At 41.3% G+C, this 72,089-nt stretch overlaps 1 protein-coding gene across 2 annotated transcripts; it reads left to right on the forward strand.

Moving 5' to 3' along the window:
• The first annotated feature begins 11,279 nt into the window (after positions 1-11,279).
• Positions 11,280-53,734, forward strand: SLC25A38 (solute carrier family 25 member 38). Of its 2 annotated transcripts, none has more exons than XM_075182716.1 (6): positions 11,280-11,593; positions 11,895-11,976; positions 14,014-14,193; positions 14,990-15,158; positions 17,961-18,127; positions 21,795-22,805. In XM_075182716.1, exons 1-6 carry the CDS (start codon positions 11,412-11,414, stop codon positions 21,906-21,908), a joined length of 894 nt encoding a protein of 297 aa, XP_075038817.1. In that variant the 5' UTR covers positions 11,280-11,411; the 3' UTR covers positions 21,909-22,805. The 2 variants fall into 2 exon arrangements, with proteins under 2 accessions (XP_075038817.1, XP_075038815.1); XM_075182714.1 differs by lacking the exon at positions 21,795-22,805 and adding an exon at positions 52,911-53,734 and having other exon boundaries at positions 11,281-11,593.
• Positions 53,735-72,089: the final 18,355 nt, after the last annotated feature.

The raw sequence follows: 72,089 nt of genomic DNA on the forward strand, positions 1-72,089 counted from the left end.
CGAAAGAAATGCTTCTTTAAGAGTTTTGAAGGCCAATATGGCTTCGACAGGCCATGGTTTGCTGCAGGCACCTTTTCGAGTTAAAGCTGTAATTGGACAGATAATGTATGAAAAGCCTTTAATGAACTGCCGGTAATAATTGCCAAAGCCGATAAAGCGTTGGGTAGCTTTGAGACCAATAGGTAATGGCCAGTTGACAATGGCCTTCACTTTCTGCGGATCCATCAGCAGGCCGGTGCCAGAAACTATGTATCCTAGAAATGGAACTTGTGAACGCTCAAAAAGGCATTTCTCCAGCTTGCAATATAAGGAATGTTTCCGGAGACGAGAAAGAACAGTCTTGACATGGAGACGATGAACATGTAAGTCAGATGAAAATATCAAAATATCGTCCAGGTAGACAATCACAAATTTATACAGAAGATCCCTGAAGATCTTGTTGACAAAATCTTGAAACACTGCAGGGGCATTGCAAAGTCCAAACGGCATGACTAAGTACTCATAGTGCCCGTCACGGGTGTTAAATGCCGTTTTCCACTCATCGCCCTTTCGAATGCGGATTAAGTTGTAGGCCCCTCTGAGATCTAATTTAGAGAAGATTTTGGCTCCTCTAATCCGGTCGAACAATTCTGTGATCAATGGGAGCGGATAGCGGTTCTTGATGGTAATATCATTAAGGCGGCGGTAGTCTATGCACGGTCTTAATAAACCGTCTTTTTTTTTTACAAAAAAGAATCCAGCTCCTGCTGGCGAGGTAGACTTTCTGATAAATCCTCTTTGAAGGTTATCTGATATATATAAAGACATTGCCTTAGTCTCAGGGAGAGCCAGAGGATAAACTCTACCTTTGGGAATAGTTTTGCCGGGAATTAGCTCAATAGGACAATCCCATGCTCGATGTGGAGGAAGCGTCTCTGCAGCGGTTTTGCTAAACACATCAATAAAGTCTAAATACGGCTCTGGTAGTTTGAGGTGGGAGTCCAGAGAGAGACAAGGAAGTTGGTTAGGAGGAAGTATTTTCGAGAGGCATTGATTGAAGCATGAGGAGCCCCAGGAGGTAACTTGAGTGAGAGCCCAATCGAATTGTGGCGAATGTTTCCTGAGCCATGGTAGCCCTAAAATGATGGAATTAACGGACTGTGGGATAACCAGGAACTGAATCCACTCTTGATGGAGAACCCCTACCTGCAACTGAACTGGAGCAGTAGTGTCAGTGATGGAACCGTTGCTGACATGGTTACCGTCAACTGCAGTAAGAACCAGAGGTTGCAGCAATGGAGTGCACGGTATGTGAAGCTTCGACACCAGAGTGGCAGAGATGAAATTTCCTGCAGATCCGGAATCCACAAAAGCAGAACAATTTAGGGAAGAGTCCGAAAATGTGAGGGTGACAGGCATCAGAAAACTGTTATCTTTGGAAGGAGAGGGAGAATGGAGACATGAACCTAGAACAACCTCCCTGGTGTTGCCTAGGCGGTGAAGTTTTCCGGCCTCTTGGGACAGGAAGATAGCAGATGGCCGGATTCTCCACAGTACAAACACAAACGATTTTTGATCCTGCGTTCTCTCTCATCCCGTGACAGGCGAGAGCGTCCAATTTGCATCAGCTCTTCCGCCGGAGAGCTGGAGATTGAAAACGAGGAGCCAAACGCACAGTGCGACGACCTTGGACCCTCTACTGAGAGCGCTCTTGAAGGCGAATGTCTACCTTGACACACAAAGAGACCAAGTCGTCAAGCTTGGATGGAAGCTCTTGCGAAGCCAGTGCGTCCTTGATAGGGTCTGACAGGCCTTGCCAATAGGTGGCGGAGAGAGCTTCATCATTCCAGCCTAATTCTGAGGCTAAGGTACGGAACTGAACCGCGTATTGACCTGCAGTTAAAGAACCTTGGCGAAGAGCTAACAAACTGGATGCAGCCGAAGACACACGACCAGGTTCATCAAATACCCTCCGGAAGTTCTCAATGAAAGTGTCAGAATGAAGGAGAGATCCATCTCTTCGTTCCCACAGTGGCGAGGCCCAAGCTAGGGCCTGTCCCGTCAGGAGGGAAATAATATAGGCCACCTTAGCTCTCTCAGATGCGAAGTTTTCCGGTGAAAGTTCAAACTGGATGGAACACCGATTTAGAAATCCACGGCATTCTTTGGGATTACCGTCGTATTTCTCTGGGGTTGGGATCCGTAGTGTTCTAGAGGTAGCAAGTGCTGCGCTTGGTGGGGCAGCAGCCGGAGCAGGATCAGGAACTGCTGCCTGAGAAGTGCTCAGGGCATCCAAGCGGGAAATCACTCCTTGTAAACACTGCAAGAGTTGTGCTTGGTTGGCCTCCTGGCGTTCTACCCGTACTCCTAAATGGATGAGGAGGTCTCGGGATGAGGGTTCTCTGGTACCGTCAGTCTTGGCCAGAGTAAACTGTCACGCTGTAGGCCTATGAGGCTGAAGATAATATGACACTAACCGGTATTGGTGCCACTGGTCAAACAGGCGCGGAGTCTAACGTACCCCTGGTGTTCACCAGGGACCCCCGCAAGGAGGTTTGGACTTCGCAGCAGAGAGCACGCAGGTCGCGGTCCTATTAGCCAGTTACCAGTGTAGTGTAGAGAGGTCAGACGGTTCCGGGTCACAGCAATCAGGAATATCGGGTACAAAAGGGTAATCCAAAGGAATAGTCACCAAGCCCAAGTCACAGTACAGAATGGGTCACACAGAAGAGTAGAATGGTCGCCAAGCCGGGGTCACAACAGGTAATCAGGAATCAGAATACTCAGGAGTATGGAGGAATAGGGAAGCCAGGAACACTGGTGGTGAACCTGTTACTCTGGCACCCTAATGGTGCCAGAGGCAGGTTTAAATAGAATCCAGACTGAGTTGATTGGTGGAGAGCGGAGGCGGCAGCGGGAACAGAAGCAGCGTCTCGTTGCCTAGCAACGGGACTGAGACCAGGGCGCATGCGCCCGCTATCCGGAAGTCTGCGGCAGCCGACGGGGAGATCAGACGTCCGTTCCCCGTCTGACAGGGAATCAGCGGGGACGGTGTCTGACAACTGTGCCACTTACATAATTAGTAATATTAATTAGCCCACAGGCTATTTGCAAAAATAGCGCACGCGCCCGGCAGCCCACAGTGCCGGGACGCGGCGCTGAACTACTTAGCGTCCGGCCGTTGCTACGGCAACGGTCGCCCTGGCCCCAGAAGTGACGTCCCGGTCGTCATAGCGACGGCCGGGATGGAGGTAGGAGAGTCGCGGTGGTGGCTTGTAACATTGACAAGCAATCGGCTCAATTCCTTTGTAGCACCCTCTGACACTCTCTCTTCATTTGATCCCACAAATGAAGAGGAAGTTTCTACTCTCTTCTCATCTTCCTACTCTACCTCCTGTCCTCTTGATCCCATTCCCTCACAAATTGGTATGTCCCTGTCTCCTGTGCTCATTCCCCCTCTAACTAAAATCTGTAGTCTATCTCTTTCTACTGGTATTTTTCCATCAGTATTCAAGCATGCAGTGATTACTCCCATTTTAAAAAAACAGAATTCTGACCCTAACTCTCTCGTAAATTACCGCCCCATCTCCCATGCCCCTTCAAGCTTCTCGAGAGAATTGCCTACACTCGCCTCACACACTTTCTTACAGCAAACAACCTATTGGATCCTCTTCAGTCAGGCTTTCGCTCTCAACACTCCACAGAGACTGCGCTGACCAAGTTGTCAATGATTTGATCACAGCAAAAAATAATAACCATTACTCCCTTCTAATTCTCCTGGATCTCTCTGCTGCATTTGACACTGTTGACCACTCTCTCCTCATACAAATCCATAGGTCTTGAAGGCACTGTCCTATCTTGGTTCTCATCCTACCTATCTAATCGCTCTTTCAGTGTTAATTTCTCTGGATCCATCTCTGCTCCGCTTCCTTTATCAGTTGGAGTACCACAAGGCTCAGTCCTAGGTCCTCTGCTATTCTCTATCTACACCACTTCTCTTGGAAAACTAATAAGCTCCTTTGGATTTCAGTATCATCTCTATGCGGATGATACACAAATTTATCTATCCTCTCCTGATCTTTCACCATCTGTGTTGTCTCGCGTTACTGACTGTTTTCTGCCATTTCATCTTGGATGTCTTCTAACCAACTCAAACTCAATCTCTCAAAAACTGAATTAATAATATTCCCACCCAAAAACAGAAGCTTCCTGCCTGACATTTCTATTTCTGTTGATAACATGACCATAAATCCCAACCCGCAAGCTCGTTGCCTAGGTGTAATCCTTGATTCACAACTGTCGTTTATTCCCCCCATCAACTCTATATCTAAATCATGTTACATACACCTAAAGAACATTTCCAGAATATGCACATATCTGACACAAGACACCGCAAAAACATTAATTCATGGACTCATCATCTCCCGCATCGACTATTGCAATTCCCTCCTTACTGGTCTTCCCAAAGTCAGACTTGAACCCCTACAATCTATTTTGCACGCAGCGGCTAGATTGATTTTCCTTACAAACCGTTATTCCTCTGCTGAGCCACTCTTTCAGTCTCTACATTGGCTGCCTGTATTTCAATGAATCCAATATAAAATTCTTCTACTAACATACACGGCCATCAACAAAATGGCACGACATACATTTCCTCACTTGTCTCGAAATATCTCCTTACTCGACACCTCCGTTCTGCACAAGATCTACGTCTCTCCTCCACTCTCATCACATCCTCCCATTCTCGGTTACAGGATTTTTTCCGGGCTGCACCCACTTTGTGGAATTCCCTCCCACGCACAGCAAGACTTTCCTCTAGTCTTCAAACCTTCAAGCGGTCACTGAAAACCCACCTCTTCAGACAAGGTTATGATATTCCTCAACCATCATCTTAATTTCCCTGGATTACCCTATTATCATCCTCTACACTGCTAACGCAAGACAACAACCCTCTGACCAACATTGCAACACACACAGCCCACTCAATACTTTTACCTTTGCAGTCTAGCTGGTCCATTGTGCAATATGATGTAGCACATGCCCTTGTGTTTCTAACTCCCATTGTCCTATAGATTGTAAGCTTTCGTGCAGGGTTCTCTTACCTCATGTCTGTATGTATTACCCAGTATTGTCTTATCAATGTTTGTTCCCAATTGTAAAGCGCTACAGAATTTATACAAATAAATGTTGATGATGATGATGATGATTGTCTGTCTGAAATTATGCGTAGAGAACGCTACAACGTGGAAGGGCGTATCCAGCCGCAACACGTGGCAATAACAGTTATTACACTTTTGTATACATTCGCACAAACACACACACTTGTAAATAGTACACACTAATCATAGTTGCAACACATAGTTATTTATGTCGAAATATAGTAGTGTTTATGTGTAATATTATAAGTTATATGCATATTAGTGATACATATGGTTCAGGTTAAAGGAAATGTGTCATGCCTGATATCATATTAATCCCCTTTACATCAGCAGCTGTCCGGTGCATTCGGCGAAGAGATCGCACATTGCATACTCTAGTTATTGATGTTAGGGAATAAACCTTTAATATGATGCTGACTATAAAATGCTAATAGACTAGTTGTAACTGGAGTCTAGGCGGGAACAAAGGAGCACATCCCCTGGAGATATGACCCCCACCTATGGATTCTTTAGTTTGAACTAGCCTATGATCTGCAACCCCCTGGACCTTCCTGAAGCCTGGACCAATAGAAGCAAGCCATACCATCTGCATTGTTTTACTGTATTTCTGTTTGCATATAAGCAGTAGCTTTCATCTAGTGTTCAGTCATATAGACCACAGACTTCAGACCTGAATGACTGTTCACTGGATCCAGAGCGCCTGCGATAAGTAACGGCTGTACTTATTATTATTTCACTTGAATTATTCTGCTACTTTTTGAGAATAAATATTTGTGCGTTGGAAACACAAATCGAGATTCGACAGTTGTTATTGGATAGCGACAAAACGTGCATAACAGGAACGGGGCCATATCAAAATCTGATTTATTTGAGGAACAAATGCTACTTTCCTTTACACAAATATGAGACAAATTTCACCTCCCTGCTCAGGAATTCTATAAATATTTGCAGATTAGGCACTGGTTTATTGCCCTCCCTAGACAGGGCTTGGAAGTGACTTATGCCTCGGCCCTAATATACACGAGATTAACAAAGGGATCCAATAGGTCAGGTATTACTTTTTGGTATAAATGTCTCTTCCCTATCCTACCGGAAACTAAGACTAGAATCCAGTTACGATGGGAAGCGGATCTCGGTATTACGCTAACCAACGAACATTGGAAAAAAGTTTTTGTTAATTCTTTCCGAATGTCTAAATGTATGACTCATACGGAAATGATGGTGAAACTAATTAATAGGTTGTACCTTACTCTGACCCGTCTACATAAAATGTGGCCTGCACAATCAAAATTTTGTTGGAGGCAATGTGGCCTGCCAGGGGATGTAATGCACATATTCTGGAACTGCACCCTCATCCAGACATTTTGGGAGCAGGTTTTTGAGTTGGCCAATAAGGTCACTTCTCAAAGGCTGGATCCTGCTCCGGAGATAGCTCTGCTACATCATTTTCCCCCTCAGACTAGGTATGTGTTTGGTCATATTTTAATTGCTGCAAGAGCCTCTTTGGCACAAAACTGGAAGTCCCCCACTTCACCCTTGTTATATAGGTACAATATAGCTTCTAGATGGAGACGGTGGGTATGCCTTATTCTTCCTCCCCTTCCTCACCCCTAATGAAGTGGTTTGCCTGGCACAAGTACATCACAGAAGGTGAAGGGGCGAATTCAGCCCAACCTGATTCGTTGCTCTTCCCTCCCCCGTTCTTATTGAATGAACCCCCATTGGGGTCCACATAGTTTTCTCCAAACAGTTGAGTAATTGAGGATATGCTCTCCCCGCTTCTAATACATAAGCGTCCTACAGAGTGTATAGATATCTCTATATTTTGTACTGTAATTTTGGCTTTGTGTAATGTGTTCCTCCCCACTATGTACCCCCCCCTTCCCTTCTTTTTTTTTGTCCTTTCCACCCATCCCCTTCTCTATCTTTCTCTACCACTTAAACTTTGAAGAAAAATAAAAATATTATTGAAGTTAAAACCAGCTGTTTCACTGAAAACACACACACAAAAAACTCTGGATAAACTTAAGAGAAGTTAACACTTAGCTTGCAATAGGACGTTTATCTATGCTTTAAAACCAAATCTGATTATTTTACAAGTTTTAACAGGCACTACAAAACATCAGACTGTCTTTAGCCTACTGTCTTCACAAAACAGTCTTATTTACACATATTCATATTTATTCACACCTCTGTCTCCAAGGTGATAAAGAAATTAAATGTCCAGCAATTATTGCAATAGAGCTGAGTGGATAGCCCCAGAATGACAGAAGTACGAGACAGATATACCATGTCATTTTATCATATATGGAACAAACAATTCACTGATCAATAATATTAACATAGCTAAAGTAAGGTTTGCAATTCTAACAACAGATGAAGTATTTTACACATAGACAGCAGGACAGTTATTAATTCTTAAGTAGCTTTCTTACCAGACCCGTCCTCTGGAAGCTTAGCTCGATGTATTTCCAATATTCTCAAGTTACAATGTACAATATTCAGTGAACCAATAGTATTTTCATGATAGACACATTTAGTTTAACAGTTGGAAACCATCAGGATATATATATATATATATATATATATATATATATATATATATATATATATATATAAAAAAAAACCTCAAACCTTTCAGTTTTTAAGGGAGAGATGAAACATGAGAATGCTATAAGCTGCGCAAAGGCTGTATCAGGTTTTTTTTTCTGCTGTTTGAAATTTATGCAATTTTGACTGCTCATATCACTTATTAACAACAATAACATTTTAACTGTCTTATTTTTCACTTTACTCTTATAAGATAATTTTATCCCTCGTTACGTCTAGGGTTCAACATTAAAAATATTTAACACATTTTATAACTTTTATTTTTCCTTGCAACCCCCTTCAGAGTTTTATGCAATCAGGATTGAAACTCTACAGACACTGGTGCTACCTTTTTCTCTCCTTAGAAATAACAGACCCTATCCTGACTTAGGGTCTCTATTCATCTAAGGGATGCATCCATCACGAGAAACAGGCATTTCTACTCACATATTAACTTATTAACTTTCCAAATAAAGAATAGTTCACAAAACATCACAATGCCTTCTGCCAGATATAGGTGAACAGCCAATACTGCAAAAGCATTTCATTTAACACATTACATTGCAAGTCACATCTCTTAACTTTGCAAACAACTATACACAGTGTTAAAACACTAAAATGTCTTTTGCCAGTTATGGGTGGCCAGTCCATACTGAAGAAAAGCACATTTTAGCAACATTTAAACTAACAATAGTTTCTTAAGTTTCTGCAGAAACACATTAACAACACATTTAGCAATAAGGTTCTAGATTATTTTACCTATCAGCATCCACACCTACTCTCTCTTCACTCACTACTTCGGTACCTCGATACACTTCGGAGCACAGATATATTTAACACATTTAACACATCTGATACTCACCAGTGCAGAGGAGTGCAGGGCATCAACGTCTCCTCCTTGTCGAAGCAGTCATGAAGAGAGTAAAGTGTGGTATGTGACACCCGTAGGACGAATGCCCCCAGCTTGTATAAGATTTTTCTATTCTTCTTCTTTAAATAATAAATGAGATGAGCAGGTGTCCAAAATATAATATTTCTATTTTTTATTAAAAAGATATTATGCAGACACAGCCATACTGGACGAAGCAGACATATGCCCAGTGTCTCAAATGCCAATTGACAATCTATATTTGATTAGGTCATTCTTTTATAGAAAATGTTACTCATTATTACTTTAATAAACACCTTCCCAGCTTACATCTCTATCATTAAAGTGACAAGTTCTTGGAGGGGCCTTTTGGAAGGGTCGGCTTGACCTTATTTGGAGCCAATATTTCTTTGCCCTTATATTGTGAAATGAAGATCACCTGACAATTATATAACTTGTTGTTCTTCTCTGTATTGTGCAATATGTGTTTTTTCGTTCTCTTAAAAGCACAAACACGTAAAATTCAAGTTCATTAGTTCATTCTATTGAACTAATTGGTAATATAGGGTTTTTGTTAATTATTACTTCGACAGTGCATTTCAAATTATACATTGGTGCCTGCACCTCTAATTGAAATACATTTTTACAATAAATTATTTCTACATGATCCAGCCACAAATAAGTTATTTATCAGTGATCCAGTCACACCCATTAATACCTGCCCAATGCTTTTTTTTTTTACATCTGGCGAACATGAGCTTTGAATCTCTGCGCTACAACATCATGGTGCGTTGGAAAGACAGCTGCACATTTTTATGTGCAGTCACACAACTGGAACATGGATGATGCCATTTGTTTCAAGCCCTGTATTCCCTGCATGATAGAGAAACAGTGGGTCTAAGACCCACATTACTTCTCATAGTCAAAATGAATAATAATGTAACTGTTTGTTTCAGCTATAATTGGAACTGGTATGTCAGTTCCAGTTAGATCAAACAACCAGTCACTATAAAAATAAAATATATGTGTAGTTTCTCCCAGTGTTTTTTTTTTTTTACCTACTGGGGGCCATTCTAATGATAAATTATAGAAGTTAATTGAATAATTTCTTACTCCTAGCCTCTATAAAGTTCTTAAACAAATGAAAATTGTCCATATAAGTTTTCTTTAAACAAACAGGAGGAAAAGAGGAACATAATTAAGAATATATCTGGGGGGGGGGGGGGGTAATTTGAGTTCCTACCTAAGTGTTTAAGTTGTATGTCTCTTAAGATACATGCAGCTCAAGATATTGGACCTGATTCATTAAAGAAAGTAAAGCACAAAAATTAGGAACTTTGACCTTTGGCAAAAGCATGTTGCAATGCAAGTGGTGCAAATGAGTTTATTATTTTGAACATAAGGAACATACTGGCTGTTTTTTCATGTAGGACGCAAATACTTGATAGCTTTATTTTTACACTGACATTAAACGTTAATCTGGGACATGCTCTACCCCAATTATAAATCTGTCATGGCATTTTAAATTTATCTCCCCTTCTAATACAACATGGTTTTGCCAAGGTTCAAAGTTACTTATTTGTTTGCTTTATTTTCCATAATGAATCATTTCCATTGTGTTCATGATATGCTTTATCGTATCTTGATGCTGCCTACTAAGTGCAACCAGGGCGGCAATGGCATTTCCATCAGCCATTTCCGGAAATTTGCGCATGCCACCCCATATATTTTTTTGGCGAAAGCAGGCTGGCTCCCAGGTAAGTGTGGCACCCTTCTGCCGAAACTTAAGGGCTTGCTGAGCTGAACTGACACTGGATACACCACTCAAACGTAGTAGTGCCACACACTAAAGTGCTGAATTTTACTAATTAACTTATCACCCCAACCATCAACTGGCACTAGGGAGGTCGAAAAGAGCACCAGTGCTATCAGCACAGGTCTAGTTTTCAGCAAGATGGTGTATGCTTTTTTTTGTGTGGTTGCGATCCCCTAGGATTCAGTCCTGTGCTGACCAGGCCCACATTGATAGTCCCCCCTGTTACAGTGGGCCCATCTCAGCCTGTCAAAGCCTGGTGGTAGGCATTTGCCCCGCACACTAGCTGTAACAATGGCTATGAGTGGTTGTTGGATCAATTTTGGGCATGTTTTTATTTAAATTGATTAATTTTACGCGTATATACATGTATCTTTAAACCAGGGTCGAGAACATGTAAAAAATATGCCTGTAAAAAACGTATTGTGAGCCTCCCAGACATTGCAGGACAGTAGTCAAATATTGTGTAACCAGCACTTGCTCTGCAGTCATGATCATGCAAGGTCAAACTCGATTGACCCCACCAACCTAAGATCACTTCAGTAAATGCAAATAGATGGAGTATGCCGCTTCCCGACTGCAGGCACAAGTAGGTATGGGCCCAGTGGAAGCAATAAGTTTAAATATCTGTTTCCATACTTTTCCTGGTGCTAAAAAAAACAAACCCATTACTAACATTTTAACGCCATAGCATTATCTGCCTGACAAATTAAAAAGGTATTTTCGTATAACTAGCACGTAGTAAAAATGCTAAAACGTGGTCAAGAAGCTACAAAGTAAATGGTTAAGTGAGTGGTAAAGAAAAGCCTTCCAGTTATTTCAAGAAGAACAATCACGTGGTTCACGGATGTCAAAATGATTCCGGTCATATGACTCTGATGTCATCAAAAGTCCTTTTCTCCCGCATAGGAACTACTATCTGGCGACCCGTTGGTTGTTACAGTTCGTCAAATAATAGGTTCTGTTATTGCTGCTGAAATGGTGACATAGTATCGCAGACCACATGAACGAGATGACGGGGGAAACACTGGTTTCTGGAAACCGGCTCAACTCTCTCTTTCAGATACACCCGGTCTTTAAGGCGTTCGTTTGCGGCTCACTGAGCGGTACTTGTTCCACTCTCCTCTTCCAGCCTTTGGACCTGTTGAAAACACGACTGCAGACACAACAACTTTCTTCTACAGGGTATACAAAAAACATTACTTGTTATGAGGCGGAGTGGATTATTAATCGAGGGATTGATTTTATAATGTGTACAATGAGGCGTCTAGTTTTTTTTTTTGTTTTGTTTTTTTAATTTCGTCTACTTAAATGTTATCTCATACGTGTGTGTCAACATAGAAATGTATTCCGACTCTGTTATACGGGTTGCACATGAGATAATGTGACGAGTTAAGAAAGGTATTTTTAGGCACATAAGGCAGATTCCTTGCTGTGGATTCATATTAACGACTTTAATCAGTACTAATACTTTACTTTCCTCCAGGAGAAATGTTGGGATGATGCATCTTTTCTTCAAAGTAATTCGTAATGAAAACTTTTTTGGGTTATGGAAAGGGGTCTCCCCGGTAAGTAAAGTTAACCTCTTTCAGAAATCTTTATACTATTATCTCCTGCTGCCCGGGTTGGGTACCTTCAATCGATACAGACAACGCCGACATCCGTATCCCCAACATGAGGACAATGAACCCGTAATGCCTAACACAAGTGTAATCGTGGCTCTTTCAAGGGCCACACTGTGATTTCTGCTTTTAAAGTGGTAATTTAAGGAGCTCTGGACAGGACAATGTAGTAGACTTTGTAAACAACATTATCTAGCCAGCGGCACCTTAACAGCAGGAATCACAGGGGCATATTCAATTAGCTTTCTGGTTCGCGGTAACGAGTGTTACTGCGAATCCTACGCAGTATTGCCATTAATACAGTACCGCATTAACGCAGATTTTCCTACGCAACCCTATGGGCTGCGAACGAAAATCCACGTTATTGCGGTACCGTGGATTGACTACGCGTCCCGTTCCGGCGCGATCCCGCGGACCGGAAAGCTAATTGATTATGCCCCACAATGTGGCCCTTGAAAGTGACATGATTGTAGCGTGCATGGAGGTTGATTCATCGGAATAGTTGCAGGTCTTTTTTTTCAAGCTGCCACTATTACTACTGTGTTGGGAATTACAGGTTCGTTGGGGATACAGATGTTGGCATTGTCAGTATTGATATAAAGACTACCACCGCTGCTGGACTGCTGCTACCCAGCTAGATTTTCTGGGTGCTCATGCAGAATTGTATAATCTGTTTGATCAGGGTGCAAAATAATGGAATGCCACCTCCGAAATGCATTATATAGTTCGTTTTCAGTGCAGTACAACTGTGTGGTTCCCTAGGGGCCTATTTATGATTCTTTTTTTTTTTTTTTCTTCATGAAAATCCCCCGAAAACAGCTGTTTTTGAGCGACAGCTGTACATTGAAGTAACATGCACATTTATTAACAGTGCATCGCAGTAGATATCTGCTGCTTTGTATTTCTCTTCGAACTAGAGCAGTCCCCATAGATGTCTATAGGGACTGCTATATTGCACATTATAACAAGTTCCAAAAATGTAAACTTGTTCACGTTAATGTACTCCAGCTCATCTTGGCGTACATTGTGAGATATGTTTGTGCGCTTGCCCAAGGTTTTCTGATGGAGCATGCTCACGTGGACTTTTAAGACTACAGTGGATCACACAGTAGTCTTTGGGAGAGAAGATCCAGTGAAAAGGTGAGCAGTTTTTCGTGACTTCAGTTCCTGTTGAAGATTTTAAATAAGTATACATGTTATTTCAATCCTTATCTTTGCGATGAGGATTGAAATCAATTGTGTATAAAATGCGGAGGTACATAAATAGGGACCTAGTGTGTCGGCACAAAATCATCCTGTACGTGCACCGTTCCAGTGAGTTTGCATCTGCAGTGTTCTTAATAAGAGCAATTAAAAGTGCCTCCTTTGATGTGCATTCCATTTCCTGCATCTTTGCATTGAGAGGAGGACAGAAAGCAGAGGAATGGTTTCCTTCTTTTTTGCCAATGGAAATAGCTAAAAAGAAATCTTATGGTGGACTGCAGTTTAATTGCTATACATTATGTGTATTAATTTACAGTGTGTGAAACACTGTGAACCACTGTATATACTCTACTTTTCTTTCTTTGTATGGCAAGCAAACTGCTTGAATAGATGAAAAATGTTTTTTTTCCAATGTAAAAGTCTAGTTCCAAAAAAAAATGACAGTAGTTGTTTATGAAGGGAGGCAAACTTGGTCTACTTAGGAAGTTAAATAAATATTACACATTTAGTACTGTTTTTGATTTATGATAAGAAACAGCATACTATTTGTTAATTTTTTAAATTATAGGGAATATTTTTTTAGATTAAATTTACCCAGTACAAAGCAAGTGTTTATGTATTTATCATCACTAACGTGTTTTTGTTTTGTTTTTTCCTTCCCCCTCTCCAGTCTTCTTAAACAAATGACATTTTTGTTTTAGGCAGAAGCCTGCATTATTTTAGAATGATAATTTTGAAATGTTGCATATGGTATTACAGATTCTTCTCATGTTTTGACAGTCCTTCCTACGCTGTATTCCTGGTGTTGGTCTCTACTTCAGCACCCTTTATTCATTGAAGCAACACATTTTCACAGGAAAGGAACTTGCTCCTCTGGAATCCATTCTTTTGGGAGCAGGATCCAGGACAGTGGCAGGAGTTTGCATGCTACCCTTCACAGTAGTAAAGACTCGATATGAGGTAAGTCTCAAGCCCCATTATAAATACAAAACAGCCTTTAAAAATAGAAGATGTTAATTGGTCAATTCAGGACCTGGGGGGGGGGAATAATTATGAATGGGAGTGTGTGTGGTGGTCTAGATTCTCTTTTTGTTTGAAGGTTTTATTATGAACAGCACACAAAAGTATTGGGTTGATTATTGTGAAAGCATGATGCCTCAATTGATAAACATGGGCTTGATTTTTATTTATTGTTTTATTTTGTGTATTTCTTTATTCCTTTTTTTCTGTGAAGCATATTATGGCGGGTAATTCAATTGACCACGTTACTCTCACGATTACTTCGCTAATAATGTGCATTATTACCATTAGCACAGTAATTTCAACGCTGACTTTTGCATCTCTGAGAGATGTGAGCAGAAATACCTGTTAGTACGTAATTTTAACGTTAATAGTGCGTGGGCCGTGTAACTCTCAAGAGTAAGGTGGTCAATTGTATTTCCACCTATTTGGATGCTGTGACTGTTACTTGTTACACGCTTGATTGCATGGTTCACTATAGTTGCATGTGAAATATATATATGTAGTAAGTGTATCATCAGTATTGTGGGCACCTATGTCTGAATCTATTATTAATTCCTTGCATATGATACCACTACATAGCATTAATACATATTAATATATGAATAATAATAAATAAAAATTATTTAAAAAATATTAATACATATAATTAATACCATTACATAGGTAACCACTTGGAGATTGAATTTGCAGCCTGCCAAAATGCTAACCTGTGCCCCTCTAATCTTTCTTGTAGAGTGGTAAATATGCCTATAAAAGTGTATTTGGTGCACTGGGGAACATATACAGAACTGAGGGTCCTCGTGGTCTCTTCAGTGGTCTAACTGCCACCTTGCTACGAGACGCTCCTTTTTCAGGCATCTACCTGATGTTTTACACCCAAACCAAAATGTTTGCCATAAATAGTAAGTAGATTACAATACACGTTTTTTTGATTGTGTGATAATTTGTTTTTCATGGTGTGAGGGTTATTTCTATTTCTTTGTGGCTTAAGAAAATATAATGGAGTTAAAAGCATGCATGCTGTATATACACAACTGTATGGGGCAGATTCAGTTAGGAGCGAAGTACCATGTCCAAGGTCATAGTGCACCTTTTTTTTTTTTTTGTTTTTTGTCTCATCTATAAACTCCCAACAATGCTCTACCTCATTACATTCCCTTCACTAGATGAGTTTATTAAGGTGGATACTGCATAGGGAGGATATCTTGGTAATTTTGTCTGCTTCCCAGATAGATTAGAACCATATATAGTCAGTATGTGGGTTGATACAACAGGATCCTTACTAATGCTTTCAGGTGTATAATTTCTGACCCTGTTTTACCCAGTCCATTTATAAAATTTGCGAGGGAACGAACACATTTTATATCTGATATTGTAAAAGATTTATGAAACATTGGTTATAACTAAAACTTGGTCGGCTGAAAGTTTTGACTAGGTAGTGAATTTGGATATATATTGCTTGTTTGGTAAATATGACATGGGGCAGAGTTTTCATATATGTAACAAACCTGTTCATGACCTGTCCAGTGGGAGGATTTCTGAAGATTTTTAGTATGGGTAAATATACATGGAGAAAAAAGATGCCGGTTAAGTCCTTATTGAGTTTTGCTATAAGCTATCTGTACTAAAATGCAATCAAAGCAAGTAAAGAAAATGTGGTTAACCTCATGGATTATTTTTTAACTACCCAGCTATAAGAGCCATGAAACTAGTGGTCTTGGGAAAGAGAGCCTATTTCTTTCTATTTTAAAATACAACCATTCCAAAATTGTAGAAGTACCAGCTAGAGCGGGTCTTTGCTGGTCTTGCCAGTACCTAATGAAACAGATATTATACATAATGTACAGGTGAGGGGGCATTTAGTGAATGGTAACATTTTACCTGATTTTTAATTAAGTTTTGTAATGGAGCTACATAAAATGTTAAACTTTGCCCTTCTAATCACCATAGGGAAGCACTGAAGTTTGTAGACTGGGGCAGTGTACTCTTAAATGAAAGCACAGAGACAAAATAGAATGTGTTTAAAATGTTAAACAAATACTATTGTAACTGAATACCATATGGCAACATGTCTAGAGATAAAAGGAAATCGGTGTGGATAAATTAGATTGTAGATGATGAGGTAAAATATCATTTAAATTGTTAAAAATAGTAGCGACTGAAAAATAGTGATAGAAATACAAGGGATTTGTCAAAAGGTGTAAAAAGGAAATCCAGTAAATAAAGAAGATTTAAAGTTAAGAAATTAATTTCTTAAAGATAGCGGGTCTAATCCCTGAACCTTTTTCAAATACAGAAAAGCTATGAAAAACAAAATTGACAATATTGGGCCAAGTGATTAAACTAGAAAGAATAATTGTAGCGGACCAACAGAAAGCTGGCCTCTATTTATTTCTTCCTGATTTCTGAATACTTAACCCCCCCCCCCCAGACAAGAAGTTGTGTAACCATTGCCTGGGCACTCCATTAAGCCTTATTTATGTAACACAAGTAGAGGTACCTTTTATGCCTAAACACGATTAAAATAAAGCTGACTCTAAAGGAACTAAATTCAGTAATTCATAGATTACTATCTCTTATATTTATGGATTCTGTCATAAACATGTTTGTCCTTTAAGGCTGTTGAAAACCAGGTGTGGTACCAATCTTGCTAAAAAGAAAACAAAATCTGAACTACAAACTTTTAGGTTTGTGAGCCCGACTTCAGTCATGGGTAGATTATGCTATTCAAAAGCAATTTGTAGAATGTAATTTGATAACCGTGTCAGTATGGTTTGTGACAGATGGGTCATAACTGATTTTGCTAAAGAGTTCAATACTGTTCTACGTAATTATTGTTCGTGCAATGTTCGTACTGCAAGGGCAAAATATGTACATGAATAGAGAACTGGATGAAGGATAAGTAGACAAAAAGGGTAATTTTCACACTGGGCTAAAATTATTACTGGTGTATCACAGGGATCACTATTGCCCCTAGTCTTTCAATTTTGTTATCAAAGACCTTGTATATTGGTTAGAGAGTATGTTGTCCATATTTGATGATTACACTAAGCTAGTAGGATATTTAGCTCATAGCAGTATATTAACAGTCTGCAGAAAGATTTACATAAAATGGCAAATACAAATTTATGCAGATAAATATAGGGCTAAGCCGAACACATTGATTTGAATGCAGTTGCAGAAAGTGGACTTGCTGATGGCAAACTGAGTAACTGTACACAGTTCAAAGCAGTGGCTGCAAAAGCGAATAAAATCGTGCATAAAAATGGGAATAAGTGCACCTATTGCACACATCGTATGACTAAATTTATAAGTCACTAGTTAGACCACATTTTGAATATGGGTTACAGTTTTGGGCACCTCACTAAGAAAATCAAAGGAGAGCTTGAAAGGGTTCAGAGGGAGACAAGCTCATTAAGTTAATGGAAGGGTGAAATTATAAATAGCATTCAGAAAACCTAAATGTGTGAGCTTTGAATAAATGTATAAATATATTTGAATGGCTGTCCCTCACTATTTCCAGTGAGGGTAAATTGGCAACTGTTGCACTGGGGTTTATATTCTGCCTCCTTCTGGATCAACACAATTAAAATTGAAATGTTTACCTCTTGGGGTTTTATTTTCTTGTTTTTTTCTCTTCAATTTTAAGAACTATGTAATGTACAAACTATGAAAGTGAATCGTTTGTGTTTCTTTTCCTGCAGATAATATTAACCCAACATTTACTCCCCTGATGAATTTCAGTTGTGGCATCATGGCTGGTATTCTTGCATCTGTAACTACTCAGCCTGCTGATGTAATAAAGACCCATATGCAACTCTCGCATGAGAAGTACTGTTGGACTGGTCAAGCTGCTCACTACATTTATCAGGTAACTAGCTTTTTCTACAAATTGTTGTAAAGGTTCACTTGAGTTTTTATTATCCAATTTTACATATATTTAGGTAGAATATAAAAATGTAAAAATATTTTTTAAAACAATTGTGTAAAAAGATGGTGGGGATGTAATTGAAATGTCAACAGTCATAATGTCAACACTGTTAAAATGTTGACATGTAAAATGTGGACAGAGTTCTAAAGTCAACATTCAAAATGTCAACATAAATAAACAAATGAAAACGGCAATTCATGTTTAAAAAAAAAATTGGGGTCAAAAAGCATGAGGTCTCCCTGATTTTTCTATATTTACTATATGACAGCATAGCAGGGAAGCCAATAGCATGGGGTTCCTCTACCATAATGCAAACCAGCATGGGGCTGGATTTCCTTGAGCAGGGGGCTGGATTTCCTTGAGCAGGGGGCTGGATTAGCCTTTAAATTAGGTTGCAAAGAGTTTAGCTTCAATATATATTTATAGTTTTTTAATTTAAGAATAGATTACCTTTTGTGTATATATATATATATATATATATATATATATATATATATATATATATATATATATATATATATATATATATATATATATATATATAATGTTAACCCGTGCATGATACTCATGCATTCTAGTCAAATCAAGATACTTAAGGTCTTAAAAAGTTTCTTGTCATGCGTTTGGGCCTAGCCCAGGCCTCCTCAGGGGAAGATCGTTACTTCCCGACGCAAGCGCCCCTTTTAATGTGTGTTCATGAGGTAAAATTACCTCATGAAAATGAGTTTGACCCCTCAACTCGTAAATTTAGCCTTTACTACCCCTCCCACGGGGGGAAGGGGGGGATGATGGAAGTTAACTGACTTGACTATTCTAATTTTTTTGTCAAATAATGCCAGTATACCAAATTTCAGGTCAATTGGATGAGCCCTTTCTGAGAAAATAGTTTTTTACACACACACACACACACACACACACACACACACACACTAACGCACGCCTCTACACGTGTGTTCATGAGGTAAAATTACCTCACGAAAATGAGTTTGAGCCCTACCAAATTTCAGCCCTTTTTGAATTTTTTTTCCCCACACACACTAGGGGGCATATTCAATTAGCTTTTGGATTCGCGGTAACGTGCCGGAACAGCCGCGAAACGTAATACACGGTACCACAATAACGTGGATTTTCGTTCGCAGCCCATAGGGTTGCGAACGAAAATCCGCGTTAATGCGGTACCGTAATACCCGCAAGAACGCGCACTTTTCGCGGTAACGCGCGTTACCGCGAATCCAAAAGCTAATTGAATATGCCCCTAAGAATTTAGTAGGTCAGTGTATAACTCTGCCCAGCAGGTGGCGCTGCAACTTGTTTTTTTTTTTTTCACACACACACAGACGCCACTAAGCATTTATATATTAGATATATAACATTTGCTCTGTAATTTTGTAGTTTTCAGTGGTTTTAGTTCTAGAATAAATGATCAGTTGCTTATAATTTATATTATGGATCACTGCTGTTTTTTGGGGGGGTGTTTGATTTCACGTTCACTGATATTTTAGGTAGATTTTAATTTGTGAACGAAGTTCCAAGTTGGAAATTCTGGAATTGTAGCTACAGCTTAACATATTTCTCTTCTTTTTTTTTTTTGGGGGGGGGGGGGGGGGGTGCTTTTCTTGACAGTCTGCTTGTGAGTGTACTGCTCATTGTCATTGAACTCTTATCACAACAGCATCATAACAGTTTCTGTGGTAAATGAAATAACTCAGAGGTTGGTGAGTGAGACTACAGTGGGTGATATTATCACCTGTTTTGAGTTTTCACTAATAAAAGATTAATGTTCTTATAACAAGAAACGTAATCGGCACTTCATCATACTCTGGCAGCCAAAATATTGTGATATTGCTCTTTCAGTCTCTAGAACAGCAGCTGCATTAATACACTAATTATTTTCATTTGTCGATTATTATAATGACAGTAGATTTCAGTAGGTTAGCTCCACATGTGCACTTATCTGATTGTCGAGAACATGGTACTGATGATTGATCTATCCATATAATGGTAATCTATAACCTCCACTGCTTGACGATCCATTTCCTGTGTTCTCTACAACACTGAATTTGCAAACATGCGTTTCCAGGTGCAGGTGTGATGAGCTATGCATTGCAACTGACTGATATCCTACTTGTTTAGTGCTCGTTGTACCAGGGTGTTTTTGTTTGTTTGTTTGTTTTTTTGTTTTGTTTTTTAGTTTAAATTGGCTACTCATGCCATAAGTTGACATTTGCTGTCAATTGATCTACAGTGGCTTTCCTGTTTTCCCTTCCAGTTCATGACTGTCATACATAAATATGAAGTGTACATTTCCACCCACTGTTGCCCTTTGATCATTATGATTTTCCTCTTGGAATTCCATTTGGACATCACCTTGGATATCGATGCTCATTAAACATTAGCAGGTTGAGGTGTCTTGGTCACTAAAGTTTCTGCCAAATGCACCCCAACAAACACCCCACTTTCATAGCCACTAAGTTCTTCTATTACAGCCATGCTAGCCATGATTAAAGGCAACCAGAGCAGTCCTGCATTTTAATACATGACCATAGTTGGGATGTAATTTAATTAATTAACACACGGGCCACACCTGTGTTTAACCCCTGCTTTTAATATGCTTCATTTAGCCAGTTGTTCACGTTTTTGGTCTTCATTCAATGGTTGAAGGGTCTTGCACTATCAGGAGGTTGATGTGGCATTGGTGGATTCCTCTGATCATTGTTAAACTGTGGACCCTCTTAGCTGGGTGACTCGAAACTATTTGGAATTTCACCATCTACTGTGTCCCTGCATTCCTTGAGGTGGGGTCAACTTTCCATTGTGGCTAGGTGTCCTTATCCAGATTCCTGTCTCTAGACCTGTTTAAACTGCTTTTTTTTTTTTTTTTTTTATCTGTGTGCTTGGCATTTTAGTGCATGAAAAAAATATAATATTTTTTTACTAGCGTTCGCAAAGTGCGAATGCTACACAGATAATACCGGAAGCGTTCTCATACAATTGTGAACAGAATGTTACCAAACTTTTCACCACTTAATTTGATATAAAAAAATATAATATATATATATATATATATATATATATATATATATATATATATATATATATATATATATATATTATTACGTTGGGTATTGATCGCATTGCAATGGAGTGTACAGAAAATATTGATTACCACCTTCATCCAATTATTTAAATTTAACACTGGGACCGGCATTGGAGGCATGGATTTTAAATGGTGGCTCGGCCTCTGGGACCGGGAATGAGCTAGGAAGGGAGCAACTTTCAGGAATCTAGATGCCCAGAGGAGGGATCAGGTGGGGCCTGTCCCTCAGAGCAACACCCACACTAGGCACAGAGAGAATAGGGGTGCTTTGGATGACAGCCATCCCTATGTTCTTGGGGATAGGTGATTTCCTTTCAGCACCTCCTCCTGGTGTAGCTTCCCAGTTAGGCAAGCCCGCCAGAATGGACTCTGCGGTCATCTTGGGAGCAGTTCTAGGCAGCAGCTCCTTCTCTACATTTGCCCTCTCAGTCACAGGGAAGTAGAGGTGAAGTTATTGGGGTTCTAGTTTCTGTGGGCTTTTCTTTATCCTCTGGTCTGTGTCTTTTGCAGGTTCACATCCTCCTAGATTGTGCAACTGCTTCTGCGTTCTTTCTACCCTCGTGTTTTTGTTTTTTTTGTTATGTCTGCAAAGGAGAGTACATCCAGGGCCAAGCCAGGAAGTAGGACAGTGGCAAACACTTGATCCAGATATCAGAGTTCTTGTCTCTCTGTTGGTGCTACTCGTCTTAAGGTCCCTAGGTTTCGATCCTTTTGTCCCCCATAAGAAGACAAGGGGTAGTTGAGGTGTAACAACCTCTGTAGGGGTCACCTCTTCACCATCTGCAACTTAAAATTGCTGTCTGCAGACACCAGTTTTCCAGGATGTAGGGCTGTGGCGCTTCAGCACAGGTTTCAGGGTCCAAACTCCCAGTAAATGTGCTCTAACCCAGAACCATTTTCAACGTACGGCAGCAGTTCTTGAGGATTTGTCCGTTTAGTCGCTATCAATAATTGTCCGTTGCGATCAATGTGCTTCCAACGCACAAAGAGATTTAATAGCAAGACGTAACATATAACAATTCAGTATTATAAAGTACAGTCGATACTTACGCAGCGCCCTGTATCCAGCATACAGTCATTAAATCCTTAAGCATGTGGTCAAAGTAGACTGAATGATGGTCTCAGTGCCTGGCTTATATACAGTTTGTGGTACATATAAAAACAGTAATGATATCATGGCATTTTTCCATTGGTTCAGGATTTAGGACAGTGTTGTATAATGCAGGTCATAGATCTGTTCAAATGATGCCCTCCAAGGATGGGGGTCAACTCTTCAACAGCTGCCTACGTGTCTTCCTGCCGAAATGCTGGTTTAAACCAGTCTATTAACATTACAAGCACAATATCATTCTGAGCATTAATCCTTTATCATCCATAACTAGCATACGCCAGGTGCGATCGCTTAGCCGAAAGTAGCGGATGTCTGATGGTAAAAAAGTGGATTAGAATGATACTAAACATGATACATTTCCCATATCCTGAACCTTTGATATCAATAAAGGTGGTTTTAACATTATTATATTAAACTATTACATCAAATACATTTGATTATAAAAGAGTATGTGCTGGATCTTTATTAAGGTGTACTATTTACAAATGAATGTGAGTGTAAATGTATGTAGTAGTGTTCGCTAGTGTTCGTGTGTAATACACCCTTCCACGCCATAGTGTGCTATTTGCATATTTTCAGATAAAGCCAATTAAATTGATGGTTATTAATTTGAAACTACTATATCCAATTATTTGACTTTCACACCCTTTGATAGTTTTGTGCACTATCACCTAATTATACTTTCTAATTCAGGATTATAATGCAGTTCTTTGTTAATAATGATACCTGTAATTCTCATCATCATTACAGTCTGTATTTACCTCAACAGAATGCTTTCCACACTTCAACACAGTAGGAACACATCTGACACACATGCCAATTACTATGACACCAAATATAAGAATAAGTAGTTTGCCCATACTAGCGATCATTTCTTGTACCTATTCACCTAGACCTGAGAACCATTTTGCAGGGTTCAACCATAAGAACCATCCTGCTACCTTCTCTTCTATTTCATACATCGAAGAATTATGGTTCTTCAGAAATTCCCAAATTTTTTTATTAAACTTTTTATAACAGCAGATGTGTATAAAGCACAACAGTACATATCACACACAGTATCCAAGTACTAGGAATACAAAATATAAAAGCTCAGATGAGAAAAATAATAAACTCAAAAGAACAACAGAAAACATATAAATATAGTTTTCACAACCAAGTACATTCCAGGAGGAAGTTAAAGATCTACAAGGTGATTATTGAAGTAGAAAGTTTTCCCAATTCCAAAGGTGCATCTTGTACCGTTGTACATATCCAGCGAATAGAGCAAACTGCCATAATTTTTTTATTTTTGTTGGGGGTAAAGGGGGAAGGAGGGAAGGGGATGGGACAGTCCTAGTTGGGTGTGTATCTTTGTCTGAGAATAGGAGAAATAGAGTCATAGAGATTGAAAAAAGAAGGGGAGGGGAAAGCATCTAAGGCTTATAAGAGGCCTGGCATAGAGCTGTTGTTAAAGCTATACCAAGGATCCCACACTTTGTGGAACGTGGGAACTGTGTCATGGAGGAGACTAGTCACATATTCCATGGATGCCGTGTGCCAAGTTCTTTTCATAACACCCTCTCTAGAAGGTTGTGAGGCCTTCTTCCATTCACTAGCTATTTGTAGCTTAGCTGCATTATATATGTGTCGGACCAGCTTATCTGATGCCTTAGTAATGCCCTTGATAGGTTGGTATAGAAGCACGGAGAGTGGATTCTTAGGCACATTGATTGAGGTAACCTGTCGGACCAGTGATATTACTTCGTCCCCAGAAATTCCCGTTTTAATTGTAAGTTTTTGTCCATTTTTCGGTCAATAACTTCTTTTGGTCATCTGTATTGGTGATGTATGTGCAACATTTGACACCAAATTGGGTGGCTAACATCACACAGTATCCACCAGTAATAGATGTGAAATAATTTAACACTAACCTATGGTGCACAAACTCCTTTTTATAAACCTGTAGCTCCTTACCCGTATACTTGAAAGTGTCGTCAAATATCTCGGTGATATTGTCTTTTAATTTTGCCAGAACCTGCATATAATGAGGTACCCTTGACGTGGGATGCAGGCTTAAGTCTTTTGATCAAAATATGAACTAATACCTCATGTTTTAATTTTGCTAGACACACACAGATATGCAGTTTAAAGGATAAGCGCTGACCACTTTCTTTCTGTTTTGTACTGATTGTTCTAACAACTTCTCCTCCAACTCCACTTCATCATTATCACTACCGGACCCTCTCTCCATCATCTGTCCACCATCACAAGAGTAGAATGTCCTAAAAAGAACAAAAATTAGAAAAATCCTGGATGTAGTAGAGTAGAAGAACCGCCACTCCATGCTGGGATGATAGTCTGGACAACGTCCTTGGCTCAGGTGTCAGTAGCTGCAGTCTTTAGGTCTCCCGGAACAGGTTCACAAGTGACAGATCTGTGGTGTCGGTCTCTGCTTTGTCTTGTACCATCTCCGGACTGTTGACTTTCCTGCATTGAGTAGAATGGACCCAAGTGTCTTTCTGCTACTTTCAGAGATGTGGTGCTGGTCAACAACACTTTGTACGGGCCTTCCCACCGGTCTGTTAAACAATCTGAGCGCAAGAAATTGCAGATCATGACATATTCCCCAAGTTCAACATCTTGGCAGTTTGTTTCTGGCATACCAGGTGAAAGCATTTTTAGTTTCTGTTGTTTTAGCTGTTTGCTCATTTTTGAGATATTGCACAGTCACTTCATTATTGCACTTTAAATCATCCTGTGGACCTATGATCAAATGAGGTCTGCCAAAAAGTTTCTCAAAGGGGGGCAGATTAAGAGGAGGTCTGGAAGTGGTTCTGATGCTATGGAGGACTAGTGGAAAAGCTTCTGGAAACGCCAATTCAGTTTCAGCCATTATCTTACTCAGTTTGTTCTTAATGGTATTGTTGGTAATTGGATGAAGTCAATTTGTATTACGTGAAAGGGTCTCTCTGTAGGGGGGATATGGGATGGCTCAGTTGGTATTGTCTTCCCGACATTTTTCACAGGTAAGACAAGACATTGCCTTCTTTCTGGCTTAAGAGGAAAAGCCTGGTGCACACCAGTATATGCTCTAACCAGCTTACACATACCTTCTTTACCCAGTTGAGTCAGACCATGTGCTGCCTCAGCTAGGCCTGGGAAATATGCTCTGGGATCCACGGGCCTACCTTGTCCATCTGTCAAGAGTCCAGAGAACTCTTGACCACATCCCTTCGCCTTGCATTTCAATTAATTTTTGTGTGTTTGTCATCTGGAAAACCATTTTGTCAGTTGACATGTTTACAGATAACCCTGCTGCCCACCTGGCAGCTTCATCTGCCCTGCTATTTCCCACTGATGCCGGGTCTTCTTCATATGTGTGGGCTTTGCACTTGACAGCTACTGCCTTCGATAAATGTATTGCTGGCAAGAGTCCTTTTATGTGCTGTGAGTGTGCTACTGGTGTGCCTGCTACTGTCATAAAGTTTCTAAGACGCCAAAAGCCCCGAAATCATGCACTACCCCGACAGCGTACCTTTAATAAGTGTATATATTAGCTGATTTACCCACTGCCAACTCGCACTCTCTCCTTAGTGCCATGAGTTCGGCCACTTGGGCTGTGTGAGGTGAGCCAAGGGGTTCAGCTTCTAGAACATCCTCATCTAGAATAGCATAACCAGTAAATAGTTCTCCTGTGTCTGTCTGTCTACAAAATCTCCCATCCGTGTAAAACGTAAAATCTACATTTTCTAAACAAATGAATCTCCTGATATTTGACCCTCTACTCTCTGGAATGCTCATAAGGCGGTCATTAGAGGCCACCTAATGGCTTCGGCAGCAAATGCCAAAAGGGCTAGAGCGGCCGAGACTGTGTCTCTCCACGGCCCTCCACCAGTTGGAGGAACAACATAAATCTAATCCTGACCCTGCTTTATTCGAACAGATGGCTTCTGTGAGGGGTGAACTTAACTTGCTTCTCTCCCACCAAGTGGCCAACAAGCTGAAATGGCTGAACCAACGCTTTTACGAAAAGGGTGATAAGGCGGACAAGCTCTTGGCCACTCTGCTATGGACCAAAGTCTCGGCCCGTAATCTTATGGCTATTAGGGATTCCTCCGGAGTTCTGGTCTATGACCCAAAATTAATCCGCTCAGAATTCCAGAACTATTATCTAAAACTGTATAATCTCCCTCAACCCCCCCAACACCTCGGCCCATCGGGAACAGGCAGAGCGTATAGATAAGTTTCTGGAAGACGCTCGCCTTCCGAAGCTTACTCCCCAGGCTGCAGATCGTCTTGGTGAACCCATCTCCTTAGAGGAGGTAGTGCAGGTTATTAAGGCTCAGAAAACAGGAAAGGCACCTGGTCCTGATGGGTTTTCGGCAGCCTACTATAAGAAATTTGCTGCCCTTCTAGCCCCTCAACTCTCCACTCTTTTTAACTCTATTCTAAAGGGCAAACCCTGGCCTAAAGAATTTTCTGGAGGCTCGGATAACCCTGATCCACAAGAAGGGTAAAGAAGTCCATAATTGTGCTAGTTATCGCCCAATATCCCTCCTTAACAACGACTTAAAACTATACGCTAAGATCCTGGCCAATCGCTTAAACACTGTACTCCCCGGATTAGTTCACTATGATCAGGTGGGGTTTGTCCCTGGTAGGGAGGCCAGGGATAATACAAGGAGAACTATTGACCTCATTCACATACTTAACACTAGGAAAACTCCCTCCATTATTTTATCCTTGGATGCCGAAAAGGCCTTCGACAGGATCTCCTGGCAGTTCATGACTCATACACTCAAGCATTGCGGTCTGTCTAGGGCAGGCCTGTCCAACCTGCAGCCCTCCAGGTGTTGTGAAACTACAAGCCCCAGCATGCTTTGCCAGTAGACAACCAGTTGATAGCTGGACGGGCATGCTGGGACTTGTAGTTTCACAACACCTGGAGGGCCGCAGGTTGGACAGGCCTGGTCTAGGGATTTCTTGTCGGGGTCCAAGCCTTGTATTCTCATCCCTCTGCTAGGGTTATGGTTAGTGGTTCTCCTTCTGATCCCGTTCCAATAAGCAACGGCACCCGCCAACGATGCCCACTATCCCCTTTAATTTTCGCCTTCGTCATTGAGCCTTTGGCAGCCACTATCCGAGCCTCCCCAGATATCCGAGGAGTGGAGACAGGGCCTCTGGAGAGTAAGCTTTCACTGTTTGCTGACGATATACTCCTCACGCTCCAGCAGCCAAGAATATCTTTGCCCAACCTGTTCTGCCTCCTCTCGAGGTATGGCGACCTGTCCGGGTATAAAATCAATATAACTAAATCCGAAGCCCTATTTCTTAATGTGCCCTCACAGGACTGCTGTGATCTCACCTCCCATTTTCACTTTAGGTGGCAGAAGAAAAAATTAAAATACCTGGGAGTATATATAACCACCTCATATGAATCCCTATATCAGGAGAACTATCCAGCTCTCTTCCACAAACTCAAATCAGACATCTTCTCCTGGCGAACCCTAATCATTTCGTGGCTGGGCAGGATCACTGTGGTAAAAATAACTGTTCTCCCTCAACTTCTTTACCTTTTCCAGACTTTGCCTGTGAGAATACCCCTAACTGAAATTTACTCTATGCAGCAACACCTTTCTAAATTTGTCTGGCGGGGCAGGTCTCCCAGGCTTCGATTGGCACTACTCAAAAAACCTAAGGGCTGCGGAGGCAGGGGCTTCCCGACCTCAAGGCCTACTACTGGGCAGCCCAGCTTAGCTCAATAGCCTCTTCATTCGCCCCTCCGGCCTCTCATGCATGGGCAGACTTGGAGGCTGCCTATCTTTCCATACCCAGCCTATCTGGCCTTTGGGGAGTTCCTTCTGTTATTCGGAAGGCCCCTAACCAAACGTTTTCCAACTCTGGAGTTTGCGGCTCGGATCTGGGAGACCTGCAAGGGCCATGTCTCTATCTTTCCTAACCCTCTGCACATTTTACCCCCGTGGCATAACCCCACCTTTCCTCCGGGAATGTCCCGATCTTTCTCTCGGCTATTGACCAGGGCGGAATTCCGATTTGCGGGAAGCCTTCTTGAGCAAGGAAGGCCTATATCCTATGACGCTCTCTGCTCCAGAGTCCATAACTTTCACCCGCCTTTCTACCAATATCTGCAGGTTCGGCACTTCCTCCTGTCACTCCTGTCGGACAATTCACCTCACCCCCCCCCCTCCCTCCCAATTTGAATATCTCTGCCTTTCTTCCCCTTTGCGAAGGGGTATGATCTCGTCCTTGTATGGTCTTCTACTGGAGAAATTGGTGCCTTCTGGGAGCGCACATGAAAGGGAGTGGGAGAGGGATCTGGGCCCTCCCTCGGAGGAGGACTGCTGGAAGACCATCAGGCTGAATGTGGCTTCTAGTCCCATCTCCACATTAATGGAAAATGCGTACAAAGTTTACTACAGGTGGTATCTCACACCTGACAAGCTCGCAAAGATGTACCAGTCAGCTTCTCCCGATTGCTGGAGAAATTGTGGTCATCGAGGCACCTTCGTGCATATTTGGTGGTCATGCCCTGTTATTTCCTCCTTCTGGGACAGGGTTTCGAGACTTCTTTCCTCCCTCTTCCAATGCCCTATTAGGGAGAACCCATGGTCCTTCCTACTCTGTTATCCTATACAAGACCTAGACACCCACTCTGCAAAACTTGCTTCACATGTCCTGGCAGCCGCTAGATGCCTGATTTGCTAAATTTTGAAAACAGGCGGACCCCCCCCCCGCATCTCTTCTCTTAGATCATATATATGGTTCATTGCCAACATGAAAAAAATCACGTCGCTACTGCGAGACAATGACAAATTTCATCAAATTTGGGCCCCCTGGCTTTATGCCTAGGACCCCGCAGTTTTCTCTTCCTCCAAATAATCTCCCCCTACACAATTCCAGATAACATCGACCCCCTTACTATTTTAAAATACTCCCATGCAGACCTGATAGCGCTCCCTTCCGCAGGTGAACACGCTTTTCTTAGTATACCCCATGAGACGGCCATCTCCCCCCCCTTGTCTACCTTACACCCCTTCAATGCCCACTTCCTTTCCCTCCCGCCCCTTACCCATTACTATCTTGTTATATTGCAATACATTTTACTGTTTTGTGAGTGACATTGCTGGATATCTACTCTGCTCTATGATTATTTCAATCAAAATGCTTGTTGTTTTATGTTTATGTCATTCATACTTTATTATGCAATAAAACTTTGGGTTAAAGAAAAAAATCTACATTTTCTAACTGGTTGTCACGTATGTCCGTTCTAGCAGTAAAAGTCTGGTTCAGATATTCCATACAGTGATGTGTATCGGTATACCTGCAAAATTCACCTTCAGCCAGTCTCCTCTCCTTCCACCCTTTGTGCATCTCGAGGCACATATGGTAGGTATGTAGCTGGATTTAAAGAATTAAGTATTGTACCGTTTGGTGATGTTTGCAGGTACCATCACAGCTAGTTCCCACTTTGTGAAATTTGCAGAGGAGACTTGTCTAGTTTGAGCTGAATTTAACAGGGCAGATGCTGCATGTAGTGTATAGACAGTTGAATCATGTCTTAATACGGCGTCCTCGCTCTTACTCGCCAAAAGAGCGGTTGCTGCTACACTTCTTAAACAAGTTTGGGAATGATCTTGCCACAGTGTCCAATTGTGCATTGTAGTATGCTACTGGTCTGCTAGCTTCACCATGTTTCTGTGTTAAGACACCTGCTGCACAACCATCAGCTTCCGTAAAATATAACTCAAAAGGCTTTTCATAATCGGGTATTCCCAAAGCAGGTGCCTTTAGTCAGACTTTCTTTAACGTTAAAGAATGCCTGTTCTGACTCCTCTGTATGTGTAAAACGCTCAGGCTTTGAGACAGAGACTAACTCCTGCAATGGTAATGCCAGAATAGAAAAACCTGGACTCCATGATCTACAATATCCACACATTCCTAAGAAGGTATGGATCTGCTTTTGATTCTGCGGCTGGGTCATGTTTTGTATTGCTTGAATTCTGTCCGTTGTCAAGTGTCTTAGTCTGTAGGTATGACAGTATCCCAAGTATTTAACTTTGGTCTGACATGGCTGTAATTTATACTTTGCAACCTTGTGTCCTGTCTGTGAGCGATGAAGCAACAACAGTTAATGTCGTGCACAGATGACATAAACGAGTCACAGTACAATAACTAATTGTCTACATATTGTAACCTGTATTCCCTCCCTCCATTCTTCTTCACTGGGAAAATTGGACTATTGACTGTGCTGGATGTTCGAATTTAGATCCCTTGTTGCAGCAGCCTTTCAATTACAGGATACACCCCTAATTCCACCTCTGGTTTTAATGGGTACTGTGGGATTTTTGGAGCTTCCCTGCCACTTTTCAGATTAACCATTACAGGCGCTACATTTGCCATCAATCCAGTGTTCATCTATGGTCCATAGGGAACCCGGTATTTGTGATAACCTTTCCTCTACCTGAGATGAACTTTGTTCTAGAACAGTAGAGTGCAGCATTAACCTTTTTTGTGGGTTTCTAATATATCCTGTACCTCATGCGCAACCTTCCCTGGTATGTCTAGAAATACACCATCAGGTGTGCAGTAAATGACATCCCATTTTACACAATAAATCCCTGCCCAGTAGGTTAAGGAGCTGCTGCAGTCAAGAGAAATAAATGCTTGTTGTGCAGGGTCCCGATGGTAACCTCTGCAGGTTTAGTCAAAGGGTAATGTAGCACTCTCCCCGTTACTCCCATAGCTGGAACAGTTTTGTTAGTAACCTGTAGACTTTAAAGGAGATGTTATCACTAACCTGGCCGCCCCTGTATCTACAAGAAAAGTTTGTTATGCCAGATATATCAACTGTCATTGTAGATTCTTCCCTAAGATTCTCAGTTAACCTAACGCCTAGTGTTGATGATCATCCTCCCGCACAACATTTGCTGCTATGATGTGCGCAAGCAACTGTTGGGGACCCTCTGATACTTGTGTATGCCTTCTTTGTGGGTATCTATGTGATTGCCTCCTCGGTCGCGTCGATCTTCCCTCTCTACAGTACTTCATCATGTGTCCCTCTTTAAGGCAATTAAAATAATTGAGTTAGGTATGTCGCTTTCGTTTCCTTAAAATGTGTTGTGTATCTGTGGTCGAGTGTACAGTCCTTCAAACGACTGGATACTCGCCATCATCAACCTCTCACTCTGCGACGACTCCTTTTTATTTATATTTCTGTCATGTTCCACAGCAGATTCCCTAAGGCGTCTACCATGATTCTCCTCCAATTAGGTAAAGAGGTCTGTACCCTGATTTTCAAATTTTCCTTGAGGCCATCCTTTAAAACTGAAACAGCTACCTCCCTGTAGTGCACATCATCCTTTATGTCTGATAATCCAGTGTATTTGGCCATTGATGTCAGGGCTCTAGTAAAATAGTCTGTCGCAGTTTCACTATCTTTATGTTTTATAGTGATTTTTTTTTTTCTCCAGTCTACTAATACTGGAACTTATATACCCAATTGAAGACTTGTATTAAATATTTTCCTGATTATCATCATCTGTTAAGGACTGATCATCCTCCAACTTGCAATTCTTAATAAACTTTTGTATTTCAATATTGGGAGGAAGACAGGCCCTCAAGACCACTCGCCAATCCTTATTAGTTGGCTCCTGTGCATTACCTAGATCTTTAACAAATTTCTGACATTTGACCAAATATATTTCCTAGGGTCTGGGAAATCGGACATAATTAAATGCAGCTCACATCTAGTCCATGGACAGTGCACTGCTACATGCTTTATGGGAACTACACGATCTTTGTTTGCCTTCCCATTGGGAACTGCTAATGTACAGACAGGATGTAAACGTACTAGATCTCTACATTCTGGACTAATTGCTGGAATCACTGTTTCAGTACAATGAATGTTCCCTCGCCTATTGATTTCTACATTACTCTTACCAATTTCAGCCACTGCTCCTGCTGGTGGGGCCGCTCTCTTCCCTTGTCTGCGTGGAACCTCTTGCATGTTAATTGCATGGGCAATGGCTGAAATAACAGTGTGTTAATCATCTTCTTCGGAAACGTTACCTTTCAAATTACTCAATACAATGTATAAATTGCTTATGTTATTTTTATCATTTTTGGTATCGGCTGTACTTTCCCCCCCATCCGCATATGGCAGCTGGGGCACGCTTGCGCTCCCTTCTCTTTGCAAAACACTTCTTTCCTCTACGCACGTGCTATCCTGCCACGTGTTCCCTTCTTGCTGCCACAGTTTTAAACAGTCATTGTGTTTAATTCTTTGTTTTAATGACTTAACAAATTTTATCTCCAACAGTACTTAATACCTTTGGATCACACACTCATTGGTCATATTGACCCACTTATCACAGCACGCAGTTGCGTATGCACCATATTTTCTTTAACCAGTACCTCTTCGACCATCTCAGACGTTTGATTAGCACAAATTCCGTAAGCTGCATCCACTCACTTCTTCTCAACTGGGTACAACTTAACAATTTTTGCGAAAAGTGTACACAACGAGGACCCATAACACAGAAACTGGGAGAACAAAAATATCAACCTTACAATATCTTGCCTTTCCAGCACACCTGTTTGAGTACTTTAGAACGGGAGAACTGAATATTGAAGAATATCAGCCTTTCCAGCGAATTTCCTCCGGCAACTCCCAAGTCATAATCACAGTTGTGTATGCAACCATGCGTTCCAATCGCACTGCTTATAGATACTAGCTATCAATAAACTTTACGATTACTATTGGGATTGCCACGAAAAAACCCTGTTTTCTTAACACTGTATACCTCGTATACTTTGGTTATCTTTTTATATCCTGTTTCTTTCAACAGTAACCTGGATCATCAACTTTACTTTATCTGCATAATCGCACAATTCACAATCCACATACACCTTTGTTTTCTGCGCTGAAAAATACTTTCCCAAATGGTTGTAATAACTTTTCAGAGGTTCTAACATTTCGCTTCACTATAAAATACAACAGGACTATCTATCAATACGACTGTTTAAACACGTGGCAAATATACTGGGAAATTTATATGCATACGGTATGCAAACAAATCACCTTTACATTGCAAAATGACAATAAAAGAAACTTGACTACCCAAATGACAAAGTTGGCTTTTGAGGTTCAAAATAGGGTGAAAAGAACAGTTTAATTTTTGGACCAAAAATGGGAATTGTAATAGAACAGAGCCCGGTCTGATCTGACGGGGCACTGGCGTGATTACTCAGACAGTGGGTATGGCCACTCTGTGCCTGGTATTTTACCTGGTCCATCCAAGAACGTTAATGAAGGAACGGCTAAGTGGTATTCTGTGCAGATCTGATGCATGAACTGAACCACTGATCTCTGTAGAGAAGCCAACAGGCCTTCACCACAGCTGCCGCTGGGTGGGCTGAATGCCTGTCATGCAGACAAATTGTCTGAGGACGTGGTTGCCAGCTTGCCAAATTAGACCTGTATTCCTCTAGGGGCAGAGGACTGTTTTCTTGGCACCTGAGATTTTGCTCTACCGATAGCACAAGACCTTCATACCTTAGGAAAATTTATTGGCAGGAATTCTTCCTGCCCATCACCTGGCTAGGGAGTTTGGTGAGCAGAAAATACTGAAGCTGAAATTCTAGCTCCAGTAATACCGCCATCCAGAGCAGTTTCCCACAAATCCTCATCTGCATCTCTGATATGCTCGGTGAGCATTACTAATTCAGACCTAGGCCTTCCTGACTGAAAGCCCTCCAGAAATTGTTCCAAACTTTTTTTTTTTTTTTTTTTAAGTCAAACTTGCTATAAGAACAACCATCAACCTGCAGGTAACTTGAAACTTCGGTTCAGGCTTGGTCAATGCATAAATAATCAAACTGTGGAGAAGAAGCAAAGGAAACTGTTTATGCTTCCTCTTAAACAGTGCATTGTCAGGCTCAGGTGACTCCTTGCTATCATGGATGTGAACTGTCTGTTGCACCTTCTGTTCTAAATCCTTCACCCCATACTGTCTTGTAGAGTGCTCCTCAAAGAACGAGGAGTCGTTGGTGTCTGACACCTCTGCTACTTTGCCCTCTTTCTTGGAAGAATACTCAGAATTAGACTCTCCCTAGGGTCTTCCTAGAACTCTAGTGACTCTGCGACCTAGCCCCTGAAGAGTTTTCCAAGATACTCTCTGATGAGGAGGAAACCTTAACCAGACCCTGTGCTTACTTGGCCAATGCTGCAGCAGAGGGACCTCATGATCCTGACCGAGCGTATCAATATTTCCGGTGTCAGCAGCTGAAGTATAAGAGGTAGAGGGATGGATCCCTTTATCTGCTGCGTGTGGACACACGTAAACTCATAGTGGGCCTGAGATCTAGCCCAAACTTGTTCTGCCAGATCAGTGGCGAACTCTCAGACGTGAGTGTCAGCATGTCAACTCACATGCTACACACAAGGCGTCCATGTGCGATTGACTGTTGGGCAATTTAGACTGGCATTTCATAAAGTATAAAAGCCGACTGGCTTCCACTTCACCTGCTGATGAAATACCTCCAGATTTAGACCTTGAATTATTCACCTGACATGACAGATAAGTGGGAGAAACAGACACAGGTATGAACACAGTATGATCTCAACCCTGTAGGTAGCACACACAATACAGCAAGATAATAGTGAAAATCACACTTTGAGGAACCACCCCTCAAATTACTTCCCTGTAGCAGGAGTACCTGGTCACTGCTTGTGTCGGTAGTACAGGAGTCTGTTATCTCCCAGCCACGGTGGGAGCCAGATGTGACTGTAGTAGACACCTTGAACGGCGCCACTCCAGACTGCTGACAGCCCAGGAAGACTGTAAGCTCTACCTGACAGCGATAGTGGTAGATTCAAAGAAAATGAGGTGAAAGTAAAGGTAAAAGTCCAGGCTGCAGAAACAGCTGAGCAAAGAGCACCCTTTCCTGTTGTGCGCACTCAAAAACGAAAAAAACAGTACCCTGCAGGATGGTGAAATAGAAGAGGTAGGAGCTTTAAACCGCTTACAGAAATTTAAACTGTCAAAGTCAAAATGGATGCTCTTTATACACATGGTACCTTTGTTCTCTAATTGGATGGGTAATAAATTACATAATCTAAAAAGTATATAATATTAGAATATATTGATTTAATGCACAGTAGGTAGGAGAATGCTGTCAAAATTGGCTACATAAATAAGTTTTTCTCTTTCATCCATCTGGGGGACACTGTTAACCATGGGGTACAGTAGGGTAGGGAGGAGTCTGGCACCCAAATAGTTAATCTTTTGCTGCTGACAGACATATACCCCCGCCCCTTCCCCACATACCTCAGTTTTGAAGTAGGTGCCCTAGGAGTATGGACTGAAGTTTGGAGAGCTGCACAGTGAACTGCGTTCACTAGGTTTAGGCTTTTTTGGTTTTAGCTGTTGACATAGTGCACGAGTGGCTCTGTGAGACAGAGCGCACTCGTGAGCAGAGAAGGACTGTACAGCGGGGGAGCCGCGGCACCCACTGACAGGTTGGAAACAGTGAGACTTCTCACAGTGTGAGATGCGCTCTCACACTGCTAGCAGAGTGAGGCGCTGCCACAGGCAGTAAGCGCCGGTGCTCCTGCCGTCCCCGGGGCCATGGAATATACCAAGTCCCCTCCTCAAGGAAAGAGGAGGGGTAACTTGAGCTAATGGTCGCACTATTCAGCGCTTTGCAGAGGGGAACAGAGGAGCAGATAGCAGCGATTCCACTCACAGGAAGTGTGTGGAAATTGCTGTCAGTCTGCACAGGAGAAACAGAGAGCCAGGGAGGGGGAAGTTAGAAAACCTTCCCCCTCCCCTGCTGAGTGAGCAGGTGGAAGATTAGCCAAATTACAAAGGAAGAAAGGACACAGCAGCCATTTGGAGGAGGCACAGCTGCTGGCAAACATCTCATTTATTTTCTCTATATGGCATGGATAGAGAAGTATAATTGTTATGGGCATATATATTAAGTAGAGCCTGTATAAAACAACAAAATTTGGCTCTCCTGTGTTGATTCAGAAATGCTGTAATGTGTTAAGACATAATTAGTTAGTATTTCTGATAACTATTGAGTGTTTGTGCTTGTCTGGTTGTTTGTGGCTTTGTTTTTTCTCCCAATAATGGCTAATAAAAGTAAAGTAACACATGCCAAACATATGATCTGTTCAAAGTGTAATGTTAAATGAACTAGGTAACGTCTGGATCAGGGGCTTTGTGCTGGTTGTGCTGTGACACCTGTAATAAGACAGCCCTATTCAGGGGACAGAGCCTCCAGAGTGGATGGCAACCTTTTCACAGGAGGTTAATACCCTTGTGAACCTGTTATCTAAACCAGCAGAGATCCCAGTGGTGGCTATGAGACTTCCATCTACCTCTGAGATACAACCCCCAGTGAAGTTAAGAGGGGAAATGAGTAGTTCATTACCTCCAGAGGTTGTACAATTTCCTTTCCCGGCACTGCAAGAGTTACCCCACAGAGCGGTGGCGGGATGGTCGGCAGTGGCTAGAGGTCTTGATCGACTAAACCAATTGCTGGAAAATCCTAGACATATTCGTAGTTATAAAAGACATAGATCAGCTAATACGCTGTTGTCTCTGTCTGATTCAGAGGGATCCTCGGTGGAGGAAGGTGATTCTGATCTTTCATTAATAGAATCAGAAGGAAGCTCCAGGCACCAGGGTATGGACGATCTAGTAAAAGCAGTACGTCCGACCTTGGGGGTTTATTGAAATAGAGGAGACGAGGTCCTTGGACCGGTCTCTCTTTAAGAAGGCTTCTAAACAGGTGGTTAGGTTCCCTCCCTCAGCAGAGCTGAGAGATATTGCAGAGGCCTCTTGGAGGCATCCAGACAAGAGGTTCACTGTGCCTAGAAAATTTGGTTCATTATATCCTTTACAAGAGGAGGACATGACCAGATGGGAACAGGTGGTGAGAGTAGATGCACCTGTGGTGAGACTGGTTCGCCAGACCACGCTACCCATACCAGGAACGGCAGCCCTACAGGATTCCACCGATCATAAGTTGGAAACTTTTTTGAAATCGGTCTTTACGGCTGCTGGTACAAACTTCAGGCCAGCATTATCTTCGGCCTAGGTAGCAAGAGCTATGGAAGCCTGGGCTGGGCAGTTAGAGTCCGCATTACAGGATTTGGAACTGCTCCCCCTGGCCATGCACCTTAAGGAGGCTGCAGGATATATAAATGAGGCGGCCCAGAATTCAGCCTCCATATCATCATCTATTTCTGCTACAGCAGTAGCAGCAAGAAGAACATTATGGTTAAGAGCCTGGGATGCCGATTTGGAGTCAAAAAGATCATTAGAATTCCGTATACTAGTGGGATGCTATTTGGTCCTTCTTCCAGAGGACAAGATAAGGTCCTTGATGGAGTGGACAGACAGGGTTCTGTCACACAGGAGGCTGTTAGTACTCATGTGTATGAAGCTGCTAGGAAAGATGGTGGCATCTTTCGAGACGCTGCCATACGGAAGGATCCACTCCAGATGTCTTCAATGGGACATTCTGAGGAAGTGGTCGGGGTCCTTCCTCTGTTTGGATCGCCAGTGGATGAGGTTATCTCTAGAGAGGAGAAAATCCCTCAGCTGGTGGTTGTTAAAGGACAACCTAATAAAGGGCAGATCCTTTGCCCCGTGGGCCTGAATCTTAGTATCCACAGACGCCAGTGTGAGTGGTCGGGGGGGGGGGGGGGGGCAGTGGTCCTTCACCTAAGGATGCAGGGTCTGTGGTCAGAGAGACAGTCGGTTCTTCCCATAAATGTGCTGGAACTTATGGCCATCATGAAAGCACTGCAGAGGGCTCAGGGTGTGTTACATGGAAGACCGGTTCGCATCCAGTCCGACAATGCCACGGCAGTTTCATACATAAACAGACAAGGGGGTACCAGGAGTGCAAGAGCGATGAGGGTCACGTTTCAGATTTTTGCCAGGGCAGAAAGAAACGTGCCTGCGCTGTCAGCGGTGTTTATCCCAGGGAAACAGAATGTACAAGCAGACTATCTTAAGTCAGCACGAAATTCTACCAGGGGAGTGGGCTCTGCATCTGGAAGTATTCCAGTTGCTGGTGGACAAATGGGGACTTCCGGATCGAGACCTGATGGCGTCAAGAGTCAACAGGAAAGTCCCTGAGTTTTGCGCAAGAACAATGGACCCATTGGCTGTGGCAGTGGACGTCCTAACAATGCCTTGGGACTGCAGGTTAGGATACCTGTCCCCCCCCCCCCCCTCCCCCATATCAATGATTCCCAGGGTCCTCCGAAGGGTCAGGCAGGGAGATCAACCAGTCATTCTGGTAGCTCCAGCCTGGCCACGAAGGGTATGGTTCCCAGAGATTCTTCTGATAGCAGTAGGTCAAGGGGTTCGGTTGCCACTTCGAAGAGATCAGCTGACCCAGGGACCGTTCTTGCATCAGGGTCTAGACCGGCTGAATTTAATGGCATGGCTTTTGAATCCAGTCTGTGGAGAGCCAGAGGGTTCTCTGTGAGTGTAGTAGACCCTCTTCTAAGAGCCAGGAAGCCAGTTGCGACTAGGATTTATCACCGCATCTGGCATGTGTATATAAGGTGGTGTAAAAAGAAATCTTACAATTCAAAATCCTTTTGTCTGGCTAGATTTCTAGCTTTTTTGCAGGGTGGCTTGGATGCGGGTCTCCGGTGGGGAACCTTAAAGGTTCAGGTGTCAGCATTGTCAGTGTATTTTCACAGACGGCTGGCGGAGATTCCAGGATGCTTCACATCCAGCCACCCTACGTGCATCCTACGGATCCTTGGGATCTTAATTTGGTCCTGGACATGTTGCAGGAGCCTCCGTTTGAACCACTTCGCTCAGCGGAATTGCGGTTCTTGACTTGAAAGGCAGTTTTCCTGCTGGCTATTGCCTCAGCTAGGAGGGTTTCTGAGCTGGGGGCCTTATATTATAAAGAATCTTATTTGGTCTTTCATGAGGATAGGGCAGTTTTAAGGACTATTCCATCCTTCCTCCCTAGGGTGGTGTCGGGTTTCCATATTAATCAGGAAATAGTAGTTCCGGTATTCAGAGAGGATCCTCAGGTTACTGGAACAAAAGGAAGTAAATGTTTAGATGTCGTTAGGGCGTTGCGGATATATGTTAAGAGAACTGCAAAGATACGTAAGACAGATTCTCCATTTGTGTTATTTGATTTCGCTAGGCGAGGATGGCCTGCGTCTAAGCAGTCAATTGCTAGGTGGCTAACAATTAGGGAGGCTTATGTCCGTACTAAGCGTCCTCTGCCGAAGCGTATTGTTGCCCATTCTACCCGTTCGGTTGGGGTGTCTTGGGCAGCGCGAAACGGGGCCTCAGCGGACCAGCTAGGCAGGGCAGCTACCTGGTCCTCGGTCCATACTTTCACAAAATTCTACCAATTTAATGTTTTTGCGTCCGAGGACGCCTCATTTGGCCGTAGTGCTCTACGTGCGGGGCGATCAGAGCGGTCCCACCCATCAGAGGGACTGATTTAGTAAGTCCCCATGGTTAACAGTGTCCCCCAGATGGATGAAAGAGAAACCGATTTGTCGTAAGTATAAATCCTCTTTTTCCCACAATTATTTTTTTTATTTTTTTTTAAACTTTTTATTAGAAACATCTTTTCTCTTTCATCCATCTGGGGGACACTGCTTAACCATGGGGGTTCAGTAGGGAGGGGAGGAGTCTGGCACCCAAATAGTTAATCTTTTGCTGCTGACAGACATATATCCCCGCCCCTTCCCCACATACCTCAGTTTTTCTTTTGTTGATAGCGGTGAGAGGCTCTGTTTGTAACAGCTGACTCGTGGGAGAAGCGCCTGTCAGCTGGGGGCGGCCCCGCAGACAGAGGAGTTAGAACGCTTCTCACAGCGGGAAGCAGTCGGCAAGAGACTCTCCCCGCTGATAGCAGGGTCAGGCGCTGCCATAAGGCTACTGCCGTTCCCCGGAAGCCAGGCTGGAGCATACCAAGTCCCCTCCTCCTAAAGGATGGTAGGGGGTACTTGAAGGATGGCGCGCTTGTGACTAGCGCTGTGCGGGCAACATATTCTAACAGGATTTCTCCTAAATACAGAAAGGGGAAATCGCTGTTAGTAGAAACACAGAAGGAGATGCCAGTGGCAGGGGAATGTGTTTGAGAAGCACCTCTTTCCCCCCCCCTGCTGAATGAGCAGGTGGAAGATCCCTTTTGGCGCCAAAGTTCAAAAGGAGAACAGATGCAGCAGTCATTTGGAGAGAAGTGCACTGCTGACACATATCTTCCCCGCTAAGTATCACTATATTTTCTTATGTGTATGCATGTGTATTGTAAGACAACGTTGTATTGAGAGAACTGTTGGTTAAGGAAAAACATAAGCTCTCCAAACCTGTCTTATTTAATCAGAAATACTGTGATATGTTTAAATAACCTAGTCAGTATTTTCTGATAAACATTGGAGACTTGTTTGTGCGTATGAAATGTGATTTCAGGTTTTTCTTATCTTGTGAAATGGCAGATAAGGGGGGCTCTGTGCTACTTGCACTGTGGCTCCTGTAAAACTACAGCCTAAAGACAGCTCCATTCTGACGGTAGAACCTCCCGAATGGGCTGCTACCTTGTACCTTGTCACAAGGTGTTAATACCCTTGTAAAACTGTTATCTAAACCTATGGAGATCCCATCTACATCAGTGGCTTCTCAGGGTATAACAGGAGGAATGACGGAGGGGTCATTTTCCCCAGGGGTCGGACAAAATCCCTCCCCGGCCCTCCAGGGGGCATCCCAGATAGGAGAGGTTGGGTGGTCGGCAGTGGCTAAGGGCCTAGATCGACTTAACCAGCTACTGGAGAATCCCAGACATATACGCAGTAATAAAAGACGTAGACCAGCTAATGCGCTGTGGTCAGTGTCTGATTCTGAGAGTTCCTCGGAGGAGGAAGGGGAATTGTTGGACGATTCAGACTTGTCCATAATAGAGTCAGAAGAAAGCTCTAGACACCAGGGTATGGACGATCTGGTAAAAGCAGTTCGTCAGACCTTGGGCTTTATTGAAGTAGAGGAGACGAAGTCCTTAGACCGCTCTCTCTTTAAGAAGGCTTCTAAGCAGGTGGTCAGGTTCCCTCCCTCAGCAGAGTTGAGAGGTATTGCAGAGGCCTCTTGGAAATATCCAGATAAAAGGTTCTCTATGCCAAAGAAGTTTGGCTCGTTATATCCTCTTCAAGAGGAGGATATGACCCGTTGGGAACAGGTGGCGAAAGTGGATGCGCCTGTGGCGAGATTGGTTCGCCAGACCACACTACCTGTACCAAGGTCGGCGGCCTTACAGGACGCGACCGACCGTAAATTAGAATCCCTGCTGAAATCGGTCTTCTTGGCCGCCGGTACAAGCTTCAGACCAGCATTGTCTTCAACCTGGGTAGCTAGGGCTATGGAAGCCTGGGCAGGACAGTTAGAGTCCGCTCTGCAGGATTCGGAACTACTACTCCTGGCCATGCAACTGAAGGAGGCAGCAGGCTATGTATATGAAGCGGCCCACAATTCGGCCTCCATATCATCGTCTATTTCTGCTACAGCTGTAGCAACAAGAAGGGCGTTATGGTTAAGGACTTGGAATGCAGATTCAGAGTCAAAAAGGTTGTTAGAATCCATCCCGTATACGGGTGGGATGCTATTTGGTCCAGAGTTGGACTCCTGGATTTTACAGGCTTCAGAGGGTAGGAATACGTCCTTGCCTGTGAATACTCCGAAACCTAGGGCTAAGCCTAGGTTTAGTTCTTTCAGACAGCCTTTTTACAGGGGCGGGTCTGGCGGAGGCCAGACTACCAGGTCAGGGGCCGTGGAAACCAGGAGACAGTCCCGTAGAGGAAGGTCATCCTTTGCCCCTGCAGCTGGAAGGGCTTCTTCCGCCAAGCTGCCGGATAGACCAGCAGCATGACTACCACCCGCCTCTGGTTACAGAGGGTGGGGTGGGAGCACGGCTGCTTTGGTTCGCCCAGCAGTAGACAAAGTCCTCGGCGGACTGGTGGGTCCAGGATATCATGATAGAATTCATGGGGCCAGCTCTTCACAGGGTTTTGCTAACCAAGTTACCCCGCTGTCCTCAGGCAAGACAGGCATTGCTCATTGCTGTCGATTTTACTTCTTTTAAAGAAAGTTACTATACAGGCTTAGGAGTACCAGAGAAGGAAAGGGTTTTATTCAAACCTATTCTTGGTACAAAGGCCAGAGGGTTCGTTCAGTCCAGGACATAACCTCTGGAGTATAACAGGGTCACAGATGATCCCTTGTCAAAGAATGAGTTTCTTGGGACTAATAAGGGACATAGCACGCAGCAGAGTGTTCCCTCCACAGGACAAGTTAAGGTCCTTGATGGAGTGGATAGGCAAGGTCCTGTCAAGCAAGAAGCTGTCAGTACTCAGGTCTATGAAGCTGCTAGGAAAGATAGTGACATCTTTCGAGACTTTACCCTACGGAAGGATCCACTCCAGATGTCTTTAGTGGGACATTCGGAGGAAGCGGTCAGGGGCCTTCCTTTGTTTGAAGTACCAGTGGAGGAGGTTGTCTCTGGAGACGAGAAATTAAGTCCTCAGCTGGTGGTTGTTGGAGGACAACCGAACAAAAGGCAGATCCTTCGCACCGTGGGCCTGGGTCCTGGTATCCACAGACGCCAGTCCGAGTGGTTGGGGGATAGTGGTCCTTCACCTAAGCATACAGGGCCTGTGGTCAGAAAGACAGTGGGGTCTTTCCATAAAGGTGCTGGAGCTCATGGCCATCTTCTAGGTACTACAGAGAGCGTCAAGAGCCAACAGGAAAGTCCCAGAGTTCTGCGCAAGAACAAGGGATCCACTGGCAGCTGCAGTGGACGTCCTAACAATGCCTTGGGACTTCAGGTTAGGTTACCTGTCGTCGTCCCCCCAGGGTCCTTTGGCGGGTCAGACAAAGGGATCGACCAGTCTTTCTGGTAGCTCCAGTAGGGCTACGAAGCGATCTGCTGACCCTGGGACCGTTCTTGCATCAAAATCGGAACAGGCTGAATTTAATGGCAGGACTTTTGAATCCAGTCTGTGGAGAGCGAGAGAGTTCTCGGGGGGTGTAGTAGGCACTCTCCTGAATGCCAGGAAGCCAGTTTCGGCCAGGATATACCACCGCATCTGGCCTGTATATATAAAGTGGTGTAAGAAGAAGTCTTACAATTCTAAAACCTTTGGTCTGGCTAGATTTCTCGCCTTCTTACAGTGTGGTTTAGAGGCGGGGCTTAAACTAGGAACCTTAAAGGTTCAGGTATCAGCTTTTCAGTGTATTTCCACAGACGGCTGGCGGAGGTTCCGGATGTTAAGACTTTCCTACAGGGAGTGCTTCACATTCAGCCGCCCTACGTACATCCTGCGGAACCTTGGGATCTTAATCTGGTCCTTAGCATGTTGCAGGAACCTCCCTTTGAACCTCTACTCTCAGCAGAGTGGCGGTTCTTGACCTGGAAGACAGTCTTCCTGCTTGCTATCGCCTCAGCTAGAAGGGTCTCCGAGCTGGGAGCTTTATCCTGCAAAGAACCTTATCTGGTTTTTCATGAGGACAGAGCAGTTTTAAGGACTATTCCGTCCTTTCTCCCTAAGGTGGTCTCAGGTTTCCATATTAATCAGGAAATAGTTGTTCCAGTGTTCAGAGAGGAGCCTCAGACTCCTGGAACGAAAACAAATGTTTGGACGTAGTGAGGGCATTACGTTAATATGTAAGAGATCTGCAAAGATACGCAAGACAGATTCTCTATTTGTATTATTTGACTTTTCTAAGCGGGGATGGCCAGCGTCTAAGCAAACTATTGCCAGATGGCTTACCCTGACTATCAGGGAGGCTTATGTCCGTATTAATCTCCCTGTGCCGAAGTGTATTGGTGCCCATTCTACCCGTTCGGTTGGGGCGTCTTGGGCGGCACGGAATGGAGCCACGGTGGACCAGCTGTGCAGGGCAGCCACCTGGTCCTCGGTCCATACCTTTACGAAATTCTACCAATTTAATATATTTGCGTCTGGGGACGCCTCCTTTGGCGGTAGTGTTCTACGTGCAAGGAGATCAGAGCGGTCCCACCCTTCAGAGGGATTGCTTTAGTAAGTCCCCATGGTTAAGCAGTGTCCCCCAGATGGATGAAAGAGAAAACTGGATTTATACTTACGATAAATCTCTTTCTCTGATTCCATCTGGGGGACACTGCGATCCCCCCCCTTTTTTTGTTGTTTTTCTCTTCTCTCCGCTCCCCCCTCTGTTGAGTTTTATATCTTGGTTGATTGGCCTCTCGTCCTAGGGCTTTGGTAATCAAACTGAGGTATGTGGGGAATTGGTGGGGGGGATATGCTGTCAGCAGGAAAAAAGTTAACTCTTTAGGTGCCAGACTCCTCCCCTCCCTACTCAACCCCCATGGTTAAGCAGTGTCCCCCAGATGGAATCAGAGAAAGAGATTTATCGTAAGTATAAATCCTGTTTTTTTACAATAAGAAAAGGCATTACAAAAGCTTGAGAGGTTAATCAGTAACAGATAACACGTGTTCACATACAGCAGGATGCATAAACACACTCATGGTTCTCTCGTATTTGGAAGATAATTGCATATTTAGTACTGTAAAGATGTTTTAATATCTCAGAACTATAGGGTATAGAGGGGGGGGGGGGGGTAATGGGTGGAAGAGGGACATGTAGGGGCCATAGGAAGGGGTGGGAAGTTAAGGATTCACGCATCAGATAAGAGAAAAATATACTTGCTTAGAAATACCATTCCATGCTCAGATTCCACTAAAGCTGGAGTGGAGGTTGATCATGATATAAAGCCCATGAGGACCAGACTTTGTAGAAGGAGACGGAGGAGTCCCGCAGCACAATGGTAATGTGTTCCATCTGGTAAGTATGCTAGATCCGCCTGCAGACCATCTGGATTGTTGGTGGTGTGGAGTTTTTCCAAGAGGCCGCTATCTGACATGTCTCAGTGCTGATGATGTGTCTAAGGAGCTTGTGAGCAGATTTGGTGAGGTCTGGGAGGGGCAGCGGTAGTAAAATATGTTTAGGGTCAGGTGGTATGTGAGTATTTAGAATTGCTGAAGCTAACGCAAGGACTGCTGTCCAGTATGGGCGGATCCCGGGACAGTCCCACCATATATGCATAAAAGTTCCCGTTTCTCCAGCAGTCAGCGCTGGTCTGTGAGTATATTTTTTTGTAGCCTCAAGGGGACATACCACATGTGTAGCAGTTTGTTAGCATTTTCTTTGATGCAGACATTTATGGAGCAAGGGGCTGTACATTCATAAATATCCGACCATTCTTCCTGGTCTAGTACAGTCCCCAGGTCCGCCTCCCACTGCGTCTGAAAGCGATACTTAACAGGCGGAGTGGCGGGGAGCGAGGTATTATAGAGAATGGATATAAGACCTTTGGAGGCTGGGCCCGAAAGGCACAGGTTCTCAAATGTGGTGAGTGGTCTGGAATAGAGTTGAGCTTTAACCGTTTGATGGTAATGCCTAATCTGAAGATATTGGTGGAACTGTCCCGGTATTCCCACAATTATTTTGTAGCAGCATGATTCATATAGTGCAGCGCTTTTACAGAGCATATTTAATGATTCACATCAGTCCCTGCCCTATTGGAGCTTAGTCTTAATTATCTAATACACAAACAGCAGTGTTCATTTTGTCTGAGCCTAATTAACCTACCACTATTTTTTTGGACTGTAGAAAAGAGTGGAAACATCCAAAAGAAAACCCATTCACACAGGGAGAACATACAAACTCCACAATGATATAACTCTGGAGTGGATAATACAGCCCCACTAAACTCAACGGATATTGATAGTTATGCTTGGGAGTAGATTATAAATATCAAATGTGTACAAAGTGTGTGTCTATGCTTCTTCACAGCTGCAGGAATAAATACTATTTTGATTTGATGATATTGTTGTAGTGTTTTGTTTTGTTTTGTGTGTTTTTTTTAATAATCAGGAGATATTTTTAAGGGGCAGATTCCTTTAAAAGTGGCGTGTGCAGGACATCACTGCGATATCCAGCTGCGCATATTTCTGGATACTACAGTACCCCAACATTCCAGATTTTCCTATGCAAACATCTGCAAAGGCACTCTGGGACACATAGCTGACAGTTGACTCTGCCCCTAAATGTTACATACCTCTCATCTCGCCTGTTGCTAATAGATCCAGTGTAATGGATCGGGGAACATATATTTTACATGGAATTATCGGTGTTGCTTGACAAAGACTGCCACTCCCTGGCCGTCCCTACATTAAGGAAATTAATAGTCTTCCCCCTACTTAATCGCTTGGTGAAGGACATTTTTTTCTGTTTTGTTCATCACCATCATTCTCTTTTCTACCAGATCGGAAAAGTATTTAATCATTGACAAGACATTTGATAACCAATCAGAGAACTTTCCGTTTTTGGTGCCCTGATTGGTCATCTTTTATTTAAAAACCCCCGCCAAATGGACAAACAGGTTAGCCGTGAACAAGCTATATCAGCGAAACGCGCGTTGGTTTCACTGATTGTCCCTCTCTAAATGTCCAATTTATACTAGATAGTAGCTTTATTCCTATAGTCAGAAGTATTAGACCTTTATACCAACTGGAGCAGCAATATGTCTGAATACTCGCAATGATTCATATATGTGCCGCTAAAGGAGCATAATTTGTAACGTGTACTCACGATCTATTCCCAGGAATTAAATGAGACAGACTGTAGTGATCAGTATGATTTGTCCGTTTACACAAGCATAAACTAAACAATGATGATGTGCGTGTACGATCTGTCTCAGAAGACCGTATGAGAGAAATCGTTTTGAGAGCATACCTGTTGACAGATATATAATGTCATACATTACAACCACTATATAATTATTGTGGGCACTCACGATCTGTCCTATTAACCTGGATGAGACAAACCTTGCAAACAATGTGCTTTGTTACATAGTCACAACATTATAAGTACTATGTGACAAAGAGTTATGAGAATAAAGTGTAATAGCTCATGCATGGAGCAAATCAATTAATATTTGATACAGGGATAATACCTGGATCTTACACATATGATCTTTTTATATTTGTTTGCTCATTCAATTATTAATGTGATCATCACAAACACGATTTCCTCGCATTCATCTGCTTATTGTATATAGTGTGCATAATAATTAATGAACTTCATGGGGATGAGTGGAGTAATGATTGGATCAGCCAATTACGGAGAATTTCAAGTGGTTTGATTAATCTCCCCTAACCTTATACTTGTTGCAAAATTCATTATATAGATTGCTAATCTATGCATATAATTAAGGCTAGTCCGACTCCAATATCACGGGACGAACCCCGAACACGGCATTGTCCTTTTAAGAAGTTCCATTTCAGATTCTGAAGGAAGTGTATAGCAATCTCCACCATATGAGCATGAATAACCTCTTTTTCTACGGAATATGAGGCTTTGGAATCTAGAGAATTTATTTTGAACTTAGGACAAAGCTACTCGATATACCCTTACGGAATAACAATTATCTTTACCGTCTGAGAGGCATGTTGGTGTCAGTAGCTGAGGGGGAGTGCTGACATTGGATTGCTATTTGGAGGCTTCTGGGGTACCTCTTTGGTAAGTTAGCTCTCAATTTAAAAACACATATGTATGGCCCAAATATAGGGACTCTCATTGTTTAGAGTAGGACCATCCTATTAGCAAAAGCGCCTTGGCGTGGCGGATGGCTTAAACATACATTTGCAAATGTGTGCAACAAAGACTTTTGCATTTTTATCTACAGTAGAAATGGCAGATCTGTTGCTGGCTATAGCAGTGTGCTGGGGGAAAAAATGTTGTGTGTAAATTATCTTTACTCGTAGACATATTTTTGAGACTAATTTAGGGACAATCTTTTTATTTTAATCACTCGAATTTTATCTTATTTTTACACTTTTTGAATTTATATTTCGCTATAATTTTATAAAGTAATGAATAAAAGTTATATTTTAGTAATCGGATACCTTCATACAATTCCCATTCCATCATATGGATGTGAATAGTGCATCTCATTCAAACCCTCTCTTTTCTGTCCTTTTATTACCTTGTTCATCACCCTGTCATCTCCCTGGAGTGTCTCAGATGGTGATGGAGCCCATCTTCAGGGACAAATGGCGAAAGGCACATGGGCAGAGAGTGAGTCTACACATGAATTTTTTTGAAATGGGAGCAGTGTGGATGTAATTTCAGTACTGTCACTTTAATCTAAAATGGAGGTGTCTCACAGTATTCTCAGACAACAGGACAGTGATATCGTTCACAAATAGGGAGGTACCAGAACCTGGACCTTGAGGGTGGAAGTAACAAAGATTGTATCCTGGCCAGAAAGAAATCTGAAATTGCACTATGCATTGCATATAGCAGGAAAACGGAATGTATGGGCAGGTTATCTCAGGTGAGAGCAGATTTACTCAGGAGAATGTTGCCTTCATCAAAATGTTTTCCAGCTGTTGATAAGCAGATTTGGACTTCGTCAGGTGGACAACTGGGCTCTGGAGTCCATGCACATTTCACCTGGGATATAGCGTCCCTCCATTTCCACTCATTGCTTCCATGCTAACAAAATATTTGAAAAGAGAAGGCAGAAGTGATGGCATTTTTCTATCCTGACCCCTCTCTCCCTGGTTTGCTGTAGCCTGGTAGAGGCTCAATGATACTCTACCAAGGTAGTGTCTTAATTAATCAGGAGGTTGTTCTGTCATCTATTTGTCCACAGCTGAAAGATGAAAAGGAAAACTGTATTTCCTGAACTTGGTGAGAGCAATTTTCATCTATTTGTACACAGGATTACAGAATTGTGCATTACAAAAACTGTGGTGCTTTTCTGATGTCTATGCAGAGAATTTGGTTCTTGGAGCCAAACCAATGTTTCTGCCTAAAGTTGTATCTACGTTCCACATTAATCAGGAGGTTAGATTGTATCTCTTTTTTCCCACAACCTAATGATGAAAGAGAGCGGATATTTCATTCTCAGGAGTTGCCAACGAAAGTTTTTCATGTATCTATTTAGGAAAGATGGATTTGGAATCGCTTCCTTTCTAAGGCCCTAGAGGATCCATGATGTACCCCCTTTCTGGAAAAAAAAAAAAAGCAGTTACGGGGTATTCGATAAGTAGTTGTATAAGTATAGAAGATTAATGGTTTTAAGTGCCAGAAATCCCAAGGGCCCACTCAACATGAGCAGTAACAGCAACTTGAGCTAGAAGGCTCACGCTTCAGTGATGGAGCTTTGCAATTCAGCTGGATGGATGTTTATCCATGCATTAACTGGTCATTATTATCTGGATATTTTATCCTCCACTGCTTCAACATTTTGAGGTCATGTTCTCTGTTCAGCTACTAAATAAATTAATGATGCCATTTTTCCTTTAAAATATTCCATGGCAGACCAGTTTCCCACCTATGTTTTTTCTCCATATAGCTTTCATAGGAAGCTTCGGCAGTCATCCAAAGACATAAAGGAAGAAGATCCATACACCATACGCTTATTCATATACCATAGGGGGTGTTTTTGTTTTTTTTATTTTATTTATATTTTAACCTGTCCCTATTACAATGGGTAGGTTCCCTTTCCAGTTTAGATAGTTAATGGTGAATATAATTCACATTTTTTTTTTCTGATGAGCATTGTTAGATAATTGTACAGTAATCTCTGAACGCATTGGCTGATTAGCACAGGTTTTTCCAACGATTGCCCATCCTTTTTTTGTTTAATCAATGATCCCTGGATCATTTAATCAAGCTATTCCCAGGCAGTATTACTGTGCATAAAATGAAAATAATGTAAGGCTTATAGCATAATTGGAGACTGTCGTGGATAGGGAGTAACCAAGAGTTAATAAAATAAAAATATAAATAAATGAATGCTTTCATCCCCTTCACCAAATATAAGTTGTGAACTTATTGTGCACACAAAGGGGTAAATTTATCAAGCTGCGGGTTTCCGTCGGGTTTGAAAAGTGGAGATGTTGCCTATAGAAATCGATCAGATTCTAGGTATCGTTTTGTAGAATGTACTAAATAAATGGAAACTAGAATCTGGTTGCTATAGGCAACATCTCCACTCTTGAAACCTGCCGGAAACTCGTAGCTTAATAAATTAACAACTTTGGGTAAATTTATCTTTTCACATTTGTCTGGCTTCATCTAAAATAGATGTTATATGTGAATGTATAGGTCCTGCAAGTTAGTGTTGGCACGCTGTGTGTATAGTTAGACATACAGGATGGCTCTTTCACAGCTGGAGTTTATGGCCTAACTTCTTAGGCAGACCAGCAGATGTAAAATCCCTTTTGAAATTACAAAAGGGACATTAGTCCTGGATGTCCTATATGGCAATAATGGAAAGGGTATACATAAAAAAATATCAACCTTAAATTTCAGTGTAGAAATAAGCTATGAAGTATTTGCGTGCTACATGAAAAAACAGTCAGTATTTAACTTATTTGCAAAACAGAATGCTAATTTGCACCCCTTGCATTGTAACATGGTTTTGTACAGGAGACTGAAATAAGAAGTTTCTTCAGTTAAGATCCTTAATGAAAAAGGCCAACAGTATTGAAAGTAGCAACGGAAGTGCATACTTCAGAGTTGTGTACATTCGAAGTATAAGGCAATAGGCAAGCCACTGCAGATCAATAAAATGCAAATTTCAATCAGTGGCATACAAGCTAGTTTAATCAGAAATGGTACAACAAGAATGCTATAGATTATGATATCCTAGTGAGGTTGCACCTGACAAAGTTTGTAAGTTCAGTGGTGTGCAAGCAGTGGATGAAGGTGATGCCAGATGAATCCTTCTTCAACAAATATTCTCCACTATCTTACAGGTGCACATGTGGCATCAACCTAAAGAACTCAGCTTAGGTGTGTTGTTTGTGTTTTTGGTTTTTTTTTCTTCCTCCCCCAACAGTGGAGGGTTGTAGGGAACATATTTTCCTGCCATGGTTTGGATGTTGTCATTTTTTTAGAAAAGGTCAATGCCAATTGCTACTTAATAGTACAGAGTAACCATATTCAGTTAATTTTGCAGCATGTATTCCTGACAAGTGTGGTGTCTTCCATGATGACTACACTCCCATTCACAGAACCAATGTTTTTAGTGAACTGATGTTATCCATATGTCATGGCCTTCTCATTCACCAGATCAGAACCCAATAGAACATTTAAGAGTTGGTTTTTTTTAAGAACAATGCCTGAGTTGGTGTTTTCCACCACCATCAAACTGGTGTCAGTTAAGTGGCTTTCTTGTGGAAGATTGGTGCTGCAACCTTTTTGCACAATTTCAGACTCCTTGCCAAAGCCCATAGAGGTAGTACTGGCCACACTTGATTGCCCAAAGCTCTGTTTAGGACTTTATATATTTGTGGTTTCAACTTTTTTTTGTCCACTCTGTATAGGATTAAATGTCCTCCCAGTTTTCTACAGTAGTCAGCGCTAGTGATTGTCTGATACAAATTACAGGTGTAGATGGGAAGTAATAAACATCCGCTGAGGATGAAATTAAAAATATGTACACACTTTGATAAGGCACTAGGCGGAAGGAATAGAAAAAGAAGCAGCAAAGACAAAAACATATATAAAAAGAAAAAAATCTGCAATGCAACTTGATGGAATGTCCAATTTAAATTGGCCTGTATCAAATCTTGCATACCGTTAAGAATCGGATACTTTTGTTTATTGGCGAGATAAGAAAGACTTGCATAAACATTAGTAAATCTATGACTAACAGTGTCTGGAAGTATATGGATTGAATACACAGTTCTTAGTAGTCTGCTTACCACTGTATGTAAAGGACACCTAGGCCACCTGGGAGAAAACCTCAATGAGTGAAAATAAGACTTTGCGTATCATTCCAAATAATTTTTACATCATAAAGTAGGATTAAAGACTACATTTCGCATTACCACATGACTCCTATGGAAACAGTTGGTCAATGTGCAAAGTGACATATTTAAAAAAAAAAAGTTCATACTATAACACAGGATTTCCCAAATCTCGTCCTCAGAGAGCCATAATAGTTCCTATGTTTCATATTTCATTGCTGGAACAAAGGTGTATTTATTACTAACACAGTTAAAAAGATCCACAGGTGGGCTGCCTAAGGACTGAAATTGGGAAACCCTGCTGTTAACATATTCACTTGGAACAATTGGCAGTTCAATGAGCAATTGAGCCATACATCGGATACCTTTTCCTTAGATAGGATAGAACATGATATTGATAAATTAGTTGGACAAACAAATCAACCATTTAATAAAATGAACGTTATTAATGGTTATTGTGCATGCTGGAGTTAGATTAATGTATGGGTTTTTTTGGGGGGGTTTTTTTGGTTTTGCTAAGCTCAAAAAAATGAGGATACTGACAACTCATACTTGTGTGTGTCTAACTGCAGTAGATTACCTTAATTATGTGAAAGTAACTGACGGAAGAGAGAAAATTATGTTTTGGGTTTTTTTTATATTCTCTCAGAATCATGGTTTGAGTGGCTTTTTCCGTGGAGGCCTACCTCGGGCCTTACGTCGGACTCTCATGGCAGCAATGGCATGGACAGTATATGAACAGATGATGGAAAAAATGGGACTGAAATCTTAAGGAAGCTCTGTGGTCAGTAGTATTTGCATATGAACCTCCAGCTACAACCAATGAACTGAATGTGGACTTCATTTCAGGAAAGGACCACCTGTGCAGTGAACATGTATGTGAAGCTGGCAAAATGTAGAGGGTGGTCTACAACAAATGAACTTAACATAATAAACATGTTTTCAGCCCTACAGAAATTAATACGTTGCTGAGATGCCTAGATAACTTTTTTTTTTTTTTGGTGTCTGCACATACATTTTTTGAGCTAATAAAAGTCCATTATAAATATGATGCAAGCAATATTTAAAGATCTTCACATGGGTCTGCATTGATTAGTTGTGAAAAAGAAAAGTGTGAAAGATTATTCTCTACTTTACCAGATAATCTGTCTCTCTGAATATTCTGTGTGGGATAATGCACTCCCTACAGTGACCAAATAAAAAATATGAGGTGGTAAGCTTTTATCTGCTGTGACTTTAAATATCCATAGTTTACTGTAGGAGGTTAATTATTTCTTGTATACAAGTTTTCCTAATGAACACTGAAGTGATGACATCTGAACTCACTGTTCATACAGATATTTACAGGACTATAAATATATTAACATCACTCTTGAACTATATATTATAGAATAATTTAAGGTATTGATGTACATTCAGTTATTTGGCAATATTGACTAAATAAAATGACATGTCCTTTAAAAAAAAAAAAAACATAGTCGCCTTACTTATATGGTAGAATATACTAAATGTATACAAGTAGAACAACTAGTGTGCCATTCATCTGAATACCTAATTTGCATTACAGACTAGACTATTTGAAAATGAACATTTGAACAAAGGAAGGATATAATGGCTTTCACATCATATAGTAAATGATCACATTCTGAAAATATTAATAGTTTTTATGTAGTGAGAAATATATTTTTTACTGACTTGTTGTAAGACCTCCCAAATTATTTTATTACTTTGTTTGCTAACAATGTATTCTGTAGAAGTTTTGATCCAAACGTTTTTTACAGCTAATACAATAAACATTAGTGCAGTTTTTAAACAGACTTGTGTGGATCTGGTGTGGAGGATGCTAGGTGGGCATATATATATGGTGTATAACTTGGGCAATTTAACATATTTGTGAGCCCTCCACCTCTCCAACACACTTGCAACAATATCCTAAAACCAAGTAGTAGTACATCTAAATAAATGTATATAAATGCAGCTGTATGTTTTCACTAGCAGAAATCCTGCAGGATGATTGCTTGCTTAAAAAATTAAATGTGTGGGTTGATATGTGTTTTAGTGCAGTTAGGATTTGGACTTGGAAATAATATTAAAGCTTTTGATATATTTTTGTGAAGATCTACTCTACAGGTTACAAAAAGTAGATCCACCTTCCACCACACCACAATGGGATTAATGACTTATTGTATAAATGCATCATTTCTTTTTTTCTTTTTTTTTTTTTTAATACTTTCATTGATCAGAGATAAGAGGTAAAGAAGTGAAATATATTATGTGGTTGTACACATTGAAACTGACATCTTAACATATGAAGGAAATGGAAAGTAAATGTGACAATACATTGAGACCCAACCTGCCTGGGATTAAAATCTTCAATTAACTTCATAGGTTGCCGGGGTGGGATAGTCAGATGGAGAGTGGGCTACTAAAACTCATGGTCATTTTTTTGCAGAATGGGATGGAAGACTCCATTGTGGCTCTTATTGTTCAGTATTGTGGATGTGACCAGATGTACTCACTTTACCACCCAGTGTTGGGGGTTTTTGGAGAGGGATCTTACATATTTTATTTGGGTTTTCCAACTGTGCGATCGTGGTAGGATGATAGTGCTGCCACCCCCAGGCTCCTTCACTGGCACCTGAAACCATTTGCTACTGGGTAGCTGGTATAGTTGCTGCAGTGCCTCTTTGCTGTGGGCTGGCTTATATCTTTTGACTGCTTACTTTGGAGGAGGAATGGAGGGCAGTGGGCAGTGCATTGAATCGAATCTAGGAGGTTCCATTGAAAGCCCCTCTTGCAACCACTGCATTGAGGCTGCTGGCGGGGGTGAATCCAGGGCTGACACCACTAGTACCCTAGCACGCCGGTTTCCATAAAGAGGACTGGAACGGAATCAAAATTTTGCCAACGTACCCCAGATCTCCACTGGACTAGCAGGGAAAAGTAGGAGCAAGCTACTTTATTAAATTACCTATATACATCAAAAAATACTTTATACATATTTTTTACTCTTGGCACATAGTGCTGGGACATAACCCGTCCAGTGCTGTATTGTCCACACATTGAATACAAATTTAGTTTATTAAATATTAAAATACATTCATGTACCCAGCCTATACCTGGGGTTTAACATATTCTGTGCCTCAGCATTGGGTATTAACCCTTTCAATGTGGTGGCCATCTTGCCACATGTGGGATGTGAAGGGTTTGAAAGGGTACCCAGTCACAGTGGGGTACAAACTACTATATTTTCTGTAGTAGACTACTAGTCTCATACAGTGTATCAGAAGCCAATTTTAATTTGGAGCTTAATTGTATCTGGATGCATCTTGATGTCCTTTTTTTAACACCACAAAGAACCCCCTCCACTCTTCTTTATGGGGTGTCACTTCCAACCGGTCCATTTTGAATAGGCATTATTTATCTTTAAAAGTGATAGAATGGGTGGCCCCCTTGGCAAGCAGACTTGCAGGATGCATTTCTTTGCCATCACTAAAATCATGAACTTTTCCTTGTTACCTTTTATAAACCTGAATGTGTTGTGAATATCTAGAATGGCCCATTCTGAAGATAGTGGAATGAAACTTAACAGTTCCACCATGGCATAGGATTTGATTTGTAGCTAGAATTGACAAAGGGATGTGTTTGGATTTAGACTTAGGCCAGTGCTTCTCAACCTTAAGCTGTGCGATGTGGTGAGCGACAAATATTCCTTTAAAAGAAGGTAAAAACCTTTCCCTATACCAGTGTTGGCTAACCTGTGACACTCCAGGTGTTGTGAAACTACAAGTCCAAGCATACCCTTCCAGCAATAAGCTGCTATATATTGGCAAAGCATGCTGGGACTTGTAGTTTCACAACACCTGGAGTGTCACAGGTTAGCCAACACTTCCCTATACATACTGGCACTTAATGTGCAGTTGTCATTAAAAGTGCATCCCTCATGGGTTCAGTTTTGAATTTTAGAAATGTACCATCCATTGTGACATTCCTTTTTTTTTTTATCAAGAGTACAGTGGGGGTTATATCAAATCTTGTAAAATGTAGAAAAAGCCTTTGTCAGTAGCACATTGTTCCTTGGAATTGTTCCAATTTGCTGTAAAAATAGGTACAATTGTGGATATGTGGTGTTTGAGACTTTAGATTGTATGATCTCACATTTAGATCTTAGGTCTTTGAAGTCTAGGGTTTTTCCTAGTTGGGTTCACTAAATCATGTATAGATGTAATGTCTGCCTTTGTTGGAAATTGAGGTTGCCAAGAAGTGGTAAAAATAAAGTGACTTTTACTGAGGTCCCACTTGTTTCTTTTCTTGTGCCAAGCTAATCAGATTATCGTTAGGAGAAGATTAGAAAGTATGTTGAGTTAATATCAGACATATGTTATTGCTCCAAGATGAGGTTAATGTATACAGCTTCATGATTAACAAACTATCTAAGGTATCTGGATATATTGGCTTAGTTTGGTAATAGCAAAGTTTGAATGTACTTATTGGTCCAGTAGGGACATGTCCCTAGCTGTTACAGTAGCCGAAAAGGATGAAGCCTGCTCCATTTATGTGGGGGTAGATGTGTCTAAAGAAGTCAGGTGTGTGATTTTGTAGAGGGTGGAGCACTACAGTGAAGGTGAGCTTTGTTTAAAGACCATTTTGATTTGCCCATTTGATACTGGGTGTTTTTCCTAGGAATTTTTCTAATCCCTCTGGAACAAATTACTAGAAATTGTGGACTCTTTAGCACTCTGTGCGAAATGAAACACCGTAATAACGCTAAGATTTTTCGAGCGCTCGTTTGTTAGCGTTAACGCTAAGAATTGAATACGCCCCTTACTTTCACATGATAATGAATAGTTGATACACATTGTAGCAAAAAATATGTAGCTAGGTCTTACCAAGTGTTATATGAAATTAGAGGTGATTACTTCCCTACCACATAAAGAGAATGGTTGGCTTTGAAATACATTGTGTGATTAGTATGTGCCAAAGCTCTTTTATAGGTTGGGATTAGGCAGACAGTGTCTTTCTGTGAGTTGTTGGCCTTTTTGCCTAGATGGCACTATGTGCAAGTAGTAAATTTTGGGGTTTAAGCAATAAAAACTTCTAACACACCTTTAACCCCATAAGGCACATCCATTTGGTAAACCCTAGATTTTGTGGAAGGTTTACACTGATTTTTTCAATTTAAAATAAAATTTGGGTTAAGTATGTGCAGAGGTAGTGTTGGAATATGAGTACATCAATTTATCATGGGCCCTTTTGCCCAAGTTTTAGCATCAGCAAGTCTTGCTACCTTTTCAGCTCCCCTAGGTATAGTTTGGGGTTACTTATACACCTGTGATCCCTAAAGAGTTAACCAGGTCTAATAGCTAAATTTTGTCTACAGTTGGTGATCTCACTCTAGTGCCCTCGATCACCCAACCCCCACATTATAACCTATTTGGGTGAGTGGCATCTACTCCTGGTTTCATTTGGTTTTGCCCATTAGCTACTGTAGATGTTGTAAGTAGGTTCAAACACAATGTTAATGAAAGTCTTAACCACTCTCTCACAGAAGCGGTCTCACATTCAAAGGCTCTTCTAAAATGAGACTACTTGATTTCCACTAATATGTCACTCCCTCGTACCTGATCCACAGGTCACCACCTCTTTTGATGGTGTATAGGTGATGTACATGAGTTCCCTGGGTTGTGGGTGAGTCTTTAATGTGGAATGCCCAATGGCATTTATGTGCATGTTTGTTCCCATTGTGGCCTGGTAACCCCAAAGGTAATGTCCAGAAGCAAGCCTCTCTGCATACCTTCTCAGGTTATCTTGACATGTACAGGAGCTCTTTACAGGCTTTTCTTGGCTGTACTTGCCAGATTTTGCTCCAGCCTTTTGTGTACAGAGGATAGGTACATTTCTTGAGGCTTTAATTACAGCATCTCATCCACTAACTTGCAATCTCTCAGTTACTTTCTACAGTCCCCTAATGTAAGTGAAAGGCCCCTATGAGGGGTTTTAACAACAGTGTGTGTCCTGATACGGTTACACCATTCTCAGTGGTGGTATTGCACCAGGTTTGCTTCAGTATGGTGATGATTCTCCCACTTACAATAAGACAATGTCTACTGCCTTTCAGGATTGAATTTATATTAAGCACGACTTTGATCAATTGTCTCCTGATAGAGAATTTAGCTTTGGTATTTTCTGCTTGCAGGTTTATGTGGGATTAATTTATGTCAGCCATGTTTCACACTCCCTCCTGGTCTGCAGCATGCCCAGGTGGTTCAGGCTGAATTTCTGTGTAGATTTCTCCTATGCAACCCAATACAAGGTCTGACTGACTCCTTGACCCCCTGTGGTATACTGTTTTGAGAGCTCAGCTCACTGAGGCTATTGGGCTCCCCGGTGAGTAGTATAGCCCATAATTATTCATGTTCTACTCACCAGAAGTCTATGTCAATATATTTCTATTGATGGTACCTCGTGTATATTGTAAATCCAGAAAATGTATTATAGATATATTTCTGATGTAGGGCGGGATAAGGCATGTTAATTGAGTGTCTGGTCTCAGCCCAGTTAGGAGGAAGGCATCTCCTTCACAGTCACATTATTTTGCTGAAAGGACTGGACAATAAACCCTGAGAGAGAAAGTTTGCCTGTGTGTGTGTTCTTTGTTTAAACCGTCCCTATTATTAACAATAATATGTAGGCATGTTCTATGGGAATTACAGAATACTGTAAACTGAATTAAATTGTTTAAATTAAATTCCAATGTTGGACAGCCCATTGTTCACTGTGCCTGGAACTTCATCATCATCATTTATTTATATAGTGCCACTAATTCCGCAGCGGTGTACAGAGAACTCAATTACATCAGCCCCTGCCCCATTGGGACTTACAGTCTTAAATTACCTAACAAACACACACACAGACTAGGGTCAATTTGTTAGCAGCCAATTAACCTACTTGTATGTTTTTGGAGTACAGGAGGAAACCCACGCAAACACAAGGAGAACATACAAACTCCACACAGATAAGGCCATGGTCGGGAAACAAACTCATGACTCCAGTGCTGTAAGGCAGAAGTGCTAACCACTTGGCCACCATGCTGGCCATATAACTTCACACACTCAATCATGTTATGTCAATTATGGCTATGTTGAAAGCAACGGCCAGACCCCGCAAATACACACTTCACATTCAAGTGCGTATTTGCAGGGTCCGGCTATTGCCGCTTTAAATTCTAATTTCTCTAGATCGCTCTGTTCATTGACGTGTAAGTGAAGTGCCGGCTAGCAGTGTTTTCGATTCAGTAGCTGTCAGCATGGCGCTGTGTTCGGAAATGTCAGATGTCGCTTTTCAGGTACATCTTGATTATATCCGGGGCCGGACTGGCCATCTTGCAAATGCCAGAAGGGCCGATGGTCAGGTGGGCCGGTCCGAGCAGTCGGTGCACCGATGCAACGACACTTCCTGGTCACATATGCACGCGGCACATTCCAATCTGTACAGGTCCTGGTAGGGAGCCGACGAAGAGTGGGCAGAAGACAGAAACAGATAGACAAGAAGCTGAGAAGGTAAGTACACAAAACGGGGGGGTGAAGGGTTCCACACAGAATACGGGACAAGAGAAAAGGTGCCACACAGAAAACGGGACAAGAGAAAAGGATGCCACACAGAAAACGGCACAATAGAAAGGGTGCCATACAGAAAATCGTGGGGGGAGAAGAGAGGGTGCCGCACAGAAAACGGGGGACAAGAGAAAGGGTGCCACATAGAAAATGGGGGGGAAGAAAAAGGATGCCACATAGAAAGTGAAGGGCTAATGTGATTTGGGCAAGTATTGTGTGGCAGAATATCAACTGGGAGCACTACTGTGTGGCATAATATGATTTTTGGGCGCTACTGTGGCATGAGGGAAGGAGGAGAATGTTAATATAATGTGGGAGGTAGGCTATTAATTTAATGGTGGAGTTTAGGTGGGGGCTAGTTATTTAATTGGTGCCATTTTATTTGTGGGGTGATGTGGATTATTTTAATAATGGGGCCTAGCAATTTAAGATGGGGTGATTGGACCTTTAATGCTGGGGTAGTTTGGGGGCTATTGAAAGTGGGGCTGTTTGGGGAAAAAAATGTCTTATTAAATGTGAATATGAATTTTGTAATGGCAGTGATGGTTGCGGGAAATAGGTATATTAAACGTAAATGCTTTTTAATTTATTGCTGGGGTTGTTTGGAGTGTGGGAAATAGGTTTATTTATCATCGTCAGCAGCAGTTATTTATATTAAATGTGAATACTGGTATTTTAATGTTAGGACTGGAGGGAGGCCTAATTATAAAAAAAATAGGTTGTACTGATTAAACACTAGGGCTGGTTGGAGTTTTCTAAATTACATGTACCCATTTTTTTTTTTCAAATAGGGCCTCCAACAATCCAGTATCCAGACAGACAAGCAGCAACTGAACTAAAGACACCAGCAGCCACAGGTGGTAAAAGTGAAAAGACAGGTAGGAGAGAACAGGATAGTCTGCCAACAGTCCTGAATCTGTTGGGGAAGTCCTGAATTTGGTTGACTGTCTTGTTTAGTGAGATTTGGTCCGACTACAAGGATAGTTGGGAGGTATGTCCCGCTTCACACTGTACTGCTTGTAAAGGCAGAGCTGCGTGCAACTAACAGTATTGCACACAGTGTTGCCTGTGTATTTGTCTAACATTTGTCTAAAATGATAACCTTGTTACATAATAGGGGCTCCCTGTCTTAAATTCCCCGGTCCCCCCCAAGCGTTAAACCAGCTCTGGTTAGCAGGAGGGAGCGGATAGCTGCTCCCAGTCTCTGAATAGTCTTTTCTTGTGGTTCTCTATATTACAACCAGGGGGAGGGGTCCCCCCTTTACAGTGTCCCCGTTTTTGGCAGCCATCTCCTATCTATACTGGTTGTTTGCGCAGGTATTACCCCACAAATTATCTGAATAGTACACAGTCTGCAGAGCAAGCCAAGGAGCTCTAAGTATCACAAGATTTGGTAATCTCGTGAGACTAAGAGCTTTCCTGCGCACTCTACAGGAAGTTTCCACTCTGATGGATGTCGGCAGCACCAGAAGCATAGATAAGTACAGTGGGCTGGGGGTGTCCAAATGTGCCTCGGGGGATGGCGTGATAAATGTAATCTTTTATTTTAATGTATGTATCATTGCCCCATGTTGGCCACACTCGCAACACAATGTGGTCACGCCCTTTTCGGTGCCGCTCAGCGGCGGCACAAAGATTCTTTCCTACTGGGCCTGTGTACTCTAACTGCCAGGGCTGATTTTTAGTCCCAGTCCAACTCTGATTATATCCTTGTCGGTGTCAAAGTCCTCGTTTTTTGTTTCTTTTGTAGGTGTCTGTATCTGTGTTTTCATATTCGTGAATACATACCCAACGGGTTGCATAATTGTTATGTACGTGCACCTCTACTCAAAGAATGTGCCTTCTTAACCACACTGTGTTAAAACATGAGGCCTTGGGGTAAATGTATCAATAAGCGGGTTCTTCAACACCCGCGTGTTCAGCCTTTTCCGCGATTAAATTTCAAGCGGCGCTGCATTGTAAAGGGTTAACTTCCCTTTACAATGCAGCGCCGCTTGAAATTTAATCGCGGAAGAGGCTGAACACGCGGGTGTTGAAGAACCCGCATATTGATACATTTACCACCTTGTCTCTGTGGTTTGGAGACACTAATTCTTTTATCAATGTTTTAAATAAGCACTAGTACAAAACATGAAAGTTAAAACATTTATTTTTTTTATATCTTGAAAAACTTAATTTCATTAAAGATATAATATATATTTACAATACAATAATGGCTGCTAGACTGCATTTTGTAATCCAGACTGAATATTCAAAGAATTCTTCATCAGGAACAAGGCAAGGAAGGATATTGGCATATAAAATGGATATGGTTTGGTGGAGCTCACCTGTTGAAGTAACACAAGTAAGGAAGGATCAAGTTGAATGGAAAGACTCCCAAATTGAGACTGAGCATGTCACAGCTGCAGGTAGCTATAATATAAACTAAAGCGGACCCACGGCGCAAAAGTGTGACATGTAATAAGAAAAAAGGTGCAAAAAGAGGACCCTAATAAAGGTCTAAATATCAAATGTTTCTAACAAATTATTTATTATAGGTTTGCCTAATTGGAACAGTTAATATAAATAAAACAATGGATATAAAAACAATAGTGTATGACGTGATCTAAAAAGGGAATTTCTGCATAAAAAGAAAAAATGATAATACATGGGTATACATGAAAATACTAAATAGTCAAACTCCAAAAAATTTAATATGTGATCTTAAAATAAATGCACAAAAAAGGCTCCCATCGAAGTATGGTGTATAGATGCCAAAATATGACCCGATGTGTGCATGCACAAAAAGTAAAGGAATCCGTAAAAGTCAAAAATAAGTTCAAAAGATCTCTCATGAAAATATCGATAACCAGCATCTTTGCAAACATGCAGGGGCTCCATAAGGTGAACTCTGCTTTCAGTGGACGCGGTGCACCACCGCCTCCAGCTCGTTGGATGGTTCCAAATGCCGAACGTCCGGTTTGTTTGGCTGGAACGCACACAAACGATTGCGTCCCACTGTTTGTAATATAAATGTAAAGTCCTCTTCCTCAATATGCAAAAACAACACTGTGCAAATGTAGAATGCCTTCAATCAATGCATTTCACCCCTTAAGCGGGGGCTTCCTCTGGATAGAAGACAAAGATAGACTCGCTTCAAATAAGGCGGTATTTATTTTTGAGTTTTACGGATTCCTTTTACGGGTCCTCTTTTGTTTGTTTTGCTGTACGTTATTGGGGAAATTTTAGGAATTCATCCCCTACAGACCCACCTTGGCAGCTTTACATACTATATTACATATTTCAGAGCAGCGCTGTTGTCCCTAATCTTTCTTTTTACCCTAGCTTTAAAATAAATGGTTCAGAGCTGAGAATTATTTGCAGATAATTGGCCAGTGGAATGGACAGCAAAAGCATGTCAAGCATCAGTCTTTTGCAGTTTATGAAGTTCATTAAGCTTGAAGTTGCCTTATATTGAGTCTAGGTCAATACCTTAACTGTCTGAAGCAACCCGCATCAATTTCCATATCAATATTGCTTGTCTAAGGAATGGTGCAGTGTTTCTGGAGGCTCTCACATCCACCAGGACTTAAAGAGGAGAATAAGATGACCCCCTTCTGCTTATGAAGGAACCCACACATGGAATTTGTTGGGGAGTGTCCAAGCCATTATATCAAAATGAGCCCATTGTCTGACTATAAAAAGCCCTTAGATTAGGGAAGGCCTAGCCGCCAAAGGCTTTAGACCTATACAGTGTATTCAATTTAATGCATGCTCTCCACTCCCCCCAGCCCAGAGAGGAAAGATATCCATTTATCTTAGAGGAAATACGCCCTGGAAGATATAGAGGAGTACGTTGTAATGAGTATAATCAGCACTAGGATTGTGGGACACTCTTGGTTTGACCTGCTTAACTACCCAACCTAGAGGGACGGAGTCTAACGAGGTAGATGGTTTTTGCAGTGATGGCAGAGGTAAGTCTTGAGATGAGGCAGCAGGGTAAGAGCAAATGGGTAGACTCTCAAATCAAAGAATAATGTGTATGAGGGTGAAAGCCACGACCGTTGGTAATGGCATCTCTCATATGAATCAGTCGTTATAGCTCACCCTGCGGAGGGGAGATTGCGTAGGAAATTCAACGGAGCAATATGTTGTGAAGTGCTGAGGAGAAGCACAGGAGTCTCCAGCAAATGAACAAATAATAGGATGGGAAGGTGTGTATGTAGGATGGATAAATAAACAGGATTATTAGGAGAGTAGGTGATTTACAACCTACTCCATGCCAGTCTAAGCCACGCATTCTAATGCCATTTTAAGTGCCCTCTAAACCACACCTGCATATAAAAAAAGTTAAAAAGAAAAATTAATTTAAAAGGATAGTTCAATTCAACTACCAAATATATTATATTCAATTAAAGAATAAAAAATACCAAAAAATGTGATTACTCAAAATTCAAACAAAAAGTGAGAAGTGTATTATAATCTATCCGGATCATAAAAATATAAAGAGATCGGAGAGTATAAGTGCACATGTTTTCAACTACACTACACATTTAATAATTTAATAATGTACAAATATAATATATACGAGGTATGTCTGTTAAATAGCGAGACTGATTAAATAACTCGTCTTTATTTATTGGTATTGCAAATTTAATGTTTGCCACCTTCAATATACTCCCCATTTGCACTAATACATCGCTGTAGTCTTGTTTTCCACTGGTCGAAGGCATGGAGCAAATCAATTTCTGTCACTTGTTTCAACATATCTGCCGTTTTCTTCTTTACAGCATCAACTGACTTTAAATGTGTCCCTTTTAAGCACTTGTCATGTGCAAGCTAATTTTTAGGCATATAAATCTGCAAATATGTGTTTGTGATTTAATTCCTAGAAATAGTGTGACATGGCTCAGAAAAGCTGTTTAAATCAATGTGTTTTGTTTATGTTAAACTACCCAGAGGGGGCTGGTAGATGAGAGCCTGGATACACTGTAGCACTTTGTATCATTTATGGCAGGTCGCAAACGTGAAAGCCTTTGAAAATATTTCTTTCAAGACAATGAAATGTCTGGTAGGCCCCAGGCATGGCGACTGCAGAGACAGGGTTACATGTTAATGACAAATTCAAGCTGAATAGGGTCACAGGAAAATATCATATAATTTCTCCAATATCATACCAAAGGCATGTGGGGTATGCAGATGAAGGGGAACTTATGATCTGTTGTGTGGAGGTAAAATCATGTTTGTAAGTCATACTGGTGAAAAGTTAGGACAGGGTAACAAAAACCTGACTTAAAAGGTGTTTCTCCAGCAGAGTAATAAAACCCTAATTTGCATTCTCACTGACCTTTTTGTTCTGACATCAAAGGAAGGGGGCTGTGGACCCTGCAGCTTGTTTTTAAAACTGCACTGTGACTGTAAGAAATTGTTCACTTTCAGGAGTCAATCTGATATTGAAGAGTGTCCCATTTTTCCTGCTTCTCCTAGCACCAGAAACTTGATTATAAATGAGTTATCAATTCTGTGTTTTATCCTTTTTATTTTATAAGAAACAATTGCATTATATTTGTATGCCTTTTATTAACTGTTTTATCTTAAGCATTGTCATGCATTTTCCATATTAAATTACACTTAATAAGTTCAAGTCTCTGTGTTCTTACGAATTCACGCGACAGTTTGTTAACTCTGATTAAAGTAAATTGTGCTAAATTAATTCTAGGGAAAACCGATGGCTTCCTAAATAAGAGTGTCAGCTCTTCATAAAAAAAACATTGGTGGTGGCATAGTTGGTACCGCAAAGCTAGTGTGTGGCATAGATAGGGAAGGATTTAATCATTTTAGACAGACCAGGTGGTTGTTTTTTGGTGAACACTGTGTCACACACACATCATGCAGGCTCAGGTGAGTGTTGTTCGTGACAGCACTGGTTTAACTTTTGGGAAAGATAAAAATCGCAAGGTGCTAAATCTGATGAATATGGAGGATGTTCAAGTGTAGTAATCTGTCAGTCAAAAACTGCTTCAGAGAACTTACTGTGTGAGCAGGCGCATTGTCCTGGTGAAGAAAGAAGCCATTTTTCTACAGTTGTGGCTGTTTTTTTCTCACTCTCTCAGCTTTTGCAGAACTTCCTCTATAATAATGCTGATTAACTGTTGTGCCTTCTGGAACCCATTCTTCCAAAATTAAACCCTTGATGTCGAAAAAAAAACAATGAGCATTGCTTTGAATTTTGTCTTGCTTTGACAAGCTTTTTTCATTCTTTGTGATGACATTGTTTTCCAGTGCATTGACTGTCTTTTGGTTTCCGGATCGTACTGGAAGATCCAGGTCTCATCACAAATGATAACTTTATGAAACATGTTTGTATCTGTGTCATGTTGCTGCAGAATGTCAACACAACATTCCTTGCGACGTTCTTTTTGCTCTGGTGTGAGAACCCTTGGGAACATCTTTGCTTTCTTGCTTAACTTTCGTCATGTTAAGATCTCGAAAAAACCTAAGGTGGGATAAATATTGGTGATTGTTGAAAACTGTACAAAAGTTTTTGACTGTATAACCATTTCTATCAAGTTGATTCTACCGGACCCAGAGAGTGGAAGCTTTCTCCAGACATAAACTTTAGATTTAAGTCTGTTTGGGGCTGTATATTTAAACTTGCATAATCTGAAGGGACATTAGTAACCCGTATTCCTAAGTATTTAAATTTAGATGTCCATTTTAACGGAAGGTCACCCAAAGGTGGTATCGAACATCCCCAACCTACTGGAAATACATTGGATTTATCCCAGTTAGCTTTTAGCATGGAAAAATCTCCAAACTCATCTACCAACATGTGTTTGTAACATAGTCCTCAGAGAGACATCATAATCTGCCACAAATATCAGCATGTCATCCGCATATAACGCCATCTTATCTTCCCTATGTACTGATCTAAGACCCCTAATACAGCTGTTATTAGAAATCGGACAGGCAAGAGGCTCTGTTGCCAATACGAACAGAACCGAAGACAATGCACATCCCTGTCTAGTGCTCTTTTCTTAACTGGAACAGTTGTGAAAGGTACCCTTTCACACAAACTCGTGACACATGATGTGAATATAGTAATTGTATCCAATTACAAATTTAGGACCCAGCCCAAAACGAGACAACACTTCACTCAGGTACGGCCACTCCACTGAATCGAATGCTTTAGCAGCATCTAAGGAGACCACAACCTCAGACATATTAGAGAGTGATCGCACCTGGAGGAGGGTAAGCAGCCTTCTAATATTTATAGATTTTGACTTCCCAGGCATAAATCCCATTAGATCAGCATGCACCAATTCCAATATAACCCTATTGTGATACCGGATTTAGTGTAACCATCTGTGCCGCACAGCTGGGATACCTGGTACCTATCCACGGTTCAAAATCACCCAGGCAAATATCTGAAATAAAATAAATACGTTTATTTAACAAAATGGTAGCACCAAACAGCAATAAACATGTTTAAATAATAAACCTGCAACAATACTACTGTCTGGCATAGACAACATACAGGCTATATTGAAAACACCAGTATCCTAGCTACTCTCAGGGACTACTGTCTATCCATCAAGGTAGTGGTCCTGAGTCACTGTTACTCCACTTTTGCTGGACACAAAGCCCTCGAGAGGTAGATCGGGGCAAAGGCAGTACTCCAGGGACTGATTGCCCCTTGTCTGGCAGAGATCTGGATCTCAACTCCAGCCTGACTTCAGCTGTCACTGTGTAGTTAATTCTTCCTTGCTGTTCTCTGGAGCTCTCTTTTAAAGCCATAAATAACCTTCTCAGGAGTTTCAGGACCTGCCTGATTGGTCATTTTCTGTGTTTACCTTTTCACAGGTAAACTTGCAGACAACGGGATAGCAGATGAGTCACTCTTGATATAATTAGTGATATGTATTGTTCTGTGGCTATACAGCAGAGTTTGTTTAAACAGGAGAGATCACAATCCAGACACATTACATTTAAATACTAAAGAAGATATGTATAATTGATTATTATATACATATCATTTTCCTTCCTTAAATTACTATTGTCTCTCTTCTCCCACTATATCAAAGTACATAGCTTTTGTCTGAATCGAACTTTGAGGCTCGGTACATTTACATATCAAAAGAATTGGCCTGCAATCAGATACATCAGCCCATCCCACAGAAGTTTTTTATTTGTCTTTTGGGATCAGACTGATTATGCAGACACGCACACCAAGGATTTTCTCCCTGTTTGAATTGAAAAATAGTAAAGTATATATGAGCCCTTTAATAGGGCTCTGCTGACATTGTAAATATGAGTAAAATGTACTCTGTGTATTGTTAGTGCTTTAAATGGTTTATAGACTATAGGAGCTACAATAGACAATGTTGTAAACTTTGTTATAAAGTCACAGACCATGTGGTGTAGCTTTTAAGAAGGGTTTTGTTTAGGGTAATACTGTAAGCATAGAAAGTGAAGTTGCATGGGATAGTCATAGAATTAGATGTTGTTATTGTAGTAAATGTTAGTGTGCTTAAGAAGTGATGCCGTTTAAGGGTTTGAAATTAGTAATAGCTTAGGACTTTGATTGTACCAATACAATAGACCTCATACTTGAATAGTATTCTATTTGATGTCGCAATAGTGTGGCTTCTCTATGAATATCTACTAGATAAAGATTCATACTGTATTGTATAACACTGTAAATATATATTGAAGTTCTGGTTGTTGATTTTAATACTGACTGTATTTGGTAAGTCGTCTGGCTGGTCTGTGCTCTCATCCCCTCCCCCCTATGTGTGTAATGACTACTTGTTAAACAGATGTGTGATAAGATGAAAAAAATTCTTTAAATGTTGCTGTGAAGTTTGCAGATCCTCCCCCCCCCCCCCCCCCTGTTAGACAAGAAATACTAGTGGACCTTGTGTGATAACTGCTGAATAGAGAGCTATTTGTGGTGGACTGGCTAATACTGCTGGTAATGAGTTATGGGCCTGTGATGACTTTACATTGTTAGTAAGTGAGGCCTTATGAGCCAACATGTGTTTGTAACAAAGCATGGCAAGTCAGCCATTTTGGATGGTTACTTTACATTGCAAGAAAAAGTTTCATTATGGTCTGAGATACATACACACAGTCACATGCACATACACACAAATGCATAATTAGCAATAAATAAATAAGATATAGCTCACACAGAATGCCATCTATTATATGAACCGTGTGTAGGATTGTTATCGAAATTATATTATTACATTATTGTACAAGTAAAGATTCCATTTCATACATATATATCTGCGTTGTGGTTATGAATTTATAATGTCTTGATACAGGAGATATTATATATATATATATATATATATATATATATATATATATATATATATATATATATATATATATATATATAATTTGTGTGATACAGTAAATTAGGTTTAAAGGTCTGAAGTAGGCGTGTCATACGAGGGAAAGTATAAATATGCATGGTAATGTAACGAGCGTATCCAGAAATTGAAGAAGAAGATAGCGTGCGCAATTATGGCATAAATACAAATCCTTTAACAAATACACAATGTAGTTCTCTGTAATTAAACAAAGAGCTCTAGCTGTGGACCTTTTCTCTATCTTAACACATGAGCCTCCCTGGTGTGATTAACATTCATAGTGGACAATAATCTTTTTCCTTAGACTGAAACAATGGACTAGTCTGCAGGTATACACAAGATAGGAATACCATGCTGCCAGACATATTACCACTTAAAAATACAAGATATATAATTTTAAATGACTGACAAATATGGGGAACCAGAGGGCTGCAAAAATCATATGTTTTTATAGTCCACAGTTTGTGAGAAACAAGGTGCAGACTGGTTGAGGTGATATTAATACCTTGTTTCATCATACCCTATTTACCCTCTGGGCCATCAATTTAGCTAATAATTTTATGTCTGTTGTCAAGCGAGAAATAGGGCGATAGGATTCAGGGTATAATGGACCTTTGCTTGATTTAGGTAATACAATCATTATCGCCTCTTCCATAGATGAGGAGAGACTACCAGCCTCCTACATCTCATTAAACCTTTCAGTCTAGGCCCATAGAAGAAAAAAAAAAAAAATTCAGCTCTACTGGTGTCCATCTACTCTAGGAACCTTCCTATGAGGAAATGACATAAGAGCAACATTAATTTCCTCAAGAGTAAATGAGGAGTCAAAATATTCCCTACCATCAGATGAAAGTGTAGTAAATGGGACCCTATCTAAGTACTCCCTCAAGGTATCTAGATCATAATCGGCTTGCGACTTATAAACTGTGGTATAATAGTCACAAAACGATCTAATATTTATATATTTTGACTTTACTTCTCAACAGATTTACAATTACTCTCAAGCTCCCACTCTCTATGTCCAGAAGATTGTTTGATATCTAACACTTTAGTTATCAAAGTCCCCCGTAGAAAGGCCTTAATTTCATCCCAAATTACTGGAGAATGTGCTGACTGCACATTATCCACAAAACACCCTTCCCATTGGATCACTAAATCTTTTCCTGTGGCCATTAGGAAAAGCCAAAAGGGATTCAATTTCCAGAATTATTGACCTCTAATGATAGAAAAATCAATGGACAGAAAAATAGAGGAATGATCTGAAATACCCCTAGCCCTATACTCCACTTTACTCACTGCTGGCACAAGAGAACAATTCAGAAGTGCCATATATATTCTAGAAAATGTGTTATATGTAGCAGAATAATGTGAAAATTGAACTCTCTTCAGGTGCCGTATACGCTAGACATCTACCAGACCTAGTTCATCTATCGGTGCAGAGAAAGCTGAAGCTGACTGAGTACTAATATTTTGCTGTTTCTGCCATCTATCTACATTTTTATTCATTACATTATTAAAATTGCCTAAGCAGACAATTGATATTTCTGGAAACATTGCTATAAATTCACCACCTTTCTTTAATACTTCATTATTATATGGTGGAGTTATATATATTGTCAGAAGAAGTAAAGGGGACCAGTTAACAATAGCTTTTATGAACAAATACCTCCTCAAGGCATCTTTTTGAATTTTTTCTAATGTGAATGTGAGCCTCTTATGAAAAGCACTGAAACCCCACGACAATTATTTGTATGTGTGGCATAACACGCTCTACCCACCCAAGACTTTTTTGAAGAATAAATTCTCTCACCCACCAAATGTCTTTTCAAAATACAAGCTATATCAGGATTATTTTTCCTAATTTGGCACATAATCAAAGAATGTTTTATATTATTATTTAAGCACCTTACATTCCAAGACAAAAATCTCAGCTCTTTATTGGGAGAACTAGCCAAAGAAGTACCACTTGACATGTTTATAGCTTTTCAACAGAACCCGCGAGTGCCCAACCAACAACATCACCCATATTGCACATAGTACCCTCTGCACCTCACTAAACTCACTTATATTTGAACTGTACATCTGTGATATCGACATAACAAAGAAATATACCAAAAGAAAAAACAAAGAAATGTTATAATCCATACGTAACCATATTTACTTTACTATTTACCTTACGACTAAACCCAAACCCCCTCCCTGTATACTCTATCTATAACTAAAGTATACCTATTACCTTTAACTATACTAAGCTAGAAGCTCTCGGCTAGCCAAATCCCGAATTCACTGCCTTAGACCAATTCTAACGGCAGATATCGTCCGCTGAGCAGCAGAGTAGAATATTTAGCTGGCAAAAAAAGGTGGGCTAGTTAAAAGCTAAGTAGGCCTTAAAACCATGGACTCTCCAGTCAACATTATCATATTGCAGAATATCAAAACAATACATCAATTCATCTTCAACAAATATTAGTATTATACTAAACATTAAAAGACACTAATCATCATAAAGGTTGTAACCTCCGCCCCTGCTCCCACCCCGCCTATAGCCACCCTCACCAGGCGCAACCTTGACGCCATCGACCCCATCTCCTTCTCTCTGGATACTCTCCTATCACCCCTTCTCTCTCTGGCCTGCCCTGATCAGACGTCCTCTCTCTACAACCTATCTCTCGCTACTGCCCTGGACACCGTTGCCCCGGCCTCTTCTATCCGCCGTTGTCGCCTTATTCCCCAACCCTGGCACTCCAAACTCACCCGCTCCCTCCAAAAGTGCTCTCGCACAGCTGAACGCCTCTGGAGGAAATCTCGCTCCCTGGCTGACTTCCTTCACTTCAAATTCATCCTCTCCTCTTTCTG

This window comes from Mixophyes fleayi, chromosome 8, assembly GCF_038048845.1.
Source record: "Mixophyes fleayi isolate aMixFle1 chromosome 8, aMixFle1.hap1, whole genome shotgun sequence".
NCBI lineage: Eukaryota > Metazoa > Chordata > Amphibia > Anura > Limnodynastidae > Mixophyes > Mixophyes fleayi.

What these genes read in the sequence shown, in the direction of transcription:
- SLC25A38 (XM_075182714.1), top strand. Translation starts at nt 11,412, where the DNA reads ATGAACGAGATGACGGGGGAAACACTGGTTTCTGGAAACCGGCTCAAC. An exon ending in TATGGAAAGGGGTCTCCCCG is followed by an intron (nt 11,977 to 14,013) that starts GTAAGTAAAGTT and finishes ATGTTTTGACAG; the next exon opens with TCCTTCCTACGCTGTATTCC. An exon ending in CAAAATGTTTGCCATAAATA is followed by an intron (nt 15,159 to 17,960) that starts GTAAGTAGATTA and finishes CTTTTCCTGCAG; the next exon opens with ATAATATTAACCCAACATTT.